This window comes from Phocoena sinus, chromosome 17 (assembly GCF_008692025.1).
Source record: "Phocoena sinus isolate mPhoSin1 chromosome 17, mPhoSin1.pri, whole genome shotgun sequence".
Taxonomy (NCBI): Eukaryota; Metazoa; Chordata; class Mammalia; order Artiodactyla; family Phocoenidae; genus Phocoena; species Phocoena sinus.
Window position 1 is genome coordinate 74,091,828 of NC_045779.1, and position 72,089 is coordinate 74,163,916.

Here is a 72,089-nt window from a genome sequence, read left to right on the forward strand (position 1 = left end):
GAAGGAAATTAAAGAAGACAGATAAATGCAAAGACATCCTGAGTTCATGGGTTGGAAGAATTAATATTATTAAAATATCTATACTACATAAAGTATTCTACAGATTCAATGTTATCTCTATCAAAAGCTCAAAACAGTATGGAGGTTCCTCAAAAATATAAAAACAGAATTACCATATGATCCAGCAATCCCACTTCTGGGTATATATCCAAAGGAAATTAAAATATGCATCTTGAAGAGTTATCTGCACTCCTGTGTTAACCGTGGCATTATTCACAATAGACAAAATATGGAAAAAATTTGAATGTCCATCAACAGATGACTGGATAAAAAACTCATATATATATATATATATATATATATATATATGATATATGTATATTTGACATATATATATGTGTGTATATATATATACACACACATATATGTGTATATATGTGTGAGATTCATCCTTAAAAAAGGAAGGAAATGCTGTCGTTTACAAAAACATGGATGAAACTGGAGGACATCCATGCTAAGCTAAGTGAAATAGACGAAACAAAGAAAGACAAATACTGCACGATCTCACTTAGATGTGAAATCTAAAAGTCAAACTCATGGTAGCCAAGAGTAGATTGGCAGTTTCCAGGGATAGTGATGGGAGAGAAGGAACTGAGGAAATGTTGGTCAAAGGGTTCAAAGTTTCACTTATACAAGATGCGTGAGTTCTGGACATCTAATGTACAGCATGATCACAATAGTTAACATCGCTGAGTTGTATCTTTGAAATGTGTTTAAGAGGATCGATCTTAAATTGAATTTGCTAAACACACACACACACACACACCACACAACTGGTAACTATGTAGAGGTGTTGAATATGTTACTGAGCTAGACTCTGGTGCTCTTTTCACAATGTATACATATATCAAAACATGAAGTTGTACACTTCGAATATATAAAACTTTTATATGCCAAAGATATCTCAGTAAAGTTGTTAAAATGTAATTACTACCTAAGTACAAAAATGTCTCCCGGTACCTATCGTTCTCTCATGCACAGAGACGCACACACTGTTGGATGGTTAACTCCTTAGTGTTGGTTTGATCTTTCAGCAGACCTCTTTACTGCCTTGATAGTGCTCCCTTTTATGACACAAATCATTCTCTGGCTTTGGTTACACTAAACCTCTTACCTCTAACAGCACGCTGTCACCATCTCTACCACATAGCACTTTAAAACAAAGTAACCTCCACAAGTCATCTGATTTTGTTTTGCACAGCATTAAAATTGCCTACCTTTAGACACAAAGAAGATTAAGCTACACATTTGTCAAGTTTTGTGATAGAGTTGAGAAAAATTCAAGTTAATGTTTCCCTTAGTACATAGGTAGAAATCACTGCTTTAAGAAATATATTCCACACTTTATTAGTTATTTTTCTGAGTTTTTTTATTCATAATCTAAACTCCTTGAGGATGTAAATAAGCTTAGAAGCTAGAGTATACCTTTTGCGTAATCAAATCTAATATAACTTAAGTGGCAAATCTGTACCATATAAGTATCCTGGATTACAAGGAGAGACAGCTGGAATCAAGTCCCGCATTAGCTGTTTGATCTCCATGTACTCCATTAACGAGATCAGTCCTATTTCTTTACCTGTAAAATGAGATAAATAGACTGAATTAAATGGATCCTTCCAGCAGATCTAGAGGAAGTTGAGAACGCCATCTAAAGTGTGGCTTAACTAGCTTGGGTCAGGACTAGCTTGGGAGAGAGGTGGGGGGCAAATCACTTCATCGATATGGAAGGCTAGTCACAGGGTGAAGGGTGAAGCCCACAGCATTATGGTTCGACGTGTTAGGAATGGGGAGAGGACAAACATTCAATACTCAGCTTATGAACAGTAACCACAACACCATATTTTAGGATGCTTAGCAGCCTGATTATGGCTGCAGTTGTGTGGCTCTATAAAAGACAAAACTGGGCAGTTTCCACATTTCTATATAAGATTTACAATTCTATTTATAAAATTTCCCTTGAAAGCTGATATACATAGTTGATAAAAATAAAGAACAACCCCAGGTATGAGGACCTCGTTAGTAGTTTGCATGAATCACATCCATCTCATAAAATCATGACACAGTTGTTATGATACTAATGTAGAAATTCTTTAATTTCTGCGCCACTTAATTTGCATATCCAATTGACAGCTCATTAGAAATGATGAAAGCATAATTATGAAAACAAATCTAGAAGAAAGGACAAAGTCTTGACTGCTAAATTATTACTGAATGTATATTTTGTTTCATATTGTGGACTCGTTATTAGAGAAGTTAGTTAGTTTTTTTCCTCCAAGATCCCCACTCTAAGAAATCAGAAAATGAGATGCAAACACATACAAGAAAAATGCTAAGCAGTGTATTCATGGCCAAGTACAAAGTCAAAGCCTCAATTTCAATTTACCACCATGTTATCAATTCTAGGATATGGTAATGTTCTTATATTTGGCTAGAAAACCAGAATTCCAGTTCAACAATAATAAATTGTGTTGAATTTTATTGTAAAGATTAAAGATGTCTACTAACTCTAAAGGTCTAGTAACTGTCCTGTGAAACTAAGATATCTCTTTTAACTTAAAAATTTATATTATACATTGGATCAATTTATTTACCCATGCATTCATTCTTTTAATTTATATTTGTTAAATGCCTGTGATTCAAAATCCTGAAACAAGTAAAAAGAAAAAAATAAGTTTGGTAAATTCAGGACTGCCTCACTAATAAATAAATAACTTCTACCACCATGTAGAAAAGTGAACAATGTAAGAACAGATAGTTCACAGAAGAATAAATAAATTTCCTGTTGAACATAAAAAACTGTTTTTTTCTAATATTAAGAAAATGCAAATTAAAACCACATTGAGGTACAGGTTTTACATCTGGTAATGGTGAAGTATCTTGTAGTGGTTTAATTATCCTGCAGGTAACTATACACTCTTGAAACAGAAAGTAAGAGCTAATAATAACTAAAATAACAAACAATAACTCACTGGGGAATGACACAAATAAGCAAAAACTATAGGAGGACTGTAACTTGGGAAGGGGGCAGGTATTTTTATAACTTTGGACTGACAGTAGTCTATATTGAGGGCCTGAGAGCTACCTAGAACTTGGAGAGAAATTTAAAGTCTTTGTTTTTTTTTAAACACCAGAGGGCAGGGTTCCAGACAACTACACAGCTAGTATGTGGAAATATGGCAGAAATGAGAGTTAGACGGATAATGCTCTAAATTCCGCACACACAATCTCTGCCCAAATCTTTTGCTGACTCTTGCACTACTCATGAGTTTGACAGACTCCAAGCATCCCAGGTAAAGTTAAAATAAATATTTCAGCCACTGCTCACTGTAGTACTAGAGACATTGGAATTTGAGTTTAGCCTAATTAACTGTATGCTAAAGAAAGAAACAAAACAAAACAAAATAAAAAGTAGTATCGTTGAGATGAACTAAGGAAATCTCTAAAATACGTGTGTCATTCACAAAGTCCAGGATAAAATTTAAAATTATCCAAATTATTAGCTATATTTAAAAAACAGACAACAACAAACGCACGTGACATGGACATAAGTGACAAGATAAGAAATAAAGATCTTGTCATACAGAGTGAAGTAAGGTCAGAAAGAGAAAAACAAATATTGTTTATTAACGCATATATGTGGAATCTAGAAAAATGGTACAGGTGAACCGGTTTGCAAGGCAGAAATAGAGACAGAAATGTAGGGAACAAACGTATGGAAACCAAGTGAGGAAAGTGGCGGGGGGGTGGTGGGATGAATTGGGAGATTGGGATTGACATATATATATTAATATGTATAAAATAGATAAGTAATAAGAACATGCTGTATAAAAAATAAATAAATAAATAAAATAAAATTTTAAAACACAAACAATAAAGATCAACTCTGAAGTGACTTGGATGATGGAACTTGCAGATGAAGATTTTAAAACAGCTATTATAACTATGCTCAAGAATAATAAAAAATATGATGTGAATTAATAAGTAATATTAGCAGAAAAATGAAAACTATAAAGATAACTAACTGGGATTTTTTAAAATAAAAATGCAATATCTGAAATTTTTTAAAAAAATAGAAGAAAACATACATATTTGCATGGGGTTACCAGTAGATTGAAAATGAAAGCAGAAAGAATCAGCAAATTTGAAGATAGATCCACTCTTCAACTGGAGAAACTGAGAACAAATATAACATTTTAAAGTCTCAGTTATGCGTAGAACAATATGAAAAGTCTAACAGACATGTAATTGGAGCCCCAGAAAGAAAGGAGGTAAGAATGGGTAAGACAAAATATTTTTGAGAACTAATGCTCTCAAATTTCCCCAAATTAGTAAAATATATAAAGATTCAAGCAGTTTAGTGAACACTAAGGAAGTTATATTCAAAGCTAGAATATCATAGCCATATTGTTAGAAACCAGAGTTACATTTTAAAAGAATCGAGAGAAAAGTGAATCATCTCATACAGAAGAACACCGATATGAAAGTTTGTCAACTTCTCACCCCAAGAAGATTAGAAGAGACTGAAAGCACAAGTCTAAATGACAAATAAAAAAATTATCTCGGGTTTCCCTGTGGACTCACAGTGGTTGAGAGTCCTCCTGCCGATGCAGGGGACACGGGTTTGTGCCCCAGTCCGGGAAGATCCCACATGCTGCGGAGCGGCTAGGCCCGTGAGCCATGGCCGCTGAGCCTGCGCATCCGGAGCCTGTGCTCCGCAACGGGAGAGGCCACAACAATGAGAGGACCGCGTACCGCAAAAAAAAAAAAAATCTCAATGAAAAAAATGTTGTGTCAGTATTCTTTTATAATAAGACAAGATAAAGACATCACTGATAAGTGAAAAACAGGGAGTTTGCTACCAGCAAACCTACACTGTTTGAAATACTAAAGAAAGTTTTTCGGGCTGATGAAAGACGATGCCAGAGAGAATCTCAAATCGTCAGAAGGAATCCAGAGTCCTTGAAAGAGTAGATAGGTGGGTAGATATAAAGTATTTTTTTCTGTCTTTAAAAATACATACAAGTTGAAAACAAAAGAATAATATTGTCTTGTGAATTCCCATTGTACATCAGTGTAATTTATATACAACTTTAGTGTAAAGGAGAGAGAGGGTGGTAAATCAACCTTTTCACTGCCTGGTTCTTATATCCTGGTTCTTATATTTTATGTGTAGTGTTTAAATACTAGCTCTGATATTGTGTTCCCTTGGAAAACCACTAAAAGTGCAAAGAGTTATAGCCAAAAGGAGAACTAGTAAATTTTAAAAATTGTAAAATACTGAAACAACCAAAAACATTTTAAGGAAAATACAGAAGCCTCCCTCTACCCCCCGAATATTTGGCAATTTAACATGTTTATAAATAAACCATGGATCAAAGAAGAAATAGCAATGGAAAAGCTAAAGTGTTTATAGTAATAATAAAACTAAAACATCAACATTTGTAGAAGTACGTAAATCAGTACTCGGTGGGGAAAGTATGGCTTTTAATGGCCATATGATGTGAAACCATATGATGTGAAACTGTATAAAAGCAGTGACTTAAGATTCCTCTTGAAGAGTCTAGATAAAGATGAGCAAAGTAAACACAAAGTAAGTGGAAGAAAGGAATTAATAATGACAGGATCAGAAAGAAGTGACGTAGAACATCAATAATGAAGAAATTTAAGAATGCTAAATTTTGAAAATTGATTTTTTTATTAAAAACCATCCCACACAAAAACCTCCAGGTCCGTGGTTTCACTAGTGATTACTTTCAAATACTAAGTTTAAAAAATGTATACAAACTTTTAGAAGATAATAGAGAGGAGAACACTTTGCATCTTGTTTTATGAGCAAGTATAAGCCTTTAACCAAAACTCAACAAAGAAATTACACACACACACATAAAATTATAGACCAATATCCTTCATGAATATATATGCAAAAATTCTTAAGATATTTGCAAGTCGAATCTTGCTCTGTATACTTACCATTGAAGATATAAAAGATTCTCCTTATTCAGAAAATTGGCAATTAAAGGGAAAACATTAAATATTTATCCTACTTTCCTTTGATAAATACATTTCAGTGAAATAACTCCAGTTAATGAGGGTTAGTTCTTTATACAACAATTGCAAGTAATAAAAACAGAAGGAAGTATAAACTTAGAAAAATGACCTTATTGCCTTTTTGCCTTCCAGACAACAGATACCAATGGATGAAACCACTAGATGAAATATTCATTTAAAAAAATGTATATCTTCTCAGTGGAGTCATCTGTCATTCACCCTCTGAGATCCTGAGACCACTAATGAATAATAACTAAAAGAGGGATAGCAAAATATTTTGTGATTGCTGTTTTTATATAGCATACAATATGAGGTATTCTGCCAATAATGTTAAACCAGAATCAAATCAACAATTAGTGCAAATTTTATTTTTTTACAAGAAAACAGAGAAGAGAGGGTAAATTAAAACATCAGTTTGAAATAGTAAACATACCAATATAGAATATGGTACAGGGCATTAAACAAGATGTAGGTTTTCCTAAAAGCAATTCAGTGATTAAAAATAAATATATGAAAATTTGGGAGAGAAGTTGGTAATAAAAGAGGCCATATATATATTTTTTAATGTAATAAGTAGAACCTGTTTGAATCCTAATTGTATAAAAAACACATTTTAGACTATTGGGAAATTTTGAATATAGCTTGGATATCAGATAATAGAACATAATCAATGTTAATTTCTTAGGCATTATGTGAGAAAATATTCAGAAATCTTAGAGATTGTGATAAAATGCAAATGAGTAAAATCACATGATATCTATTTCTTTCTTTATAATACAACAGCATGTAAAATAAATAAATAAAGATAAGAAATTTCAGAAGCAAATGTACCAAATTCTTGATAATTTCTAGGTCTGTTGAAAGTTATAGTGAGGTGAATTAATACATTCCTCCCCAAATACGTTTGTTTGTAAATGCTTAAAACTATTCCCAATTAAAAACATATTCACACACACACACACACACACACACAGACACACTTGTGCAATTTACAGACTCTTTTTATATGCATATCAAGTCAAAATTAATTTGACATTGATTTTCACATATTGGAAAAGTTGTCAGTTTTAATTTTCTCCACCAACAAAAATTAAGCAAAAATTGTTTAAAAGGTTTTAAAAATTTCTCAAGCTATATATTTTTGATTGTTTTTTTCATTAAATTGAGAAAATATTTCTCAAGCAAGTTTTTAGATTTATTTTGAATTGAAAGATGAACAGAATTAGAAAAAAAAGCAAAGGACTCCTCTAAGTTTTGTTTTGATTCTGACTGTCCATATTAACAAGAGGACTTAGAAAAGTTATCAACTTCCAAGTGTCAGCTTTTCATCTGTCAAATAATATAATTGCTATAATTATGATTAACAAAACATCTAACATGAATCAGAAGAGATGATGTAATTAAAATACTTCCCTAGACCATTCATCAAATCTTTGCTATAATTATGATTAACAAAACATCTAACATGAATCAGAAGAGATGATGTAATTAAAATACTTCCCTAGACCATTCATCAAATCTTACAAGTGATTGTGCCTCCGCCCTCATTTAGATACCCTTCACTCCAGGCTTATGAAATTTATTTGTACCATCTTCTGTGTCTCAGTGACACTTTTATTTACCCACCCCTCATCACTCACCTTCATGTTCAGAAGACAGCTCACAAATTCTGACTCCACCACATATTCTGCCATCTTTCTATCTTTGCTCAGAGCTATGGGTAAGAGGAAGGAGGAGAAAACAGCAACAACCAAAACCTCCCACAGGAGATGCTAAGGCACTGAGGTAGGACAGAGCAGGAACTCATTGCTACTCGCTAGGGCTGAAGGATCAAAGGGAGGGATACTGTTACTGGAGCCCAGTGAGGACTGAGGTCAGGAGGGCCACCTGCCAGACGGACTCTCTGAAGAGAGTTGTCAAAGGACATCGCTGCTGGCAGAGAATGTGTGCCATGCCAGGGGGTACCTGAAATACCCCCAGCCTCCCAGTGACTCAACCCAAACAGAAACCAGAGAATAGAGAGTCCAAATATGGACGGGAAAGCAAACTAGGAATTACTGGAGCGCCTGCTTCCTCATGATTTTGACAGAATGAAACTCAGTCACCCTAAGATGATTGGACCTTCGTGTTCACAATCTCAGAAGAATATAGGCTTTTTTCTCTTTCTCCTTCTCCCTCTCTATCACTGTCTCTATCAATCCTATGGAACCAAACAAAAATTTCATTTACAGTAAATTCCGTACTTTAGCTACATATGTCAAGATCACAGGGCGATCTTGCCTTCTTTACCGCTCTCTCCCTAATAATCAAAGGCATGTATGACTGGATTCATAAATATTTGCTGAATGATGAATGAATGGGTTAGATATTTTGCATATAAAACTTAAAGCCATTATTAGAGTGATATAACTAGAAAAATATTTTGAAAGAATTGTTGTCAAACTATTTAAAATGGTTTAAGAATCTTTTAATTAGATTTAGAAAATAAATACCATCACTTGCAAACTACACAATAACAGTATACAAGTAAGATTGTAAGTCGAGAAACCTGATTCTCTTGTCTGCTTTTTAAATAAAGAATGAAAAACAAAATTCTAGCCAATAACCAATTACATTTTTTAAAAAAACTACTTCAAATCAATGTTAATTACAAATAAAAGAGAGAGATGAACAGAGAGTTTAAAATTAACAATTGAATGTGGGTACCTGCGTGTAGACACTTTTGGAAAGGCAACAGAGATAATGTCAAACTCTAAGAAAAAGAGAATAAAAAGCCCAGATAATGAATAAGTCTAGGATTAATTTCCATAATGTTCTTTATTAGCTTTTTTTTTTTTGGTTATTGCCTCTAAACATTTTTAAAGTTTGTTACATCTCGACAGAACCATGGAATCTATTTGTCAAGTAAAAATAATGCTAGCTGCTCTAACAAATAATCCCCCAATATTACTGGCTACTTTTAGCATAACAAAGATTTATTATTACTGAGGCGGAGTCTGATGTAGATATATTTGGTTGGGCATATCTCTTCCATAGCTTTTGTCCAGGGAATAGTGATCAAGGCCCATTCTGACTTGTGGCTTGGACAATTCAGAATCTCCTGCAGCCCGCTGTGTGGACATAGGTGAAGGGGAGAGAAGATAGAAAATCTTGTGCAACAATTTAGGAGTCAGGCATGGAAGCAGCAAACACCTTCCCTTACATTTAATAGATAGAATGGGCCTAACCCATATATAAAAGAGGATTAGAAGTTGTGGTCTTTTTGTGTCTGTAAGTTAGAAAATAATATAACTTGGTGAACACAGAGCAATGACTCTGCCACTGAAGGTAATATTGTCCAGTGATTCTACTGATCCCCTCTGTTAGGTGTTCTGCAAGTGTACAGCCATTTTGCTGTTTACACATCTCCCTAAAAGAGATGGGTGTTTATCTCTTTCACAAAGTCTCATACCATATTGAAATATATAATTAAAAAAAAAAAAAAAAAACCACCGCTTAGCACAGGGATATCAGCTCAGTGCTTTGTGACCGCCTGGAGGGGTGGGATAGGGAGGGTGGGAGGGAGGGAGGCGCAAGAGGGAAGAGATATGGGAACATATGTATATGTATAGCTGATTCACTTTGTTATAAAGCAGAAACTAACACACCATTGTAAAGCAATTATACCCCAATAAAGATGTTAAAAAAAACAAAAACCTGTTCTCTGTCAAATCAACATGGATTTTATTCTAATTGTGCTCAGAGGATAGCTATCTTCTTCCCTGCCCTATTTTGTTAATATTTATACAAGGAGATTCATGTTATACAAGAGAACGTTTGCTAGAACACCCTGTTTATGTATGTTCCCAGATTTTTCTTTAACTTTTATTTTTACCTATCTGCCTAACTCGCTCTATTTTTGCTATTCTGTGTAAGGGTTGGTTTTAGCCTGATACCTGAATCATTCTCCATAAGAATTTGAGTAAAATCCGATTGGATATTTTGGAGTTGTTTTTCAGTTAAAGATTTAAAAGCAATATGATTGCTTACTGCATACGTATCTCGAAAACTGCTGAACGTCCACTTTTTTTTAGAAGTTGAAAACAGTTGAAAAATTGTGTTAAAGCACAGCATTAAATCAAGAGGAAATCTTGATTTACAACTGCATCTAAACTTGAGGGTTTCCACCATCAGTGTTATCATCAAGTTCATTTTAAGTTGGAGTAGCTATTTTTGACTGCCTATGGCTGTTTTCGGGATTATTTACCATCTTGTAGATCATTACATATTAGCAGTGGAATGGACATCAGGGACATACTAGCTTAGCCCTCTCAATACATGGGGAAGGGAGGGGCACCAGAGAAAGTAGACCAAGCCAGGCTTGCAATATACATCTCCACAACTCTGGGTTGGAAATAACCTTGACATTGCTGGAAGTCCAGGCACTAAAACTATATTACCAAAGAAGTGGTGGAAACAAAAATGATGAAGATACGTACATCTTCCCACAGGCATTGTCTGCTCTGTTCTACTCATATCGGTTATCTTGAGATTCTCTGAACCTGTGGCGCTCATTTTCATCCCTTTGTTTATTTAGTATATGCTCTCTCTACTCCCTGAGGGCAATCACTATGTATATTCTGAATTTAACTCTCTCCTGAATCCAGCAGTAACCTGCATTGTGTTGTTTCTGCTCTGTACACCTTCAACTATTCTGATGTGTGCTCTCTCTCTCTCAGTGTCTCTCTATCTCTCTCTCTCTCCCCTACTCTCCACAACCCAAATACACTCAGTGGAACAGTACTATATGTATATTACTATAATATTATATCATATCATAAAGGTCACCCTTTGACATTACAGGATACAGTCTAGTATATTAAGAGCTGAAGATTTTGAATTAGAAAGTCCCAGGTTTGATTTCTGACTCAGTTATTTAATTAACAGTTTACTTATTAGGCAAGTTTTAGAATGTCCTAGGGTTCAGTTTCTTAATATAAAGCAGAACAAATAATACCTAGTTCTCATGGTTATGGAGAGAATTAAATGAGATAGTTCACCTAAAGTAGGGTTGCCAGGTTTAGCAAATAAAACTACAGGATGTCCAGTTAAGTTTGAATTTTAGATAAACAGCAATAATTTGTTTTAGTATCTGTATTGTCAGTTTCCTAGGGCTGCCGTAACCAACTACCACAAACTGGTGGCTTAAAACAACAGAAATCTATTCTCTCACAGTTCATGGGACTAGAACTTTGAAATCGAGGTGTCTGTAGGGTTGGTTTTACAGGAGTCTCTGATGGAGAATCTATCCCATGCCTTCTTCCAGTTTCTGATGGTGGCTGGCAATCCTTGGCTTGTAGATGAATCACCTGGTCTCTGCCTTCATGTTCACATCACCCTCTCCTCTATGGCTGTGTCCTCTCCATTTTTTTTTGTTTGTTTAATAAGGATACGTTGGCATTGGATTTAGAGCCCACCTTAAATCCAAGATGATCTCATTTCAAGACCCTTAATTACATCTGCAAAGAACCTTTTTCCCAATAAGGCCACCTTCACAAGTTCTGGGGGTTAGGACTTGACATATCCTTCCTTGGGGCCATTATTTAAGCCACTGCAGGTATGTATCAGATATAGCATATTGCATGAGACCTATGTATACTAAAACTTATTTGCTGCTTATCTGGAATTAAAATTTAACTGAGCTTCCTGTATTTTATCTGGTAACCCAAATGTTCTATAAATTAATACCTGACAAATAGCAATGGCTAAAATGAATGAATAATTAACTGTAGCTTTTACTTTCAATTTTTTTCTAGAGAATTTGTTTCAATAACTTCATAACTACATTGTATTCATATATACTAACTAAAATGAATGTTGTTGATATCACACTTTTCTGGCATTTGCATGTTAATCTTTTAGAAAACACTTAAATAAAATTTAACATTTGAATTAGTCATTGGTCATGCAATAAATATATCGCATTGCAACTTCTAACTGCTAGGTATTAACCCTCCTGCTTTAATATGGATAAGATTCAAAGCCCTTGCCTTTGAATATCTTATACTTTGGTGGGAAAATATGCAAATATCTTTCAAAGTACTTACAATTCTGTTTAGCTAATTAATCATTCATCCTCACCTCCATGTAACAAATAATTGAAACTAATTAGACAAGTAATTCAGGCAAATAAAATAATTTGGGAATAGGGTAAGACATTATGTGTCTTTACAGAATACTTCCTAAACTGCTAATATTGTTATCTAAAATGAAAGAAAGAGATCACATAAGAGAGTGTGTGCTTTCTTGATGCTCTAAATATTTCCTATGTCTTAAAAAAATATTTCTATCTTCTTTCAGTTTTTCTCTTTGTAATGACCTTTGCTGAACCGTGACCGGGACACACACCTAGAGTAAAAAATATATTTTTTAAAAGAGATAAAAATAATAAACCAATATCGGACAACATGTAATCTTACATGATACACAATTTTTTAAAATAAATATAATTCATTATAAAATGAAAAGTAAAGTCCACAGAACAAATGCTAGACAACAAACAAGATGGTAGATTTAATTCATTCATATTGGTAATTACATTAAATATAGTGGTATAAAAACAACAATTAAAAGAAATGATTCTGGGCTTCCCCGGTGGCGCAGTGGTTGAGAGTCCGCCTGCCGACGCAGGGGACACGGGTTCGTGCCCCGGTCCGGGAAGATCCCACATGCCGCGGAGCGGCTGGGCCCGTGAGCCATGGCCGCTGAGCCTGCGCGTCCGGAGCCTGTGCTCCGCATCGGGAAAGGCCACAACAGTGAGAGGCCCGTGTACCGCAAAAAACACAAAAAAGAAATAATTCTTAGACTGAATAAAATTTAAGAACCGAATACATGCTGTCCACAAAAAATCTTCTTCATGTAGAATGATACAGATAGTTTAAGAATGAGCAGAGGAAAAGCATATGGACCATCAAAACACTAGTCAAGAAAACGAAAAGCTGGGGTGAATACATTAATATAAGACAAAGTAGCATCCAGAGCAAGGATTGTTATTGTTAAATAATAACCTCACATAATGATACAAGAATCAAGTCCCCTAAAAGACAGAAATAATCCAACAATTCAAAATACACGAGGCAAAAACTGGTAGAACTGCAAGAAGAAACAGGCAAACCCATAATTATAGTTGGGATTTTGCCCCCCTCGCCACATAGTCTACAGAACAAGTACACAGAAAATCAGTAACGATATAGACTGTCTTAAGAGCTATCAACAAAATTATCCAAGTTGTCATTCATAGGACACTTCACCCAACAATAGAAGAATAAAATGATTTTCAAGTGCACTTGAAACCTTCACCAAGGAAGGACATATTCTGGACAATGAAGCAAACCTCAACTATTTTAATTAATTGGAATCATTCAATGTATGCTCAAAAGTAACAGATTAGTAAAGATAAACAACAGAAAGATTTATGGGAAAACGCCACATCTTTGAAAACCGAAGACCACACTTCTAAATAACCTGATGGGACAAAGGTGGAATTATTCAGGAAATTAGAATATATTTTGAATTTAAAAAGTGAAAGTGCCACATATCAAAATTTGTAGCATGTAGCTAATGTATTGTGTCAAGGAGTTTCAAAACATTAAATTCTTATATTAGGAAAGAAATAAATTCACAAATCAATCATTTAAGCTTCTACCTTAAGAAACAAAATGAAGTGTGAATTAAAAAAGCAAGCAGAAGGGATATAATAAAGATCAGAACAAAAATCCAGAAAATTGAATACAAGAAAAACAATAGAGAAAATCAATGAAATCAATCGATTGGTTTCCAAATCAACTGGTTTTTGGAAAAGATCAAATTGATAAACCATTAGCCAGACTGATCAAGAAAAATAGAAGGAGATAAGACCTATATTACCAATCTCAGGAATGAAAGAACTATAATAAAGAACTCTACAGACATTAACAGTATAATAGAGAAATATTATGGAAACATTACACACATAATTTGGCAACTTATGAAATGGACAAATTTCTTGCAAGATAGTGCCACATCTCACGGAGAAAAGAACTAAATAATTTGACTTGTGTTATATCTATTAAAGACACTGAATTTGTAGTTGAAACCTCTCCAACAGTGAAAGGTCCAGATCGTTTTTCTGGCAAATTCTACCATACAGTTAGTGGTTCTCAAACCCTGGAGCTTCCTGGGTGAAATCTGAAACTGGCCCCATAGACTGAAATCAGGGAGAGACAGAAGAAAGGCAGATCACTTCAGATTGGTAGGTGGCAGGTTGAATAAGCAGGGAGCTTACATACAAGGCTTGTTTTTGTTGGCGAGGCAAATGGATCTCCGTACCCGCCAGCCAGAACCTTAAAAGTTTACAAGGTGACCTTAATGGGGTTTAGTCACATACACCATCCAGATGCTCTCTCACATTTGTGTCCCTGAAAACAGCTTCCACTATGGGAACAGTGGGCAGAGTGCAAGTTCCAAGGACACAGGAAGGCGTGAGGAGCCTCCGATTGCCCGGGTCCTACTTTTGGGTCAGCAGACAGTCACGTCCTCTTGATGACTTCCTCCAGCAATATTTAAGGAAGAAATAGTACCATTTCTACGCAAAGTACTCAAAGCAGTACAAAGAGTTAGACATTTTAAAAATGTGGTGATATTTGATAACGAGAGAGAACGTGTTATCGTCAAGTCTTTTTTGTAATTAAGACCACCCGTTTGCAAACATTTTGCAGTACCTTCATTTAAGTTTTGTCTTTATAAATATATTTGTAAACTTTGAGGAATTTAACTTTAATTGCACTGGTAGATTCATTGGAGCCTGCTGAATACCATCATGGTTATCCACTATACAAGGAATTATTTGGTTGTGTGACACAGTCAATTTCAAGGATATATCTGCTCTGCTGATTTCTTAATTTAGTAAGAACATTGCTTTTACCACACAATGTGCTCCACCAAAATTGTTTTTGTATTTTCATGCTGGAATGTTAAGTTATGTTGGAGTAGCAGAAATGACCCCTAAAGACCCAGCAGTTTGGGGGCATCAGGAGACCATAAGAGACCCTCATGATAGGCAGGGGCATCACGAGGTGTCTCCCAACAGATTTGCAGGCTTGGGATGTGGATGAGTGGGAGTCAGAGCAGGTAAGGGAGAACTGGGCCGTCTGGGATACGCCTAGTGGTTGTCACTGCCGACGAAATGGTTTATTTGACCTCTTGGTGTCTCTCAGAAATACCAAGGGGATTTTTATCTCAGATACCGCTGCTTTTGTGCCAGTGGACCCACACAGATGTCTGTTTCTCTGGAGAGGTTTTCTAGTTCACTCTGTGGATTTTATTACTTCTTCTTCTGATCTACTTCTACTTTCAATATAATTATCGTAGCAGGTCTTACAGGTCATTGTCCTCTTTACTTCATGTTGGTGCCTCCAACCAGACTGAGTGCCTTAAAGCTATGAGCAGGCCTTTATTTACGTCTGTAACTCCAGGGCCTAGGACAATGCTTGACACGGAGTTAAGAACTCCATAAATATATATTGTGCAAAACCTAATTATAGCATAGATATGATTTTGCGTTCTGCCTTTGTCACTCACTATTTTATTATAAGCATTTCATTTTGCTTTATAGCCTTCATAATTATCACTTTAATGGCTGCATAAAAGTCTATCAAATTTGTGTGTCATAATTTGCTGTCTTATTTCCACTTTGTATATTGAAGTTATCGCTACAGTTTTACTATTCATTAAATATTTAATTAGATATTACTTTATCTGGTTTGAATTTTGAAAGCTTGAAGGCATGATTTGGATGACTCATGTCTCTTAAAAAGTCTTTATGATGGAATTTGATTACTTTTCCATAAACACATTTTCTTGTTGATCAAAGTAATATTTAATATTATAAATCAGGATATGGGTATATGAACAAAGACTATATAATATATACAAATAAATATACAACGATATGTAAATATATAAAATATAAACTGTAGAAAGGAATATTTTTTAAATTGAGGTATAATTGATGTGTAAGAAATATTTAACTATATGCATGAAAATAGGAGATGTTTGCCATTTAAATTGGGAAAAAAATATGAGAAAAGAAAGACCTTACACTCAAGTTGAAATAATTTAAAACAAAAAGTTCAGTCTGGCAGACCTCTGCAGAGGAAAACCTAGCATCAGACAGGAAAGATTTGGTGGGCTTTGGAACACAGGTCCCCAGTAATTATAAGCTGAACTCAAGGGGCCAGCTTAGAGAGCTATAATTTTCTAATTCTTTTCTAACCCATTTAATGCAAATATAATTGGTTAAAAATTTGAAATGATTATATATAACATGGATCAAATTTCAAAAATCATTACCAGTAATTTATTTTTGAATAATTTTATAAATATATAATTTATATACAACAAGCCACACATGTATTGAAAATGTACAATCAGATAAGTTTTGACATATGTATAAATTTTGAAATCATTTTCACGGTCAAGACTGTGAACGATCTCATCAGCCCCCAAAATTTCCTCATCTCTTTGTTTTCTCTCCTTCTAACCCCTCCCTGTGTCCTCTCATAACCAGACCACCTGGTAACCAGACAGACCTGCTTACTGTCACTATAGATTAGTTTGCTTTTTCTAGAATTTCATATAAACAGAATCTTACAGTATGTATTCTTTTTGTCTGGTTGCCTGTGTGCCAGCAATTCTGGTAAACATTTTTATATGTGTAACCTATGTCATTGACTTTAAAGTGTCAAATTCTTTAGATGACAAATGACAAGAGACAGCTTTGACATTCTGCCTTGAAAGAGAGAGTCTTACCTGAATTCTTGTCCTATTTCATGGCCCTCCTACCCTCAGACTATGGAGATGGTCTCTGAGAACAGGAAAAAGTCTGACCGTCTCCTGTTTGCACAGTAGTTATCCTAAAGCCTTGCATCTGATCCTACAAAGCAGATTTGTGTTGATTGGAGCCAAATTGAAATGAACTGAATTTAGAGGAGCAGACGGAGTGCTATTTAACGACTCCTGAATTCCCAGTTTAAGGAATGTTACACAAAAGAATAACTGCACATTGAGTGGTCAGTTTCCTACAAGGCTGGAAACAGAAACTCAAAAGTTGGTCCCCAAAGTATGTGACAGCACTTACTTATTTAAGTCATCATTCAAGTGATCCAGAATATGTCCTAATAACATTTTTCTTAATATTTTATTTTTTAAAAACCATTGAAAATTAGAACTTTTGTGACCCTGAGAATATGTTCATATGTCCAGGTTTTGGAAATATTGGTGCAGAGAGGATCATCCTGAACAATGTCAAAATACAAGAGTTCAAGGCCCACTTCTAACATGTCTCACTATGTAATCTCACCTGTTTTTTTCTGAATTCCAGTTGCCTCATTTGGTAAATATGGGTAATAGGAACCAATAGGGCTGTCGTGAAGACTGAAAAAATAGGAAGTATGCATACTCATCAAGCGAGTGTTCTGTATGTTGTCTTTGACGAGTAAGTGTGAGTATAACCAACTGAGAATTACATGGATTCTGGGCACTTAAATATGAAATCACTGGTGGGACACGGGGAGCCAGGTTGCATTTGAAGCCTGGCTCTTTCGGTCAATGCTTTTGACCTGTCTGTGGCAAATCTACATCACTGTGGACCTAGAAGCAAGGAGCCTATGTTCAAGTCACTGTTAATCAATGACTAGCTTTTCAGCCTTGGGCAGCCTATTCAGTCTTTCTCAATCTGGATGGACTTATTTGTAAAATGGTACTAATTGTACCTGTTTGTCTTGTCTCACAGAGTTGTTTTGAGGAAAAAGTATATTGCCAGGAAATTTTCAACGCATGGCTGTTTATTGAGCACTTGGAGTAGTCATCTGGGTGGCTGGCTTTATTTACGTCCACCTTTCTGAGCCAGGTACCTTTGGTTCCATTGAGAAGGGTTTCACAGCGTTTGATTGACTGTGTCCATTCGTCATAAGGGTCATCCTGATACATCGCTTAACCTGAGGTCAGGCTGGAAACTGACATGAAGGGAAAGACTCTGGTTACTGACTGAGATGCCAGGGCAGCTCCAAGGCTTCCCACCCACCAGAAGGCTGTCATTTCAGACGACATCCCTCCTGAGCTCCGTCTCCAGTGCTGCCGCTGCCCTGAGCAGAGGACCTTTTGTTCTTACTATGCAGCTGTCGAGGGTGCTGACAGGCAGCATCAGCTGAATGAAACAAACCAATGTCAGAACTTCCCAAAAAGATCTGTAAGTTTGCCGACAGCCATTTCATCTCATTACAAATGCCACAGCCCTCTGAGAGCCTTCTTTCAATGTGTCACACTCTTGAAGTCATTTTGCGATGATCGTCTCTGCCAGGGCCTCTTTCAAAAAAGCAGCATAGTCAGTCCTCACAGGGATGATCAAGCATGAGTCCTGTGCTCTATTCCTAGAACAAATTAATCAAATATGACTGGAAGGAAAGTCCTGCACTGAGTTATCCGGTAACATAGGCAGCAGAAAGCCTAGTACATCAGGATAATTTTACAAATATAAAATGAAGGAAACGAGGGGAACGAGGGGTTGTTTATTAACAAAGAGATATAAGTAAAGTAATACAGAATTTTAGTGATCGAAAGGACTTGATTTATGTTACTATTAAATACATAATTTTTTTAAAAATATTTTCTAATGACTACAAAAGCAAGTGTCTAGCTCTCTGTTTTTTTGAGTGGCGAGCAGAACAGAAAGGGCCCTTGCTCCCTTGACACTGATATCCTAGTAAAGAAGCTACATGTAAGTAAATAACATATGCAAGTAAATGTAGATAATGAGTGAGTAACTTTTCGATGGAGTCATGACCTCCCACCCAAATCACTAAAAAATGCATAAATAAATTCTCCAAACAAGAAAAACAAATCCCTAACTTGAGCTAAATAGTGATTTATGGTCAAATTTAAGAACAGAGTCTAGAGCTATAATTATTTTCTACTTTCTCACTAACCTTCCTATGGAAGAAATCATCCTGTTTTGTCCTAAGAGCCTGAGAAGAGGCACACTGTAGACAAGAGTCCCAGAGTTCTTTTGATTATTGTAAATTCCAAAAGCAACTTTAAAAGGTCAGAGACTATAAGATATGACTAGGCATCCAGTAGGAGAAGGAGGCTGGGCAGGGGTGGGATTTAGAGCTACTGGCGTTTGTGTGTGTGAAAGAGGTTAGGAAGAGTTGGAGGTGATGGGATCAGGCTCCTACAAATCCTTCCCGACTTTTCTTTCTTTTTTTTATTATCTTTATTGGAGTATAATTGCTTTACAATGGTGTGTTAGTTTCTGCTTTATAACAAAGTGAATCAGTTATACATATACATATACCCCCATATCTCTTCCCTCTTGCGTCTCCCTCCCTCCCCCCCTCCCTATCCCACCCCTCTAGGTGGTCGCAAAGCACCGAGCTGATCTCCCTGTGCTATGTGGCTGCTTCCCACTAGCTATCTATTTTATGTTTGGTAGTGTATATATGTCCATGCCACTCTCTCGCTTTGTCACAGCTTACCCTTCCCCCTCCCCATATCCTCAAGTCCATTCTCTAGTAGGTCTGTGTCTTTGTTCTCGTCTTACCCCTAGGTTCTTCATGACTTTTTTTTTTCTCTTAGATTCCATATATATGTGTTAGCATACGGTATTTGTCTTTCTCTTTCTGACTTACTTCACTCTGTATGACAGACTCTAGGTCCATCCACCTGACTTTTCTTTAAGATATAGCCAGCTACATCAACCTCTAACATGTCCAGCCACCCCTCCACTATCCACATCACTGATGTGTTTCCTGGATTCCCGGGTAGAATCAGGGTGCAAACTGCAGTGGGACATTAGATTTAGGCATCTCCTGCTGTATTCTTCCAGACAGAAAACAATTGCATCCCAAGGCTGTGGATACTCAGAATGTCTAGGAATAGACAAGTGAGTACAACAGCTCAGGCAAAAACATCAGGATACAACTTTCATCTTTTTCCGTCTCTCGCTATGATTTCTTCTGGGTTCACTTCATGTTAAGGCGAGTCCTTGGGGCAGACTTCAAAGATTAATTTGGTTGAAACATAAAACTAAGTAAAAGAGGAGAAATAGAGAGAAAGAGACATAGAGACACAGAGAGAGGAGATGAGAGACAGAGACAAAGAGACATAGAGACACTCTTGAGTCCAGAACACTAGGCAACCTGTCTGTCGTAAATCAGCCAGTAAATTGATAAATTTAAAGTATGAATAAATCAATACCGTTAATACCATTGCGAGGTGGTTACATGACCAGAATGAAGGCATGCATGGAGAATTCTCTAGTATTGTTAGTGCCAGCATATAACAGATGCTCAGTGAATGTTGGGTAGCTGAATCGAAATTCAATGAATGCCTGTTCAGGAATCAAAATACTTTTATTCATAGTCCAGTACTCTTCTCTATGCTACCGAACGCAAGTGTGTGTGCCTGACTCACAGTGAGGCCAAACAAGACTAAAATATCAGAGTTTGGAGCAGAAAAAGGTTTGTTGAAGTCCCATGCGAGGAGACCAGGTGGCTCATGCCCAGAAAAACCCCGGGCTCCCCTAAGGGTTCCAGCAAAGCATTTTTAAGGGCGAGGGTGAGGAAGGAGCGTGGTAGGTTGTTGGAAACTTCTTGGTGTTGGAATCCTTTGTTCTTGCAGCCGTCTACATAGGTCAGGTCATGATGTTCCTGTAAACCTCCAACAAGACAAATGTTATTCTCTGTTCTGCAACTTTTTATCTCTATATGAATGGAAAAGTGCCATACCCTTAAAGGTCAGAGCCTTGAGAACCATCCTGTATATTTCAGGCTATAGACAATATTCTTAACTCAAAGCAAAAGCAATAGAATACAAAGGTTAAAGTAAAAGAAACAGATCTGATGTGGAGGCAAATTTGTTCTTCCCTATTACAAGTAGATTTTCAGGATCGACTAAGGCAGAAAGCTATGTGAACTAAGCCTGTGTAGCTTCTAGCTCCCTGTTGTACTAATACAAATTAGACTCACTCTAGCTCCTTTTTCTATCAATATATGTTTAAATTGTTTTGTGCTGAAAATTTTTAAGTGGAATAGAATAACCATCATCAAATTGAGAATCATATATTCCTAGTGTTAATCCTGGGTCACTTATTTCCTGCCTTTGTGACTTTAAACAAATTACTAACTCTTCTGAGTAGATTTATTTAATCAGTACAATGAGGACAATATTACTTACTTCACTAGTTCATCGGGAGGACTAATTTTAAGAGTGCAGCACAGTGACTGGCATATAGCAGTTTCTATATAAAAAGATGTTATATATAAATCTAAATGGCAAGGAGGCATAGAGCCTGTCTCTGTAATTTTCTCACTTACTTTGATTCAGTTAATTTGCATGATCTTATGATGCTACATTCCCAAGGCTGATTAAGAAATTTTAAGTCTCTATACCTTCCGTTAACATTTGCCAAACAATTGTTAATGATGTCATTTTAAATGAGCCTGCATTTCATAAATTATGATCCAATTCAGAATGATACAGCATAAGGTTGATAAAAACACTTTCTTTGGTGGGAATTAAATTCTGACTTTAATGAAGAGACACATTAAGGTGAGTTGATTCCTGACCCCCATCCCTGGGCTTATTGTTATGTACTTATTTTTAAATTCTAATGAAGTCAGTTTATCACAGATTGGGAGGCCCTTGAGTGTAGTGATCATGAGAAGGGATCCTGAAATTAGCCTTCCCGCATTCACATTCCAGCATCACTACTTAATGTTTCTGTAATCTTGGGCAAGTTAAACAAAATGTTCTTCTAAATAAACTACCCTGGTCCTCCCCTCCCCCAGTTTGTTAGATGCCATACTTGTATACTCTTCTCCTTCTCTATAAATACTTTTGCAAGTAACATTGTGCTTTGTGTAGGAAACAGGATTTTATTTTTGTTTCTCTAGTAGGCAGGAAGGTCCCAAAAGGGATGACCTACATCTTCTAGTTTGGCACAGAGAAGGTACTTGGTAAATAATTATTGAATGAATGAACTTACCTTACACTTGAAAACAGTAACGATTAACAAAGCAGTGATTGTAGTTATAGTAATATAAATCATAGTGGGAATGATAACTGAAACAATTAACATTTAATTAATGTTAAACACTTGAAATTTGCCAGACACTGTTCTAAGGGCTTCATGTTTATTTAAACATGTCCCCATTACAAAGTTCTATGAGATATTTGTATTTTCTTCATTTTATAGATAAGGAATCTGGAACAAAGGAAACTTTATAATCTGCCTGGGATCACACAGCAAGTGAGTGGTAAAGCTGGGATCAAATTCAGATGGTCCCCGACTTAGAATAGTTTGACTTATGATTTTTCGACCTTACGATGGTGTGAAAGCCGTACACATTCAGTAGTAACTATACTTCAAATTCTGAATTTTGATCTTTTCCCAGGCTAGTGACATGTGGTCAGACGCTCTTGTGAAGGTGGGCAGCAGGCCCGTCAGTCACCAGTCACCAGGGTAAACAGCCGATACACTGCCAACCATCCTGTAACCAGATGACCATTCTGTTTTTCACTTCCAGCAAAATATGCGATAAATTACATGAGATATTCAATATTTTATTATAAAACAGGCTTTGTGTTAGGTGATTTTGCCCAACTGTCAGCTAACGTTAGCATTCTGAGCACATTTAAGGCAAGGTAGGCCAAGCTGTGATGTTCAGTCACTTAGGGGTATTAAATGCATTTTCAGCTTCTACACTATTTTCAACTTACGATGGATTTCTTGAAGCATAACCCTGTCGTAAGTTGAGGAAGACTTATATCCTAACCTCTGTTCTCTGAGGATCCCAATTGCCCAAGGGCATAAGTAGTGCTAGGTGTGTATGTCTGCATTTCTTGGCCTCAGTTTTCTCCATTGAGGGGGTTGGACTCTATCATCTCTAAGAGACAGTCTGACTCCAATTCTGTGATTCTGTCCTTTATTCCTTATCTGTGACTCAGTTGCCCTCTGGGCCACCCCACCCCATCCCCTGCCTTCTTTCCCACAGTCGCGTTTGCCATCTTGGTCTCTGGTCGCCTTGGGTTCAGACTCCTGTGCGGTTCAATCTCCTTCTGCACACTGCTTATTCCCCTTCTTGAGGGGAAGTCAACTGTAGTCAAGGTAATAATCAGCCGCTGATTACTGCTGATCTATTAATTGGGAAATGCCATAGGCCCTATTTAGACTGATATGACTAATGAAACCACAGTATCTTTAATCAAGGATTCAGTAGTGCTTCTAGCTAGAGGATTGAAATGGGATGTATTTACTGGTGAAAATACTCCTCCCTCTCCACCAAGATGTTTGGTGGATGACGCTTCGCATTCAGACTCCTGAGCCCTCAGCCTATGGCAATTTCTTGTAGGTTCGCTTAATGGTTAGTGTTACAAGGTGTAAAATATTCTGTGTATTTTATCTTTGAGTCCCCGGGTTCTACTCCTGTAGACATAGGACATTTTCCATGGACACAACCATAGCAACACTCTTTCTTATTAAGTCTTATTAGGGTGAGGCATCCACATGCTTGTTCTAGAAGTGTCCCCACCTGCTAGAGAGTTCACATCCAAAGTATCATAAAAGCCACAAGCAGTAAGTTCTATAGTCATCAGAATTATAATTCTAGTAGTCAAATAATCTTTTGTCCAGTTGAAAACTGGATAGCAATCCCATTTTGGTGGACGCCTTTGTCTTTTTGATGTTAATAAAATAATCAGGAAAACAGTAAATGTTTTTAATTTATTCTTTCCCCTTTTATTTTTTTCCCTTTAATATACAGTCCTGTAAAAGTTCATCAGATCAAAATGTGACCAGTAATTGACAAAAATAAAATGACTCACCTTATTCTTGGCTCTCCAACTTAACAATCACTCTGTGATGGAGAGGGAGATGTATTAATCTCTAAAATTGCACAATCCCATTGCAGATCTTCTCTGCAATCCTCTTCTCTCCCTGTGTAGCCTGTTCCCTGGCAACAAATCCTCAGGTAAAAGATATTGGAAGAAAAAGCACCTTTTCCCAAAAATGCTAGTCAGATTCAGTGAAAGTAAAATCTTTTGTTACCAAAAGGATATCTTGTAATTTTTAAAATTCATTTGTCATCCTAAATGGTTATAGGAGATTAACGGATAGCTTTGTCTTTATACTTTCAACGTAGTTGTTCGTTTTTCTCTGATTTTCTCTAGAAAAATTGTCTATTTGTGATTCCCCTAAGATCTGATCTTGTTACCCTGATGTAATAAAACTCTTAGTCTATAGAACCATTGTTCAAATCAAATTGGTTGTCCAGGTTCATGGAAGCAGGATGTGGATGAGGGCAGAGGGTGGCTGATATGGACAGCGGTTGCTTCCCTTTGGCAGGTCAAGAATGGATGCACAGATAGCTTACAGGATTGCCTGCTATTGCACAGATATTTACTGAAGGAATCAAGCATCATAAGGCCATGTTTTAAAGAAGGAGGAAGGGAGAGAGGGAGAGAGAGAGCGAGAGTGAGAACAAGCTGAATTGGGGTGAAAGAACAAGTAGTTTAGTTTAAAAAATGTTTTTCCATGACTATATTCAGACGTTTTGTTTTTTAACATCAGTCCATTACACCTGGAGGTACAAGATGGGTTTGGGCCAGAGGCGCTGGGGTTTGTTCAGAGTGCTTGGTTAAGCTTATTTACGATCTTGCTTTCAAACTGCTTCTGATATCTTTGCATCACCCTCTTATCAACAGGCCAACAAATAATTGCTTTAAAAATGTTGAAAAAGTATTCCTTTTGGAGAATGCGCTAGAGAATAACTGCTCCTGTGACAGACATTCTCCTAGCCCAGTGCAGCTAAATAAATGGCTGAATATTCGGGCTTCGTGAACTTGCAAGCTGTGTTTTGTTTTCTTCCCTAAATTAATGCCAAAAGCAACAATTGTTTTATTCTCAACTATTGACAGCTGACACATCTGCTTCTCATACCCTCTTTGGCCTCTGGAAAGTTCTATCTGGGTTGAATTTCTTGGAAAACGAAGGTATAGATTCTGCCCTAAAGTTCTTTCTGGATGTAGGACGGAAGCTAGGACGGGGTTGTATTCTGGCAAAATGCCCAGGAGCAGGGTGTGGAGGCCACACTGGGGAGGGGTGGGGGGAGGGGGACCCTGTCCTGGTGAGCAGGCCAGGAGTCTCAGGGCACTGACACTGGGGCTTTATAACATGTGATAATACATATATATTTAATATTCAATGGCTCTGCCTTCCTCATTCTGTTGTATTGCTGTCCAAGTGAATAATCACCCCTTCCCTGAATACCATGAAATTGAAGTGTAATCTCTAACAGAAACTATGGGTTCTTGACAAAGCAATTCCAGTGTACCACTCTAGGGGGACGATGGGAGGGACAGGGGAATACCGTGGAAGGGAGATAATGAAACATTTTCTCAGTCCTAGGAATTTCAGAGTTTGAAAGTGAAAATCAGCAGGCATTTAAAGACTCACTTCATTAAAGAGAAAGCACTGCAGGGACTGGTTCCATTCTTCGTATCTTATAATCTCCTTTTAAGAAAGTGACAGTTGCAAGTTCTCTTTGGCACTAATTCCCTTTCTCTGATCAAGCTCTCCCGTCTCTAACCCTGACAGTCTGTCTATGGTCAAGTTTTTATCCGTATCTGTGTTCCACAGGTCTGACAAAAGCTCGTCTGTGTTGAGTGGTTAAGTTTGTCTCTGAGAGGAGTGAATATCTTGCCATAGCATCTGTGTTTTGAATCATTTTTTCTTCAGAAAGGTGGATCCCTAATTGTTGTATATTAGACTGCATTCATGGGAGATTCTATGCTCTCTTTGTAATAGATATGATAATACTTTATGAAAAAAATATAAGACATTGTTATGAAAATAATGAAGGACACTATAGGATATGTGTTGGCATCAAATGAGAATTTGTAAGCAGCCTGGTGAGAATGAGTTTTCACGCTTGCCCCTAATCAGTCAGACAGTCTTGGGTTTGAATCTCAACTTGCTGTTTAATTACGCAAATTAACCTTCTTGTTTTTATAGCACCCTGTTTTTCCTTTCATCTTGCCATGCTGCCTTTTAGTTGTGGGCTGTGTCTGCCTTGCCCACTAGACTATGAGCTTTCCAAGGAGAGGGACGGCGTCCTATTCACTTTGTAACTATCACCCAGCACAAAGCCTGCCTGAGAATATCCACAAGATATATGTTTCGTAAATGAACGAATCTGTCATATCATGTTCCTCCCATTCAGTTTCAAATATATTAGGAAGTTATTGATCCAATTCCTCAATATTACTGAATATGTTCTGCTTCCCTCTCCCCACTCCAGCACCCTCAGGAAATACTGCTTTGCACATTCTTTCATGGGTCTTCCAAAAGAGAAGAATTTCATCTAACTCCCAACAGTATTTATCAAGTAAAGGGTGAAATATGGTTAGACATATGTAGCATTCTCATCTCAATCAGGGGGAAAAAAAAGTAGGTAAGGAAGTTGTTCTGCTCTTGTGAAATTTGAGACAACAGCACAATTTAGAGTTAGTCGTGAACATAGACGTGGGTTTGTCAAGTAGTAGTACTAATGGGGTCGATTTTTCAACACTGTGGTGATTTGGCTCCTGAAATGTACAGCCCTTATTTTTTTAATATGGAAGAGAGATGATCTGCTTACCCTTCACAGTGTTTATCATCAACTTCAATTTTTATTTCCGGCAAAGTCTGGGTACTTCATCTTAATTGCTAATGATGAAGCAAATGATAGAAGGGGGCTAGCTTGATTTTTGCATTACCAATTGCCTCTGTCCAAATTTTAAAACTCTCATTTTGGCAATTACGAAATGTTTAATTAGGAGCCACAGAAGAGAGATACATATTTGAAAATATGTAATCTTTCATTTAACTATCAGGAAGAGTATCTATTAAATGTTGGACAGACTGCTACTCTGAAGATTCCAAGATCAAGAAGATACAGCTTCTGATTTAGAGGAGCTTACATGCTAATTGGGAAGTCATATGTTTAAAACAATAATTGCAAAGAAATGTGAATAAAAGCCTTGGTTGCTGACTGTATAAGACCCAGGGATCACACAAAAGCATTGATCAACTGTGCTCAGGGGACAGTAAAGCTTCACAGAGAAGAAGCGGCTGAGACTTTAGAATCAGAAGATGGTTTTTCAAGCTGTACAAGGAGTCTAGGACATTTCAGGAAGAGAAATGAATGTTTGCCACTCCAAGGATAAGAAAATTGTGTGTTTTAGAAGTTTCGACAAGTGGAGTGACTACAGTATAGGGGACATGCAGACAAGGAGATTTCATTGTGGAGGCAGATAGGGTACAGATCGTAAAGGGATTCAGACAACACACAGAAGAGTTATAATTGTATACAGATTAGGAATAGTTGTGCCTGTTTTCTGCTTCCACGTGAAAGAATGAATCTCCTGTCCTTCTAAGTACAACTAATAAAAACATACAAGTTTCTGAATATAGAGTTTCTGGTCAGTGAAGACTTTCATATAAGTGTGGTCAGTTAGCTTTACCAAATCCCTTACCTGACCCGGTTTGAACTTAGCTGACTGGACAACCATAATGTGGCCATGGACAGTGAGAATATATTGAACACATTACTAATCACTGAGAGACCAGAGTCTAGTTTCATGACCTCGGGCTTCACGATGCACTCCGCTACTATTTGAAAGTATAAAGTTGAATAAATCACTCCACACAGAGTTTGCGATATTGCAATAAAGGGATCAACTTTGCATTAGCTGTATGTACAGTGTAAAAAAATCACTTCCCAGCACTTAAAAAATGGGAGATTTAACACGAACAACCTGAGAGTAAGCCTCTCTTGGAAAAAGTCATAGTGAGATGGAAGGAGATGCTCTCAAGGCAGCAGCGGGAAGGGACTGAGATGGTGCAGCCAGTGTAGATGGAGCATGGGTGCTCCAGTTTGCCAGAACTCCCTCCACTTCCTGCTGAAAACTCCATGCTCAAGCCAAGTGTCAAGCATCATTTGTCATCGCTGATGCATTGTTGATTTTCTTAAGTTAGAGTTACACGTCAAGAGAAGTACTTGCTGAATTCAACCCTCCATTAAATGTGGGGAGATGAGGAGAAAGTTCTGGATACGCTTGATATTGAAAAAAAATAGCATCCTGTAAATACATATCTTTGTTAAAATGAGAAATATTTCTCAGATTTAAGCATATGAACCAAGTGTTCGTCTGCTCGTGGAATAAACATGAGATAAAGCCCTGCCCCGGTTCATTCTTTTTCCATCCTCATTTACTATTACAACTGCTCTGATTGATTGAAACTCTCTGGATGTCTTCTTGAACAGACTCCAAGTTCAGGCTCACTTCCCTATTCCCTGTTTTGTCTGTGGAGTGCAGTGGGCACAGTTCTATCCCCACAGAGTTCTAAACCAGAATTCTAACAGAAAGGAGCAAGCAGCTGTCAGGGCTGACCTCCAGCAAGTCGGTAAAACTTTCTTGTCTTTGATTTTTCTGTCTTTAAAATACAAGCAGAAATCCTACTTCATGCATTCCATGAGATAACTTTTAAACACCTAGAATGTTGATAAGCAAGCAGGATTTTTAAAAAGGATTATATATAATGATATATGATATATATCATACATATCTATATATCTATCTGTATCTATATATGGCCTTATACTGTAGTTAAAACAATATATCTCAGTGTCCTTGGGTTTCAGTGATCAAATAATGGCTACTGTTTATTGGAATATTTTATTAACAAGGTCAGAACTGCTAAGTATTCTATATAGACTTTATTGTATTTAATTTATCAAAATAAATTCATGGTTCTATTTTTTTCTTAGTTTTATAGATGAGGAAACTGAGAACCAGAAGTCAATAGGTAACTTAAAATTCTACATCAGTTTTATCGTAAACTCTGTGGTCTTTTATTTACTTCAAAAGTATCCTTGACACAAAGCTAGTAAATAGTGGGTCAGGATTCAGAATCAAGTATCAATCCAAAACTCACAGTGTTAGCCATCAATCCAGAACCTGATTTTATATTTCTTTGGGCCTAGAATTTCCATTAAATACCAGAATCTAATATATGACTAAAGAATGATTTAATGAGTACAGGGATGGACTACATATATAAAACATAAAAATATGCACATACTATGCACAAATACATGTTTGTAAATACACGGATGATAATTTTTGGCAAATATTCTAGACTCTAGCACAGGTAGGGAAACATTTCCATTTTATGTATTATGTCAATGAACTATCTAAATAGCTTATTTGTTCATGTAATTTTGAGTAGAAAATACAATTTCAAAGTCACTTAAGGATTATAACAAAAATAACCTCACATTAACAAACTACAGTAGCCACCATTCGCTTAGACAGCATAGAAATCATGCGTGGCATGGGATAATTTGTATGCCTTGTTTCTGTTCATATTCGCAGTTTTCCTATGAAGTTACCTTATGAAGCAGGTCTGTTCTATTTTATAAAAAGGAAACTGAGGTTCAGAAAACTTGACCCATTTACTCAACTCTCATAGTTTAAAACTTTTAGAATTTTATCTTTAACTCCAAAGACATTCTGCTTCCACTTCAGTGCGCTCGTTGCCCGCATCAGTTCTGCTCCGTCTCCTCAGGAATGCGAACGTCCGCTCTGTGATGTAGATTTGTTGTTTGTAATGTCCAAGTGCCACTTGGAGACCAGTCTATTTATAAACGATCTTGATCAAGCTGGTCCCAAGGAAAGATATGACTATAGAAATAGAGATTTTTCTAGCGTGGCTTTAAAATTGTTTTCTGTATGTAATCTATTCTCTCGACCCACTTTCCAGCTCATAAGCTCTCGGATTATCAGAACAGAGGAATGTTGTAATAATAAATCCTGATATATCTGTCTGAGCTGGGCTAGAGCAATGAAGCAAGCAGACATTAAATTCCCCTTCTTTCTGCCTTCTATCTTCCCATTCCCCTTCAGCTGAAAATTCCCAGCTCAATTTCACTGAAGGCTGCACTGGGAGACTAAAGGTCAGGGCATGGGTAGCTCAATGCCTGATATGCATGATGGCAGATCTTTGATGAACTGAACAGATGAAACACTTCACTCTTTGAGGGAGCTCCTCAGAGAGGAGTCCACACTTGCAGAGCAGTTGTAGGAGGGATGGCTTTAGCTCATCCCCGGCCTGCTGAAGCTTCAGCAACTCCGTGTAGTGATGAAAGAGGAAAAGGCTCTGAGATTAACCAAAGGAGGAGTTTCAGAACCACAGCTATGAGATCAGCGTTGCCTGCTACACAGCTGTGCAGCCTTACACGTGACGTCTCCCAGTCAATGCTTTCCTACGATTCAGCTTCCTCCTCGGTCCAGTGAAGACTGAAGTATCTGCCTCTGAGAATCACTGGGATAAGATGAAAGAATTGTTTTAAAATGTCCAGTTTAATAAACAAAATGTAGTAGATAAAATGATAGTAGATACAAATGGTAAATAACATTTCTGTTATATTAGGGAATCCATATTTGCATTGTATAATGTCCCATGATGGTAGCAACCACAAAGTGCCAATTCAGGTTGATTTAGACAAGACCAGGTACCAAGTCTAAAGTGGTGGGTGATAGTATACCAACAAAGCCGTGCAGCAAGGGAAACAGAGGAGAATCGCGTGGTGGGTGAGCGCTAGGACTCCTGGGTCAGCCAGATCTTTTTTTTTTTGCCATTTAACAGCTAAACAATTTCAGTCAAGCTATTTAAGTTTTAAGCCTCGGTTTCTCTGTCTTTGAACTGGCCACAATAATAGTTTTTATTTCATAGATTTTACGCAAGGATATACATTTTTAAAATCGGTGTCATTTTTTACAAATGTCTGTGTAAGTCACTTAATTCAAAGTCTGACACACATTGGACTTCACTCAATATTAGATATTACCATCATTATTATTTATTAAGTACCACATAATGACACTTGCTCACAATATCTAACCTAACTCTTTGCATTGCCTACATCTCTAAAACCACGTGTTTTTCTCTAAGTCAGGATAGTTTACTTTGTTACATGGTGTCTGGGTTCCTCCAGATTGAGTATTGCACGAGAAATACTCACTGGGAGTAAACTACAAGGCTTCTTATGATCCAGCTTGGAAAGTTCCAGAACATCACCTCTCTTGCATTCCATCGGCCAAACAAGTCACTAAGGCAAGCTCAGGCTCAAGAGGATGGAAACTATACTCCAACTTTCAGTGGGAGTTGTGGCTAATGATTTGTGACTATCTTTAACCTATTAGAAGGAATAAACACAGTGAAAAGCTGTGTTAGCCACCAGCTCAGGCTGCCGTAAAAAACCCTACCATAGCCTGCATGGCTTAAACAGGAGAAATTTTTTTTTTTATAGTTCTGGTGCCTGGAGATCTGAATTCAGGGAACCAGCATGGTCAGGTTCTAGTGAGAACTCTCTTCCTGGTTCGCATGCAGATGGCTACCTCCCCTTTGTGTCCTCACGTGGCCTTTCCTTGGTATGTGTGCATGGCCAGAGAATGAGAGGGAATTCCCTGGCAGTCCAGTGGTTAGGACTCCGAGCTTCCGCTGCAGGGAGTATGGGTTCAATCCCTGGTTGGGGAATTAAGATCCTGCAAGCCACGTGGTATGGCCAAAAAAAAAAAAAGAGAGAGAAGGAGAGAGCTGTCTTCCTCTTCTTAGAAGAACACCAATTTTATCAGATTAGGACCCAAGCCTTATGGCCTCATTTAACCTTAATTACCTCCTGAACTCAAAATCCAGTCCCAGTGGGAGTTAGGGCTTTAACATGTGAATTTTGAAAGGGCATGATTCAGTCCATAGCAAAGACAGAGAGAATGAGTAAGATCCATATAGCATCTATTGAACACCTAGACCAGTCATGCCGGAAATTAAGTCTACTTAGTCACTCCTCAATAATGAGAATAAATAAATTACATTTGCTTCATATAAGACAGTTTTCATCAGATCTTCTTCTGTTTGTTACAGTAAATGCCCTGGCTGATGTAACTGACCTAATAATGACCACATTATAAGGTCACTAAAGGCAAGAATGGGATTTGTAAGAAGGACTTTGAGTCCTGAAAGAGAAGTACAAACAGGAAATGATGGCATCAATGAGTCTGCAGGACCTGAGCGCTTAAGGTGTAACATGATAATTCCCACCGAGTCTTACTAGCTTGGGGTTATCTTTAGAAAACTAGATACAAACTGTTTAATTTACCGTAGAGAATCTTAAAGTCCTCATTCAGCACCTCAGAAACAACAGCAAAAACAAGCCTCAGTCGAATCAAAACACCTTCCGGAATGTAAAGCAGATGTCACATCCTTGCGTTTGGTTAGAAAAGCGTATATTCACATGAGTGATTATTTCAGTTCCCTCTCTTTGTGGAAGAGAAAACCAAAGACCTGAGAGAGCAATGCTTGCATCAGGGAGTACAAAAACACCAGCTTTCACAATAAAGACCTTGGGATTTCCCTGGTGGTCCAGTGGTTAAGACTCCACGTTTCCACTGCAAGGGGGCGCAGGTTCGATCCCTCATTGGGGAACTGAGATCCCACAGGCTGCACGGCGCGGCCGAAAAACAAAACAAAACACAATAAAGACCTTGACTCATATTTAACACGAGCATGATGTTTCCTGCCTTTCAGAAAGCAGCAACTCCGTATTTATCATAACTCCATCCTCCCTCTGACTGTTCACTTCGAAGGACGGACAGTGAGAGTGAATAAATGGCTTCAAAGGCAAAAACGGGTGTTGTCAAGGGCAGAGAAGGGAATCTGGGAGTGTCTCCAAACAGCAAAGGTGACCTCAGGTTTAGTAAAGGATGATGCCAAGAATAGATGCCCATTAATCCCTGTCCCAGGGGTCACAGACACCTCTGTCAACCAAAATGTGTGGCTGCCTACCTACCTAACAGTGTGCGTTCAGCCAGGAAGTTACTGCTGTTACTGCCGGACAGCAATACGTCTCCCGGCAGCCCCTCCTGCCCTTTCTGAATGTATTAGGTCAGCATCCCACTTTGATTGCAGAGGGGAAAATGATACTTGCTCTATAGCAACCTGGGAAAGAGATGAAAGTAGATGTCCACAGATGAGGAAAGAGATTATTTTGTATGATGTGTTAAAGAAGAGACTAAATTTGGCAGGTGAATGCTCTGGAAGCTTCAATTAATTTACCAAAAGCTAAAATAATTTTCGTGCCCATATGTCAGAAGTTTTCTCTTTGAAGGATACTTTTAGCTACTTCACTGCCGGTACTTGGAGATCACTTCTTTTCATAAAATCACTGATTATGTTGCATAGGATCTGTTGATTAACTTAGTCCCCTCGTCCTGCAACCTCACTTCCCATTTCAATAGGCAATAATTTGTCTTTATAGAAGGGATTGTTTCCTTTAAAGGCATATGCGTCTCAGGACAGACACTAAACTATCTGTGCATTTCATTATAGAAGGTAAGGGAGTCAAGTAAAGCCCAAAGCGGGAGTCCTTTATGACCGCATCATGATTGCTGGCTTGATTGGTGGCACTGCCCCTCCCTGTTCCAACACACACACACGCATGGAATGTATGCAAGTGTTCTGGCAGCAAGGGTCTGTCAAATCCCACTTTGGTTTTTGCAGTGAAAAAGAGAGTGTAGGCATGAACTGCTACATGCATGAAGGGACAGATGAACGGAATAAGTAAAATAAACAAAGGGCTTAAAGATTCGATTGTATATTTTGACCTCGCCAGCTGGTACTCCCTGACTAGAATAGCTATAAGGTTCCTTTAGGCACTTCAATTATGACTGTTTTCCCAAGTGTCCTCAGCTTCTTCACCCTCAGATAGCTCATCTTAAAAATTAAAAATAAAAAAAAATTGTTTCTCACCTTAGAGGAGTATTAATATATTTTTTTAAATGGAAATAATATATGTGAAATAAGGGTGAATGAAATTAAGAAGTACATGTACAAATATGCAATGTTAAACTGACCCTATCCTCCTTTCTTTTATTTTTTAAAATATTTACTTATTTATTTATTTGGCTGCACTGGGTCTTAGTTGCAGCCCACTGGATCTTCAGTCTTTGTTGTGGACTCTTAGTTACGGCATGGGGGATCCAGTTCCCAGACCAGAGATCGAACCCAGGCCCCCGGCTTTGGGAATGCAGAGTCCTAGCCACTGGACCACCATGGAAGTTCCCTCCCCCGCAACTTTATTTTTGCCCTGTATTATTTCTTTCTGTTAAAACCCTGATTCAAAAGTTGCCAAAATTTCTACAGTTTAAAAGACTTTGGCTGTGAACAAAAAGAAAAGATGGGATTGAAATGGCTGGAGGGGGTGGAAGAGAGTCTGCACATTTGAATAAGAGCTTGAATTTACTGGAATGTTGGGGAATTGGGACTCTGGAGAGTTGGATTTTCTGTGGGTGAACATTTGTATTTCAGCTCTTATCAAAATGATTGCAAATATTTAAGTCCCCAGACTTCCTTCATCAATCTAACATGATTGCATCTTTGCTTAATGACTCTGAGTTCTTCCAGATCTTGGGCTCATCATATGTGGAATTTGATGTTAATATAAATGTTTTAGGAGGTTGAGTCTGTTCTCTTCTGAGTTTAGAATGCAAATACCCATGAACCTATACGGTTTTGGTGGAATCCCAACATACTTACAAAATAGCTCAGGTATCAGAAAATATAGGAGAAACGTGATGATATGATGTGTGCTATTATTATTGTTTAGTATAGACCAGGCATTGTAATATGCATTCAACTTTCATAAGCACATTTATTGCTGAAAACCACCATGGGAGGTTGACGCTGTGAGTCCCTTATACAGATGATGAACTGCTGGGTTGGAGCAGACCCACTTAAACACTGATAGGCCTACAAATCACCTGGAGGTCTTATTAAAATGCCAGTTCTGATTTACATGCCTGTGGTAAAACCTGAGATTCAGCATTTCCAACAGGCTTCTAGGTAATGCCAACGATAAGCACTTTGAGTAGCAAGGACTTTGAGAAATCCGGGCCCCCTAGTTAGTTAACAGTCTAGGTTGGCATTGGAGGCTCCAGATCACATTCCCTTTGACTACCATTATGCTCAGCAAACACCACGCAGAAGGCTGTCAGGATTCCTTTCCTGTTTATGGTAGACGCTAACATAGCACCTGGCATTCTTTTCTGTCCAGCCTGGGCATGCATGCACGTTTCTTCTCAATACAGAGCTTCAGAAACTTCACTGGCAATCAGTCCATTGGGTTTGGTGTGTGACATGAAGCTTATGCTGTCACGGTGCTATGGTTTCTATTTTGACCAAAAGACACATATCAGTCTTTCTTGAAAAACACTAAATTCAATTGTTCTAAAATGATTATTTTAAAATGAATTCCATGAGAAGCAGAAATTATATTCGTAGTGCATAAAAAAGGAAGCATATATAATCTCACTACATAGAGGCAAAGACTTTGTACATATGTCCTGTCAATCTTTATTTCGATCATGACCCTATCTTTTTTTTGGCATAAATTTCATTAGGTAATACAGAAACTTCTGTGTTCCGGTAAATTACATTGTCTTTTTTAAATGAGTGCATACTACTTAATAAAGCAGATACAGGTTACTTAAACATTTTCTAAGTGAGCTTTCCCCTCCAAATTTTACTATTACTTACTATTTTACTCTTAATTTTTACTCTTAATCCTGGAAACAGCACACTGTGCTAGGCCTTTTTGTGTGCGCACAGCAGTATTTTTCCAGGTTATTGATTAGAAAATTCCAAAGTCATTCACTCTTTTCTTGTCGTATTGGCTCCCTTGGGGACATGCATTCGATATAAATATAAAATCTTGTGTATTTCCATTGATCAGATGCATACACAGTCTGCACTCCTGCTTCCCGATTCACATTTGGTTGCTGTTATATCTAAATACATGTCCTATCTCAGAACTTGTTCTTTAACACAAAAGCTCCTGTTTGAAGAGAACTCCAGGTAACAGAAGTAAAGTAATCGAAATAATTATCCTTTTCCAACCTTTAGTCTAAAAAAAAATTTACCTCGAAATGAATTCTCTGCTTGAGTCATACTTCACCATCTTTCCCTGCTGCCCACAGCTTGCTTAAAACACAAGAATGTAATTATCTGCTAATTTGTAGTCTCAACTGATTAAAATAGAAAGAACTTGCACAGGTCAGAGGTTATCATGGCACACAATTAATTGTCCAACATCATCTTAATCAACATCCCTTCAGTTGGAGCATTCTGCATTTCTTGGACAGGAAGGAGGAGACATGTGCGGTTTAATCAACTCTGCCTGAGTTGTCAGAAATGGGTTTGGGGAGGCTGCATCCGCCAGTTATTAGAGAAGGAGCTGAGGTGTTTCGGCCTTCAGTTATCGGTCGTGCATTACCAGGTTCGTAAGATACAAAGTGTGTTAATCAACACGGGGCTTCTAGTGTGTGGCTCACTGCAGCTTGATTAATAAGTTGCAGTATTAGATCTGAGAAGGAAAGGTGTGCACTTATGAATGTCAGCTAACATGACATGAGCGACGAGCCACAAAAAGCCATCGATTTTTACCAGTGCTACATTGGTTGTACTATAACCGATGTGTGCTAAAATACAGACTCTGTCCTTTTATAAAAACATCACAATAATGTGACTTGTCACATCTTCACAGAGATGCAGTAGAGGCCAAGCCACGTAGCAGATATGTTCAAGCCAGGTCTGGGCTTATCCACTCAGAGAATAGTATTGACTCCTACGTCACGCTCTAAAATAGAGCGTGGGATATCCACTGATTTTCAGCACTGGGATAGGAACTCAATACGGATTTTTATCTTATTTAATCAGCATAACAGTGCGATAAGATAGAGATTATTGTTTCCAAGTTACAGATGAGAAAACTGAGATTCAGAGCAATTCACTGTCTCTCTTGGTGGCTTTGAGCTAGAAAGTGGCCGAGAGACAAACTGCTCCTGGTTCAAAGCCAGTAGGTGAAAGCCCGAAGCTCAAGCCAAGCTTTTCAAGTACAAGGAAGGAATTTGGATTATGTTTTAAACGTGTAGTGTTTATGTCCATTAAAGTTCACCCTGTCAGCACAAGTGGAGGATGGACTGTCGGGGCCCAAGGGGAGAATTAGTCTGTATATTGTTCATTGCTGTAGCCATTATGGTCAGTGTAGTGCCTAGCTGAAAACAAATGCTCAGTAAATACTTGCTAAACGAAAGGACTTGATAAATTCATCTCAGGAAGTTCATCTACTGTCATTGCAGGTCACTCACACTCATAAAACTTACGCTTTTGCTTCTTATCTCAGTATTTTTGGCAAAAAAATAGACATCAGAATATATTCAGAATCATAGAATACTTTGTGAAAGTTTCCCTCACCTTTCTCATTCAGAGTTCCAGTCGTCCTTAAAACTTGACAGCACCGCTTTTTCCCGCTATAAAAATTTCTCTCATTCATTTATTAAAGTATCTTATAATAAAGCACTGCAGAATAGCTGCCGCCATACACGCAATTTGGCCGTAACAGGACCTGCAGTATTATTCTTCTCCTATTTTTGTTTAATAAAATGCTCTGAATACAGATTAATTTTATTCCTCCAGTGTTTGTTACTGTTTTACCTGCCTACAAACACAAACTGAAGGTTCTTTGATAAGTGGTGATAAAACTCACTGGGTTTCAACCTACTGTGGGCAACTTCCTCTGTTTTCTCACCCAGAACACAATTTTATAGTCTTCTTCAGCAGTACAGCTCCACAGCTCTCAGCTAATCCCTATATCTATGAGTTTCTCCGCAAGTTGACTCTCTCTGGGCCTCCATCCTGCTGATCTGGTTGCCCTGACATAACAGGGACTTTTTCAGGTGACACGTGCTCTCGGCCCTGGGCACCAGTAAGGACCAGGAGTGGGAGAACAGATCTGAGTCCAGAATCTGCTCCTTGCACAGACTTCTCCAAGGGGAATGGTACCCGGGCATGTACTAAGCTCCAGGAGGACGTAGCTGGCTTGCTAATGTTCACGTCTTTTATTTCCTTATTGGTCATTTGCCTGTTTGTTCTACCCACCATTGAAAAGCAGGGTATTGAAATAAACAGCCATTATTGTTGGACTGTGCGTTTATCCCTTCAGTTCTGTCAGTTTTGTTTCATGTATTTGGGGGCTCAATTGTAGTTGCAGAGAATGAGGTTTTGTGGAGTATGACCATTTTCTTACGGAGCTGCCAGTTTCTCCAGTAAAAAAACCCTCCTTGAGACTAGAAATTCTGTAAATCCTTAAACATGGTACAAGGTTACAAAATTTTAATCCATTGCAACTACTTCTTCTTTCACGAAATGTTCAGTAATTAAAAATCTGAGGCTTCCGTCAAATTAACTGATGGTTTTTGAATTAGGTCTCCTGTAAATCCACATTTCTGTTTTCTTTTAGTGTATAATTATTGACTTAGTCTATGGAATGGGAATCTGAAAAACAGACACTGTGTTCTGGATTTCCATGTGCATCTGGGCAGTTTATATAAGATTGCTTAAGCCTCAGGTTCTGACTTCAAAAAAGAAATGAAGATTATTATTTCTTCTCAAGTTTCTATATACCACCAGGGTCCTGAGGGCCCTATCATTTAGCAAACAAAAGAATGCTATTCTCTGAGTGTAACTAAAAAAATGTATCCCTACCAGTGAGAACGTCTGTTCTGCTTGAATAAGTGTGCTACTAAACCATGTTGATCTAATTCCATTCCAAAAAATAGAATAATTACATATTTGAGTCACCTGTTCAGAATAAATTTGGTAAGTTAAATAGCAGAAAATTTAGTTATTAGATCTGAAGTACGATGTTTTGTTTTTAATTCTTACTCTGTGGCTGTGTGACCTTTGGCCTGTCCTTGTCATCCCTGGCCTCAGTTTACTTAGCTGAATGAGCAGTGTTCTGAAAACGCCTACTTCATAAAGCTGGTGTAAAAATTAAGTGAGAAAAATAGGTAAAGAGCTGGTAATAGTGGCAGGCAAAAAGAAAGCACTATGTCAATTAGTTATTATTATTATCATTATTGCTATTGTTTTTAAAACTATCTTAAGTAATACAAATTGTATTTTTCTATTATTTATTTATTTATATGGCTGTGTTGGGTCTTCGTTGCTGCACGCGGGCTTTCTCTAGCTGTGGCGAGCGGGGGCCACTCTTCGTTGCGGTGCGCGGGCTTCTCATTGCGGTGGCTTCTCTTGTTGCCGAGCACGGGCTCTAGGCGCGTGGGCTTCAGTAGTTGTGGCATATGGGCTCAGTGGTTGTGGCTCGCGGGCTCTAGAGCACAGGCTCAGTAGTTGCGGCACACGGGCTCAGTTGCTCCGCGGCATGTGGGGTCTTCCTGGACCAGGGCTTGAACCCGTGTCCCCCTGCACGGGCAGGTGGACTCCCAACCACTGCACCACCAGGGAAGCCCCTATATTTTTCTGTTTTTATGACCGCTGGAATCTAAGGACCCAGATTATGTACCGTTAGACCAATTTGACAGTAAAATTGCTACCAGTTCTCTCAGATTCTATGACTTGAGTTGTGAAGCCCTGAACCAGTCAAAGAATCTGAGAGAGCTACTAGAAATATTACAGTCGAACTGGCTCCAGAAGAGGCTTACCCAGAAGGCTAGGTCCACGGTATTCTACTAGAAATTTTCTAAGATAGGAATATCTAAGAAGTTATCCAGGCCCTAGTCCTGGAAAAACAGTTGAGAATCAAACCCCAAAGTGGAGGAGCTGTATTAAATAAACAGGGGATAGAGTCAAGATTTAGAATCTGGAAGAAACCAGAACATCACAAAATGTTACGTTTCTTCACGCCATCTCTGGTACCGTAGCTCTTTACACACCTAAGATTAATAACATAATGATTTAGAATTATGTATTATGTGCATGTCTTTTGGAATAAATGATAAGTTAAATAAAGACACAAGCTGTAGTCATTCTGTCCATCTCTTTAGGGCCTAGCAGTGTCTGGCATATAATTGAATAAGTGAAGTAAGGAAGGACCTCAGTGATTCAGGAGAAACGGTATAGGGTATCTAAGTTTTCTCCAAATGAGCTAGTATTTACATGGTCCTTGTACTTGTTCTGTTGCTTAAAACAGTAAGATTAACATGTGCATCTATGAGCCATGGGCAGAAAAAGACTGAGAGTAGGATAGAGAGATTGCAGAGAAGCAGAAACATTTTATTATACTTAACGCTAGATTAAGACTAGTTTGTCCTTTAAGAACAGCATTAGATTTCAAATTTATCTGCCATGGGAAATCCCAGTCTGACTTCAGAAGCTTAATCCACTCAGGTGTGTTGTGAGAATTAAATCTGACAGCGTACACAAAGCATTTAGTTGAACACTGAGAAACCAGCCACTTCAGAGGACTGGGAAGAAGCTACATGATTCTTTCACTTTTGTTTTTGTGCTTGTTTCCCATCTTTTTATTTCCAGAGCTTAGCCCAGCAAGTTCAAAATACTCATTTGGTAAATAAGTGAATCAGACAAAAAGGAATGGACAGGTGGTTGGATGGCTAAGTAAGGGAAGGGAAAAGTGTCTGAATTAACTGAGGTTATTCTAGGATGATTACTTGTTTCCACGTTGCCGTGGGGTTGCGCGTAGCCTGAGAACCAGCATGTGACTTTCTCGCTGTAATTCTCTCTGGCTTTTCCCTACGCAGGCCTGGCGCTCACTCGGCCGGAGTCCAGGTTACACCTGTCCCCATTTTGCACCCAGCTGGTAACTGCCATCTCATGACTTCCCTGCTATTAAAAATCTCTTTCTGAAGCTCACAAATCTAGTGTAATCCAGATCAACAGGCTCAGACATGTGGTATGATTCCAGTGATTTCAATGCTAAGCCAAGAATATCACAACAACCCCTGTGCAGGTAGGAATCACAATTTCCTTGGGAGCCAGTGTGACCTGGATGTCATCAGCCCTTCTCTGCTTGCTGTTCTTCTATCTGTAGTTGACTGCTGACCTTCCTCCATGAAGCCTTTTGAGGATCTCTCAAAAATTACGTTTCGCCCTCTCTCTGCTCTTTGCGAGTTTTTTTCCCTGACATTTGTCATACATTCAACAAATATTTACTAGCATGTGTTGTTTGCTGTGCCTGTGTTAACATCTTAGTTCAAAAAATTAAAATTTTGGTTCTCCACGTCCTCTTAGATAGGATGAAAGCAAGAGCTAAAAACAGATGTTACAAATATAGCATGATCATTAATACAAGAGAAGCATAATAAATGTTAATTCATTATTATGTCAATGTTTATTTCATATATTAAAAATAACTTCTATTTGCATATTATATTTTTCACCTTTGTAGAACATTATAATTAATTTTGGATGTGGGATCCTCACAATATAAAAGAACTATTATTATCCCCCTATTTTTTCACATGAGAATGTAGTTCCAGAGAAGTTCTCTGAATGACCCAAAGTAGTAACTAGTGAATGACAACTGTGTTCAAAACTATGTCTCTGACTCTAAGTGCGGTGATCTCTTCATGGTTCCTTATTCCTCTATGACTTTCTATTTTGAGGATTCTCCCCACCATTACTTGGCACTGTGCCTTTCAAGTATGTAATATATGGACCAATGTTGTGTGCTTCTATGAGGTCTGATTTGGAATCTGATGGGTCTAACCAGGAAGACATGTTCGTAAATGACCTGAGCTTCTGGTCCGTTACCTGCAAGATGCAGGTAAGACTGTACATCTCATTGTGTTCTGAGGATTAAATGCCCAAAGTAGACAGACACTTCAGCATACCTCTGGAGTTGATGGAGGGAACTCTGCAAACATCCACTTCCTTTATTTTCCTTGGTATCTTTTCCTTTCAAGTTGAGGGCAATGAGCTCTAAGCAGTCTCAGTGTTTTAAGTTCCATGATATTAATTTTGCTGTGTGTTGTCTCCCCAAGAAAGAATAGGAATGTGTGTAATTCGAAAGGCTCAAGGTCAGAGAGCTGGTTAATGCTGGAGCTGGAACTCGGCCTTCTCGTTGGGAGCACTCCAGACTCCCAGGCTACTGTGCTTTGTCCAAGACAACACGGGAGGAATCTATTCATTCCAAAATGAGCCCAAACCTTTCCCCAGTTTGCTCCAAGCCTTATCGAAAAGCCGATGGTCCAGAGGTGATTAAGTGACTGATGGTGGCAAGTGCTTGACTCACAGCGCTTTATATTTCTTCCTATTTCTTTTTCTGCCAATAGTCTGTGCAACCTGATCGCAAGATTGCCAAGGCGGTGATGATTTTTCTTAGAAGCTATTTCTTGGGAACTTCAAACCTTTCTGTGCTGAATGACTTGGCCATCTCTGGGAAATGTGATAGCATTTTCCACCATTTGCCCATGTACGTTAACTTCTCCCTTTTATGTAAGATACTTTGCAGAGGTAAGGAGATTAAATCTTCCCCAGAGTTTATCATTTGCTAGGCACTGCCCCAGCATGGAGACACTGTGCAGATTTCAGTGTCGAACATATAAATGCTGCATTCAAAATATAGCAGCCTCAGTCTGGCATCTTTCTATTTCTTTAAACAAATTTGATCATCTGTCTAATCAGTATATACTAAATAGCCCCCCTTGAGTGTTACCATCCACATTGATACCTGAGGTGGGAGCTAATTCAACCACTTGACGTGCTCTTGGGGTGATTAAAAACAGGTATGGGACATCAGCTTAGTTTGTTGAGTAAGATGGTTTTCACCCCCCCTCCACACACACACACACACACACACACACACACACACACACAGCATTTCTATGCTCACCCTCCTCCAGTGGCTTTGTCATTCACTAACACTCCCTGTAGCCCTGACTAGACTGACAGCGTTCTTTAGGATATTGTCTTATTTGTGTACACCCTGTCCATCCACTTATGCTCCTTCCCAGTAGTGCCCAACGCCTGTCAAGTCTTGCCCAGTTCAAAGAATGCAAAAGATTCAATAAGAGAATACAGTCAGCCCTCTGTATCCCTAGGTTCCCCATTCTCAGATTCAACCAACAGTGGGTCTGTACTCCGCCAGTGAAGGACCTGAGCGTCCGCGGAGGGATGACTGTAAGTGGGAAAGACTTTTAAGTGACGACAGTGTCTCTTTCCTTTGCTTCACCCTCAGTTCCTCCTCCTTTCCCCTCTCCCTTTACCTCCTCCTCTCTACTTTCTCTGGTAAGTTACTAGTATTGTTAGCATCAGCTGCAACAGCAGCAGTAGTAATAGAAAGCTTTGCTGTCAAGACTGTCCTCAGGTCAAATCTTACTCTACCACTGTTTGTTTATGTAAACTAGTGATTTACCTAAACCAATGTATTTTGATCTGAAAAACAAGAATGATGCATATCTCCAAGGGCTGTTGGGAAGAATAAGTAGAAACATAAATTCTTATTAGTATAATTGTGGCACATCACGATATTTCAATAAAAGGAAGCTGTTGCTATTCCTGACGTTGCCATTCTTATCTACTACTCAAGTATTCTCAGGAGAAACACTCCTGCAATTCTGAATCAAGTCAGCTTGAAGTGTGGCAGAAATCCTCTTGCTAATCAGTATTAGGAAACCTATCGACAACAAATTTGAAGGCTCAGTATTGAAACATTAAAGAATTGAGTTTGATTAAGACAGAACAATGGGGGAGAAAACTTTTATTTGTGCCATTGCTCCTAAAAGCAGCAGCAGATATACTCCAGAAGAAAAGAAATTCTAGAAAATATTTGGAGACTTCAAAAGAGAATTAAGTTGAAGACCGTCGCACTATTCCACATTTTCTACTTTCCTTATTTTACCTTTTGCAGTTTTAATGCATTTTCATGAAACAACACCATAGTATACATTAACTAAATTTGGTGATGAACTCTAGAAAACCAAGTAATAAAACTAGGTTCTTATTTTCAGACTCTCTTTTATTTTTCTTGCAAAATTTTATTCATTTGGTCTAAAAACTATAAACTTTTGTTTAAGATCCCCTGTCCACTTCACTCTTACCACCCCACCCACAGCAAGAAACTTAGGGCTTGGGGAATTGAATCTCTGATTTTGAATCTCATTCTAAGGTTTATCTTTTTTATGAACTTGGGCATGTCACTGCCATCATCTGTGCTGTGGGTGTTCTCCAGGTGTCAGTAGCGATCCTGCCAACAAATGGACCAACGAAATATAGAGAAACAGTCGGTATTTCTTAGAACCACTATTATTAGAGTTAAGACATTTATTTTAGCTCTTTTTGTCAATGAGTAATTGAATGGAAGCAAAAATGAGGACATAATAGCTATAATCTCTACGTACCTTAGGGAAAACAAAAAATAAATCAAAATTATTTCAGATACTGATCATAATACTAAAATCCTAACCCCTAAACATTTCAGTAGGAAGAATAGGATTGGCAGCATGAGGGACCTCTTTCCCTCCTCCAAGGGACATGAATCTCTGGGAATGAGCCTTCCCGGCACTGAGGAAGCCTATGCCCGCAAAAGCCAAATAACCAAATGGTTGATCACCAATGCTTTCCGAAGAAAGATATTCATCAAAAGGGGGAAATGTGAAAGAAAAATCAAAATGGAATTAGTATTGTTAAGAGAGCTCTCTGAAATAGAGCAGGGAGGCCATTGAGGAAGTGTGATTTATGTACAGTCTCAGCCTGGGTGGAATCTGACCTTTTGACCACTCATTGCATTGTCTTAATGAAGGCATCTAGAACATCTGCAGAAAACTCAAGACACTTATTGTACTTTTCTTCTAAAATGACTTGTGAATTCCTATCTACTTTTCGGGTCCATACCCTAAAACAACTCACGACAGGACAGATCCCTTGAGGACAGATTGTTCCTCGCTTGTGTCAGAGTACAGCCTCTTGGCTTTGCCTTTCTAAGCAAAGACGCTTTCTCTTCCCTGAACACTCTTCGGTTTTACCCAAATCTGTGTCTCTCAAGTTGCAATTCTTAAGACCCCAAATAAAACTCTTTGTTCTTTGCAACCTCAATATTCATTTTAGTTCAACAGGAGCAAGTTTAGAACACACATTAGGAGACAAACAAGAGAGATGATGGTAGCTACCTGTTAGGGTGGTAGCTTTGTAGATAATGGTAAACAGCAGGATCCAGGGCATGTTTTGAAGCTCCTGTCTATAGGATCTATCGATGTACAGGTCATGACAAGAAAAGGAGATAGCTTCCAGTCCATTTCTCTATTATCCTTCTTTTCGGTCATAGTTTTCTTGGATACCGATGGAATGCTGCACTTGGTCTTGAAGGAGAAGGGTACCCATGCTTATCAAGTATTCCTCCAGGATCATTCTGCTTAACACGGCACAGTGTCTCCTAACCTCACTCTCATTCCCTGTCAATGGGAGCTGATGGAATACATGGAGACATAGAGTTATTCTGGTTTGGTTCTCATCTGCTAGGTGTTTCCTTTGGGGACCACCCCTACCACCACCCGGGGTGGAAAAAAAACCAATGCAGCATCGCTAATCTACACGATCCTGCCATACTCCTTTCTATGTAAAACACTCTTATTGAATGAGAGGTGAATCCTGTGGACTAATGAATAAGGTGGGCTCTCAGGTGAGGACACTGAGCCATGGACAAGAAAGTCCCCATTTGCAGTCATGTGACTTTTGTGACTTAGGTTAGAGTCAGAGACTGAGGAAAGTACGTATCTTTATTTACCGCCAGTGTTACAGGTTATCTCAGACACACACATACATACACATTTATATACATGCATTTAATTATTCTTGGTTCTGGCAATTTCTAATCTCTGAATTTCCTTTTTTAATGTTATATTATTTTATTTTTTAAAATTTCATGTATATATTTTATTGGGAAGATAAGAAATACTGAATCAAAGTCTGTTACTGAGCTTTCTGTGGGCAGATACTTTGTGGGTACTCAACTCTCAGTCTTCGTGAAGCACCAAAAATAAAGGCTAGCCTGGTACAGAACAAACACAGTGTAAAAATTATTTCCTTTAATAAGTTGTTTAGGGTCTGCTAAAATTACTATCTGCATTAATTAAGCATCAACATACTAGCCAAATATGGGAGAGGCAACACATTTTAAAAATACGTTACATTTCTTGATTTTTTTTAATTAAAGATAATTTTTCACTCACTGCAGAGACAAATACAAAACCTAATTTTAATTAAAACCAGTGCAAGCGCATTTGTGTAAAAGTAGACTCATTTTGAAAAGATGACTTTGAATTTTAAATAGAAAAACTAAATGAAACATGCTATTACTCTTCTGGTGATAAAATATATAAGCTTGCAGTCAGGAAACAAAGTTTTTAAATACCCCATTTTTTAAAAATCTCCACAGACATTTTGATTTGTAAGCAGTCTTACCACAAAGAATATTTGGTATCTGATATTCTCCTAGATTTTATTATACTTTTTTAGCTGATGCAATCTTTCTTTGTATATTATATTATCTGATTTCTATAACAACCTGGTGAAGTAGATCAGAAAGTATCTTTGGCCTCATTTTACATGAAACTGGTTTATCCAAGGTTGACATGGCATGGAGGTGGCAGAGCCAGGACATTAATCTTATGATCCTATGGGTATTTTTCCCCCTCTAATTCCTTTATACTTTGGGTGATACCATAGCCAGTACCCTGGATTTTTCAGGACATTTATATGGTTTGTGTCACTGTTGCTACTTGAATTTTCTATACATATGCATACTTGAAGTTACATTTTTACATTAGGAGCTATGGTGACCATGATAAGCTACTGACGAGTAGCATTAATTTAATTAGTAACCTCCGTTTTTTTTTCTAAAATCATAGATTGAGCAATTACAAAGTTGCAAGCATCACAGATCAAAGGTAGAATTCCATTTCCAAAAAATAAAAATAGGGGAACTTATAAGCTACTGTCGTCCATCTCAGTTGATCTATTGGCTTTTCTTGTTTCACTCGGAGAAATGCTCTTTCTACATAGTTCTGAAGAAAAGACTAACAATTTAACTTACCAGCAACTGGATGAGATAAGCTGTAACCTTTGAGTAATCACCCCGCCACCTGGCTTCTCAATGCTCAAATGCTAGAAATATTAACAAAGATTTAATTTACACATTAAAATTCTTGTTTGAAATACTTTAATATTTTATTCTACCAATTTGAAAAGATTACCATTTACTATAATCTGCTTTATCTTGAAATCCAATACACTGTGTTCTGAGACTAGTGTAATTTAGTTGCATTTGACATGCTTGGAGAAGGACGCAGAGTAAATCCCTGATGTGTGGCATTAAACATTATGAAAGTAGCTGATATTCCTGGGAGAGAAGAATACCCAGTTATGATTTGTTATTAAAAGAACAGTAATTTACAAATGCACTGCTATTGTCTGGGAAGACATAGAGAAAACACATAGGATGAGACATCAGCTGAATAATGATCTGCTGTGAAAGAGGACAGCCTTTAATACTCAGCCTTAGAAGGCCCTGATTCCTACTGCTTCACCGTCCTGTGGATGAGAGGGGCAGGGTGAGCAGTTTCAGAGTAGGGCCTCGTGAGTCTCTGCAGCAGGGGAGCAGTGAATGTCAAGGCTTCGACATCTGTCTCTCTTCCTCTGGGTGACAAGCACTCCTGTGAATATCTCCACCCTGCCTTCCCAGGATACCTTAGGATTGAGTTTCTGTGTGTTTCCTCCTCACTTAACTCCTTTTGGCATCTTAGAATAAGTGAACAATACCTGTGCATGTTTTAGGCACTCCAAGGAAACTCGTTGAACCAGTGAGATGTGAATGAGTGAACTAAAAGTTCTGAGATCCTTCTGAGACCTAGACTATTTTCATATCCATTTCATCTCTGTCACTGAACAGTGATACAACCTTCCTGAACTCTGGTTCTCTCAAATACCTATGGCAGGCTCTTGTTCTAATTACAAAACAAACCGACCAACCAGCCAACAGACAAAGCCCACCACAAATGAAAGTCACTAGACCACCCTTGACCGATATTTAAGACATGTAAAACATGTTAAATTCTCCTTTTTTTTTTCAAAAGACCACCAGAGCCAGTGTGGGCTTTGAGGGTCAGGGGGTTGAAGAGGACAGCAGACTCAAGCGGTGGGAAGGAGGGAGAGGGGAGAGAAGCCAGTGCTAAAGGCATCTTTACCAGCCTGCAGTTAAAAGCCGAATTGTCTGGAGACAGACCTCAGTTGTGCCATGGAGAATCAATGAAGAAACTGTTCTGAGTCAAAAATCTTTGCGTATAAAACTCAATTAATAATCTTGGCAAAAATCACTTAACCTCTCTAGGACTCAGTTTTGTTTCTCTTTAAGTTTTTGTTTTCTTTTGTTTTCTTCCTATGCTGGAAGAAGCAAGGATTGGCCTGAAATATATTTTCAAAATTCTTTCTAGATTAAATCATAAATTCTCTTTTTAATTCAACAACTTGTGATGTGATTCTTTTTAATCTGCCTTATATTACAATAGCAAACATGCATTAAAAATGTATTAGAAGGCTATGGTAGTCAACAGGAGGTAAGGGACGTGTAAAGAATTAGCATCATGCAAACAGTGGTGCTGTGACAGAAGGACCTGCAGCATACCTGCGAACGAGTCTGCAGCCCTTCCTCGCAGCCCAAGTTGCCTCTTGCAAATGGTGCCCTGGGCAAGGCTGCACAGAGGAGGTGATGATGTCAGAGGTTGGGCCTCGCTGGGGACATCACTGGCAAATGTAGAGTGGTTCAAAGTACAAGAATGTTTTCTCATTTACTTGCCATCTGTTAAGTGTCTACTGCATACATGTCGGCCTCGAGGCATGTGCCTGAAGTTCAGAAAATTACAATTAACCTCTGGACACCTGGTGGTCCATGGTAAATAGTGTGATAAAACAAGATTGGAAAAATACATTGATCCCACATCTTGAAGGGCCTTGGATGAATGATACAATTTCTGGACTTTTTCTGGGGAATAAATAATAGGGAACCAATGATATTTCTAATGAAGGTAGTGAAATAACTTATAATATCAAAATATGATTCTTGTTTCAGTATAGAGGCATAAAGTAGTGGTTGGAAAGATTAGAGTCAGGGAGTCCAGGGATGAAGATGGTTTAAAATATCTTAACCTCTGAAATCAAATCTCTGCCCTGATATATGCCCAGCACCCCTCTTCTCTCGGCCATGATTTTGATTTGTAATTTAGCTTAACTTGGAAACAACCTATTCATAATGCGTGTCACTTCCTCAAAATTTTTGGTGTATCTTCTAAAGGTGTTTCTTGGACAGTTACCATAAATCTCTTGTAGTTCTTTCACCATTATTTTTTCTGGTAACTGTTACCTTTCTTTGCCCATTGAGTTCACTTTTTTCATAAATTATTGTTTAAAGTATTATTTATTGAGTACTTTCTATGCATTGAATATAATACTCAACATTTTGCATGTATTACGACATCCATCCTCCCAACAAACCCCTGGGCATTTCTTCCATGTTAGAGACAGGGAAATCAAGACGTAATGCTTTGCATAACTTGGTCAAGGTCAAACACTCTACTAGCCAGTGGCTGAAGTCTAAAGCCCACATTCTGTCCAGAGAAAACATTGGTGATCTCTTCCTCCTCCGAGTCTGACCCACTACAGACAAAGGAAACAAATACAGGAAATCACAACTGGAGTCAAAATATTCAAACTGGATTATCTCTTCCTCTCTCTCTCTCCTCTCTCTCTCTCTCACACACACACACAGTTTTCTATCTGAGACTGTATACCTAAACCTCTAGCATTCTTATATATTAAACAAAGCTAATAGTATTTAGCTAATTGACTTAGGTTGAATTTTGTATAAAGTATCAGTTGTAGAACAACTGGCACAAACACTGAATCTCCAAAATGGCCAATTCCTCCCCCCAACTTGTGTTCTTCTGAAGCCTTTCATACCTTCCTTTGCATTCATGTTTCCGTTGTCTGCTAGCAGGTCTTCTCTGGTCTGGCCAACTGTGAAAATTGATATGGCAAGTAACTTTCCTCATTAATTGTTGTGCCCCCAGTCCTAATTCAGTGCCGGAACTTAGGAACTTAGTATACGATCAGCACACGTTTACTGAGTGAGTATTCAGAGGTATGAATGGAATACCCTGTTTCAGTCACTTCTCTTAAATTCTTTTGGGTGTAACAAGGCATCCTGGGTGGAGGTGTTAGGGAGAATGTGTGTGCGTGCGTGTGTGTGTGGTGTGGTGTCAGAGGGAGGACAGGAAAGTAACTGGCATGCTCTCATAGGATATACAAACAAAGTGAGTACAAACAGAATTCAGAACTATGGGAAACAGGAAGAATGAAATATGACAACGAAGAGCACTGGTTGAGCGCCAATTTAGTCTCTACACTCCCTGGTTACCATGGCAAAGAGTAAGACACAGTAAGCTACATAATTCTGATTATCAGGAAGGAAGACATCGACCTAACATTTTTCCTGGCACCCAGTTATAAAGATATGTCATAATATCTTTATCTTTAGATAATCTTTATCTAAAGGGGCTGTCAGATGCGAGACTCAGAGGAACATATCTTTAGTGAGCTAGAGGCTCAAAGGAGATCCCATCACAGCACGTCTATGAGAATCACAGTGCATCCCCTGTCTGACCCGCAAATGAGCCTTCGCCTTGACCTAAGGAACATTGCCCACCTCACCCTTTACTCTCATTTATTGGCACTTGATCCACTTAGAATTTTCTCTCCCCTGCACTAACCTGGTAAGGGGCTCATCATCCAAGTACTCACCATTGCTCTCCTTTCAGATTCTCCCAGCATTCTTCTCTCTTCTGACCCAGGTATCTGACTTCCTTCTTCTACCTGAGAAGATAGACCCTCCTTCACACGTTGCAAATACTTGCTGAGTTTGTGTCCACAGCCACCTCGTCTGTAAGACTACAGAAGGCACCACTCATTTTCATATTCGGTACTATATCCCTAAAACCCAGCACAGCACCTGTCACAGAGCAGGTGCTCAGGAAATGTAGAGAAGGGCAATTGGGGGGGTCTAGCCTTGTTAAATGGCGAAATAGCACAGGACCTCATAGACGGGACATAGTCCTATTTAATGTACAGTATTCTCCGGAACGAGTCATGATTGGCTGCCAAAGAATGAACACAAACTCAGACACTAAGAAGCACTTAGGACCCAGGTTGAGAGAGGAAACCGTTCTTCATTCTGCTAAAGAATAAACTTCAGGCTTCTTAGCCCGATGTTCACATCCCTGCGTAACACCCCAAAATATCCGTTTAGTCTCCTTTCACACTGCTTCTGTTCCAGCACCCAAGACTCTAGACGTAACAGACTGATTGCCAAGAAATTTGTATTTCTCTCTGCTTTTTATGCCATCTGTTCACACAGCCTTGAAAGATCTTCCTTTTTTATTGTCCAGTATCTTCAAGACATTTAAATGACACGTATGTGAAGATGTCCTTCATCTTTTGTTAGAATTAATTTCAGACTCTTATTTTGCTTACACTTATGTGATTATCGTATTTCAATATGCCTTATCTGAGTTTGTCCTACTAGGTTTAATAATCTCAACCACAAATGCCAAGCGGTAAAAAAACAAAACAAAACAAAAACAGAAATGTCTCCTGGCTTCCTCTCACGGCTCAGCGGCACCAGTCTTGGGTATTTGCACAAGGTAAAATCTCCATAAGTATTTTCTAAACTAATGGCTTTTCAGAGCATGTTTGTGGTACTCAGCTTTTTCCTGCACAATTATTTGATTTATTTTGTGTGCATTCACTGATATAAGTGAGGCATTTGGACTAAAGCTTCGCTGGGAGAATTGGTGTGGTGAGAGATGGGGCAGGGAGAGACTGGCTTATTGGCCTTTTCAGCAGTTGACACAACTGAAGGTTTTCCTCTCCTCTTGCTTTTCTTCTAAGTCTCCTGTTCCCAGCCCCCTCTTTCTTGATGTATAAAAAGCTGTACCTAATGTATATGACTTGATGAGTTTGGAGATAAGAAAACACCCATGAAACCATCACCACTGTCTATGCCATAAACATATCCATCCCCTGTGAAAGTTTCCTCCTGCCCTCTTTATCTATTATTATTATTGTTATTATTTTGTGATAAGACACTTAACGTAAGATACAGCCTTTTAGCACATTTTGAAGTGTGAAATACAGTATTGTTTACTGTCGGCACAGTCCATAGAGTAGATCTCTAGGACTCTGCTCACTTCCGTCCAGCCTTCCTGGCAGCATCTTTGTCTCTACTTGGCCCTTGATGTCGGTGCAGCGTGGGCACCCCGGGTACCTCGAGACTCCCATACTCGCTCCTCCCCTGACATACACCTTCTGGATGATCATTTTTATTCCTCTACTATTAGTCCTTTCTCTGGTTGCAAAGGAATGTGAGACATCTTAGTTCCCTGAATGAAAAAAAGGAGAGGGAAGAGAAGGGAAGGGAAGGGGAGGGGAGGGAGGGGGAGGGTGAGGAGAGGGTGGGAAGGAGCAACAATAAAACTTAGGCTTAGGAGAATTCATCATTCAAGACAGAAAGTCAGCTGGTACTCAGGAAGGACCTGGAACCAGGAATTGGCTTCATGTTGGAAGTCTAATCCTATATCATTCTCTCTCCATTTCTTTTCTCTGTTTCTCTTTTTACATATGATATATCCTCTTTCACTGATCACAGTTCATACAGAAGAAATTGGCATTCACGTTTCCTTAGTTTATCATTTTTACACATCTAGCCACACTGAAAGTCTGATTTCTCTTTGCATCTGCTTGTCATTCTTTTTTTTTTTTTTAAGATGATGTTGGGGGTAGGAGTTTATTAATTAATTTATTTATTTTTGCTGTGTTGCGTCTTTGTTTCTGTGCGAGGGCTTTCTCTAGTTGTGGCAAGCGGGGGCCACTCTTCATCGCAGTGCGCGGGCCTCTCTTGTTGCGGAGCACAGGCTCCAGACGCGCAGGCTCAGTAGTTGTGGCTCACGGGCCTAGTTGCTCCGCGGCATGTGGGATCCTCCCAGACCAGGGCTCGAACCCATGTCCCCTGCATTAGCAGGCAGATTCTCAACCACTGCGCCACCAGGGAAGCCCTGCTTGTCGTTCTTAAGGGAAGAGACCTGTGGTGTGGGTCAGCTGCCCCGCTGTCATCCAGTCAGTCCTGGCCAGGCTCTTAGGTTCACCCTACACACAGGCTTCTGGGAACCACTCCTGTGGATGGGAGATGTTTAAGAAGTTCTAATGAGCCAGGAAGACACCCCCAAATCATTATGACCCCAACAGTTTCTGTTGTCATCCATAGGCTGTTATCTCTCATCACTAGGTTGTTAGCAAAACTCACCAACTCATCATTTCAACCTCCTGGATATACTGAGATATCTTATAGCACATAAGCCCAAGTGTTTAAAACCAACCTCAATTTTTTCCTCTAACTTGTTCTCTTTCTCTGATCTAACCAAGATATCTGGAGATTATCTTTAAGTTCTTACTATTTTTTTAAAAAATTCAAACGTCTACTCAATTACAAGTTTCTTTAAAATATATATGTCTTTCGTTGATTTATTTCTTTGAGTCCCCGGTATTAGGCCACCATCATTTCTAGCTTAAATTCAATAGTGAAACACATTCTCCTTTCCCCCAATCTCTTTGTTCTGATGTATTTTAAAATATATACGCTTTAGAGCGAGTTTTTAAAGCTAAAGATATTTGCAGCTGAAAACTACCAGGTGTTTTCTCATCATCTTATTTGCTATTTACAACAATTCTTTGAAGAAGGTAGGAAAGAAACTCCATTTTATAGAGAAGAGAACAGTCTCGGAGACATGAATTTCCTGGTGTCACATGGCCAGTAGAAAGGTGAGCATGGGTGCAAACAATGTGTGAAGATATAAAATGTCAAAAACGTAGCTGGCTTAGGTGTAGAAATTCTGAAGGGGAGTAGTTGGGGGGAAGTAGGAGATTTATTATCAATAAAATAATGCAGCTTCCCACAGGATACATATTCAACCGTTGTTAAATTTCAGTCTCCAGTAAAGCCTGATCTATGTTTAAACGACTGGTGAAGATATTTTCCACTATTAATTTTTATAAGACTTAAGTTAAAGGCCCTGAGATTTTTATTATTTATTTGTTTGTTGATTTATTTATGGCTGCGTTGGGTCTTCGTTGCTGCACGCGGGCTTTCTCTAGTTGCTGCGAGCGGGGGCTGCTCTTCGTTGCGGCGCGCGGGCTTCTCATTGCGGTGGCTTCTCTTGTTGCAGAGCACGGGTGCTAGGTGCGAGGGCTTCAGTAGTTGTGGCACACGGGATCAGTAGTTGTGGCTCGCGGCCTCTAGAGCGCAGGCTCAGTAGTTGTGGTGCACGGGCTTAGTTGCTCCACGGCATGTGGGATCTTCCCAGACCAGGGCTCAACCCATGTCACCTACATTGGCAGGTGGATTCCTTACTACTGCGCCACGAGGGAAGTCCTGCCCTGAATTTTTTTTAAAATTACAAAGAAGTTCTCTTTTTCTCACATTCATCGTGGGAAGCAGTTGGCTTAAACGAAGAATGATTTGAGTCTAGTCTGATGTACTCTACTGACCTTATGCGTTACCTTAGGTAGATTACCTGAACTTTCTAGAACTGAGTTTCCTAGTTTGTTAAAAATGAAGGAGCTGCCCTTACACTGGCTGCCCCCTCTCAGCTTGTACGGTTCCGTTATTGCATCCAGCTAATGAAGTAGAGGTGTTCGCTGAGAGGGGACTTCTTTTTCTTCAGAATGACTCATTTTCCACAGTAAATGATTTATCCAATCTAGTTCCTAAAAAAAGTGTTCATTTCAGTCTGATGGCTTACTGTATGCGTTTTACCAGTAATATGCGTTTCAATAGTTAATGCGCGATGGCTGTTTCTAAGAGTGATACATCTTCATCTTTTTACAGCTTCAATGAGAGCACCTTGCCATAATTTAACTTACCTTAAAAATGAGGCTGTCCACCCCTTCTCATTTAAAGCAGAGTTTCTTGAGCCTCAAATTCTAACAGAAACTGGCTCAAAATTAGGGATATTTGTAATTGTGTGTGTCACTTTCAACTCACAAAGCTGATTCCAGTGTGAAACTGAAATCATCAAACCTCATTCCTACTTATGATAAATGATGTGAAGCACCGTATGTCCCAAACCCTGGACCTTTAACTCAGATCAGTGCACACACATTTTGTAGGAGCGACTGATACATTAGGGTAGTGGGTGGCCTACAGGACCCCAGTTCAGGACAGAACATGGAATGAATAATCTTTCCTCAGTCTGCCTTTTTGACCTGTTCCTTCTTCCCGTTATCTGTTTGTCTCTCTCATGACCTCTATTTCCAGACAATATATTCATTCTTTGGACCAATGACATCTTCGGCTTTTCTGGAATGATCATATGTTCTTTGTCCTGTGCCTAGTTGTGTTTTCCTAATCACCCCAGGAAATTACTCTGACTGACTCCTTAACCCTTGTAATAGAAAGCGCCCCTGGCACTGGCCTGCTTGGCTAGCCTCATGCCAGGTATTACATGACCGTATTAAAGAGGATTTGGTGACTACAGCACTGAGGGAGCTGATCCAAATTGTCTGCATCCATGAGATAACGGTTCTGAGAACACTTGTAAACTATAGAGAGTTAGTCAAATATTATTTGATGTGTAAAACCATCTCTGACTTTACTAAAGATATGTATATGAGTATGTGGGTGCATACATGCATGTGCATATGGTTGGGCATATATCTCTGCATGTGTGCATATGTATGTACTTGTGTATATGCGTGACTAGGTGTATATGTGCATTTGTATATGTTTGTATACATGCATGTGGGAATGTCATGTGCATATTTGTATGTTCTGTATGTATATCTATATGTGCATATGTTTATATTTGTGTTTGTAGGTCTGTGAATGCCACAAATTTGACTGAATTTTTTGGACCTTTCCTTGCTGAAAAATAATTACTTGTCCATTTGACCTCACCCTGGATCCACATTAGAGCATGTCTGCTCATTTCTTAGCTTCCTGTCTCTGCATATTTTTTCTCACCAGAGATGCAACTACGTGATCCTGCATTGAGACACAGCCCTGCCCCAGTTTCCAAGATAAGTCCTGGTGAAGGACATGAGGATTTTCAAAGTGCTGTGCTCTAAAACAGAGCATTTGGTATTACAGAAAACACTTGAGTAATTCCACACCCCATTTAGAGTACTTGACTTTCTGCCTTGTCACCACATATTTCTAAAACTTTAATTCACTTCTGGCTAACATCAGAATTTTCCCTCTTGTCGGGCCACCCCCTCCTGCCTGTGGGTGGAGTCTGGTCCTTGCCTGAGAAACACACACCCACCAGTGGCCTTTATAAGTGTATATTAGCAGCTCAGGGTTTCCCAAGGATTTCCACCTGTCCGTTGGAACACTTCAGTGTGACATTAAATGTGCTTGATGCTGACAGTAATCTGTTACTAAACCCTTTGGATAGCAATGATCAAAAATATAACTGTTGGTTTGCCTGCAGTGAATAAATTTTAAGGTGTTTGAAAATAGCAAATGATAGAAAGAGGGGTGACGTTGTTGTTTGGTGTGATTTGCTCTGACCCACAACACACCTAGCTGAGTAGTTATCACTTTTTAGATCACTGTCATTCTTGCGTTAATAATCGAAAGGGGGAGGGAGTTCCCTGGTGGTCTAGTGGTAAGGATTCAGAGCTTTCACTGCTGTAGCCTGGGTTCAATCCCTGGTTGGGGAACTGAGATCCCGCAAGCCAGGCAGCACGGCCAAAAAAAAAAGAAATCAAAAGGCAGAAAGGATGAAAAAAATAGGTAGGATTCAGAGATGGAGACTGCCTGAAGGATGGGTTGAAGGTATTGAGTACATAATTACTTGGCCATTTAAATAATGATGCAAATGTAATGATTTGGCATTTCCTTTGTTCCAGAAATGTCTGTACTGTATCTCACAGATTCCTTCAGACACCTTATTCTGCTTCAAGGGCTTCCTCCCAGCCTTACCCACAAAAGCCAACCACACTGCAGTGGGTTGCCTTGCTTCAGAAAATCTGACCAGATGCTGAAATGTGACTGTTTCGTTTTCCTTTCAACAGTCTAGATGTGTTGCTGGTGATTAGTGCAAGTGATAGCCAAGCCACGTTTACTGAATCTGAAATTCCCCTGGGCTCTTTAGTACAATCAGAAAATAAAATGAATTAACAGTAACAGAAACAAGGTGAGAAACACTAAGACTCTGCATTGAAATGAAAGTTTTACAAAATAATTAAAAATGTTTTCAAAACCAAGCATATAATTTCAGTCGAGTGGTACTGTGAAAGGATTTGAAGGGGGGGCTTCTCCTTCACATATGTACCATCTGTCTAACGTAAGGCAATCCATAGAGCCTCTCCAAACTCCACTTCCCTCATCTATAGTTTTGGAATAATCATAAAATCCTTTTTTTCCCCCCAACTGGGACTGTATCAGACAATTATTTTTATGCTTTAGAGTATCGATTATGTAATTCCTCCCTAATTCCTCTGGTAAGAGGAAGAAGCTGAAATAGAAAGACAATGTTTCTTTTCTACGGAAAGCGAATCCAGCTCTGATGCACACATGATTTTCATGGCCACAACCTAGGCAAGCTTAGCCGTAAGGTATGTTGGAATCCAGCCATGCTCACCAGAAGAGGAAAATAACTACGGGAAGCACAGAGCAGAGCCTTTCTCTAGTCCTCATTCAGACTGTGTCTCTTCTCTCATTTACTCTCTTGGTACCACTCACCCCCTCCCAGCCCACCCACACCCACACTTTATCCTTCATTCTTAGTTCCCTGAATGGGAAGTTTCTTGCTGGCTAACGTCTACACATCTCTTGCGTTAGTTACCTTCTCTACATGGTCTCATAACAATGTGTGTTTATGTCCACATGTCCCTTAACCCGTCGATTGTATGTCCCTCGTGTTTGGTCCTGTCTCCACCGCTAAAATGTAAGCTGCTGATGGGCACAGAGCACATTCTACTCATGACTTTCAGTGTGTTACAAAGTAATATACACACAACATATGTTAAAAATGTTTTGGATTGAATCAGTGAACACGCATATAATTACCATTTTAAGTAATAAAATTAAGTACTTAATATAATACGTTTATATCATAAAGTAATATACACACATGTATTAAAAACCATTGTTGATTGAATTAATGAACACATGCGTATAAATATAAATATTATTCTCATACAATATATATAGAAGTTATAGCCAGGGTTAACTTGAATTTCTTCACTGATAGAAAAATCATGACCTCATAATGAATCACCCTCATTTATGAATAACTATAACCATTACAACTTTTCTTTTTTTGCTGGGACAAACTGTGCCTCCCAGTAGCACTCAAAAACGATCGTATTTCTAGTATCTGGGGTCATATGCAATGGCCATGTCTTATTAAACAAGATAAAAATTAGCAACTACATTACCCTTTATAATTTAGGAAACATTTTTTCCCAGATATTATCATTTAATTACCACGACAACTTTATGCGATAGATTTTATTCATGTCCCTATTATCAGTCAGGCTCCAGTTAGGAGAGAGAAAACATGCCAGTTATTTTAAAAGAGAAAAATTAATATAATAATTGTTAAGTAGGTTTTGAAGACCTGGAAAGACAAAACTGGAACCAAGAGAAAAGTTGGAGTTATTAACACTGAGAAGTTCAGAGGCGGGACCCTGCAGAGCTCGGCGCACTGGCTCAGCGAGGATATCTCTAGGGACAGGTAGGGAGGTTGATCCTGTGGGTGTTGGAAGCACTGCAAATGGGAGTAAACTGCTTACTTCTGGGTGAAGAACCACCGCTTCAGTGAAGCTTATAAACACCAGAGGCAAAAACAGAAATAGCGGATAAACAGGAAGGAATACACTCCTGCTTCCCCGCCAGCCTTCCGGCCTTCCTCTGGCACTCCATATTGACAGATGATAAATGAAGTCAGTTTCCACAACAGAAATTTTGTTGGCCGAGTCATAGCCCAGCACCACAAAGCTGAGTAGAAAGGGGTGGGTTTGCTGCCTAGAAACAAGAGCGTGACAACTGGCTCATTCATTTTGTGTTCCAGAACATTGAAGGTCCGAGAGGCTCATCAAGAATTTCCCCATAACACCCAGTTCACAGAGTGTGTAGCACACACCTGGATTTCTGTCTTTACTCTCCAGATGCAGGGCTAGATTATTAGACCGTTCCTCGTCCTCCATCCTCAGTGGCAAGGAAAGTGGTGTGTGTGTGTGTGTGTGTGTGTGTGTGTGTGTGTGTGTGTTTGGCAGTGGGTACAGTAATGGTATGGAAATTAGAAAACGAGGGTTTGTGTTGACAGTATCGAGTCCTGACTAACCAAACCATCTTTAGTGAGTTCCATTACCTTTCTGAGCCTTAGTTCCTGTACCTGCGTGTGCACATAATGGGTTTCCTATGTAACAAGATTAAATCATTGCAGTGAGGAAATATTGAGCAGCCATAATATACAGAACGCTGTGCTACACACTGGGAATGAAACGATAAAAAGGACAACCAAGGTCACCTTCTCCAGAGGTGAGAATCTAGTGGGGGAAACAGGCATTAATGAAACAACCACACAAAGTATATGGAATAAATACAACGTATATGATTGCAGTGGAGCTTATGGCTTTGGCAGAATACCTCAGGCTCAAAAATCATATAGAGCAAAGGATCCTGACTTGGAATGGAGTCCGGGAAGACTTCCTGGAGGAAGTACAATTCGAACTAAAATATGGAGAGTGAAGAGGAGGTGCCTGAGTGAAGTGGTATGGGGAGAAACGTGGGTTGGGAGAGAAGTGGTGGGAACCCGGCTCATTCACGGAGCTGAAAGAGGGACCATGGGGCTGGGTTGATGCACGGAGAGCATGGGGGATGGAGAGATGGGCCTGGAGAGAGGCAGCAGCCAGAACCTTGAGTCGATGAAGGTGAGAGAGCTTTGTAAACTGCAAAGCGCTCATGAAATATATGTGCAGTTGTTGTTCCTGGGATTTAAAACAAAATACCAGGATTTTTACTCTCTGCCATTTAGAAAGTGAGTTATTGGAACCAGAAGGAAAGACTGCAACTGACAAGGAACTAGAATTATAAAAATTCACACAAAAAATGTGTATCCCTCCCAAGTCAAAGTTTCTTCCCCAACCCCTGCATTAACGAAGCTAAGACCTTGCAGAGGGAGAAGGATCTAACGTCTTACTGTGTAAGTTCTTTCATCAGGTATTTAAAATGTAATAATAATGGGGCTTAAAAGGTTTGATTGCTTGATCACAGCAGCTTGTTAATTAAAGGTGCAAAGAAGGGAATGATTAGAGACGGGAAATTTGCCCCTGAGGGAGGAATAGGATTAGTTTGCCTGAGAAATCAGATCACTGTACCTGGCAGCAGGCCAGCTGCAGAGGAAGAGTACAGAACCTCTGGAGAAATAAAATGTGTATCTTTTCAAGTGCTCTGTGGGAGGAGAGGCCTCCCCTTCACATGTCCAAGGGCAGAGGAGGAACAAAGACACTCAGACTGCTCACCCCTGCCATCGACTTGCTTCCCTAATTTTAAATGTGTGAGACTCTAATCGCTCTTGGTGGAGATAACTGTGTTTGGAATTCAACTGGCTGAGGCGTATGTGTGGTTGTGGAATCCCTGACACCACGTGATTAATGAGGAAGCCTGGTTTTCGCATCCTCTGTTGGGGAGGTTTGGGCCTCATCCCATCCCGAGGGCCCCTCTGGGTTTGGCTCCTGTCACAGTGGCCTGTGTTTCATTAAGTTGAGCGGCTCGCTTTCCGGAGGCGTGATTAGGAGAGAGATAAGGTGGAGCCGACTGGGAAGTCAGGGGCGCGGTGATGATAAAATCCAACATGTCCACCACGTGGACACGGCTCAATGCAGTGAACACGCAGGGGCTCGCCAGCCACACGGTCCTGGGCTAGACCCCTGCCTTCCACAGCTGGGAGTCCTGTGACCATGGGCACATTAGCTTGGTCTCCCTGAGCCTCAGATTACCTGTTGTAAAATGGGAAGCATGAAACCGTCTTGAGGGTGTTCTAGGGAATTTGTAGATGATGAAGCCCAGGGGTTTCTGGCATACTACTCATGTTCACTAAGAAAAGGCTGTTGTTATTATTACAGCAAAATGTTTTCACACGTGTTCTTTCACATGACTGAGATGGGCCCAGATATCTCAGCCACCTAAGAATTGATAATTCTTATCTAAACACTGCATTTCACCTAACATGACCAATAGGGCTGCCCCCCAGGAGACAGTCTCAGTTTCAATTTTGATTTTTTTTCAATAATTAATTTACCCAGCCTTCATTTGGTGCCCTTCAGGCAAAGTCATCCTCCTAAGTCGATCCTCCCTGGCTACACTGGTGCACAGCTCACCTGCCAGGCATCACACATGCTCCTAGGTCCAGTAGGACCCTTAGGCATTTGCAGTGGGCACACATGCACCTTCTGAACCATTTCATCATGATCTTGTCCTTTTTCCTCCCAACATAGGATATTGACCCAAGAACACACCTTGCTCCCTTCCCTGTTATTGTACTTTGATATTCTTTTCTTGTAACTACCAGAAAATCGTATAAGGATCCTATGAAGAAGGCATAGCTGTCTTCATCATTGCCATTCATACTTCATTTTTAGAAAAAGCTGAGGCTCATCTGTGACATCACATTTCTAAGGCCAAGGTACTTGTAAATTGTGACTGAGTGGTAATCTCAGTTCTTCAGCATCTGAATCCATCTTATTATTCTTATTCTAGGGTGCCTATACTATGGACTCCTAGAAGGTCCAGTGCCACTCTTCACACCTTCATTGATGTGGTATCATTCAGTTGCTCAGGCCAATAGCTTCTGGACTTCTTTCGTTCTCCTGTGCCCTACATCTGAACCACCAACCAGTCCAACCAGTCCTGCCACCTCGTCCTTCTCAGTTGTGTATCCCAGAGTCAATCCCTTTTAAGCACTTTTATCACTACCTCTGTGATCTTGGTCCCCATCATATGCCACCTGGACCACTTCCTTATGCAGCTAAGGGCCTCTCCTGCTCCAGTGCCCCCTTATTCTTCAGAGTATCCAAAATGACCCTTTATTAGAGAAATCTGGTCATGCCAAATCCTGCCCAGAAGCCTCAGTGGTTCCTTATGATAGTGGGAAGGAACCCCGTAGTTCCATATCACAGTCTATAGATGCCTCTATGATCTATTTCCCTACCCTTCCTTCCTTCCTTCTTCCGCACCCTTGCATGGCCTATAGCTCTACCCCAGCCTCACACTGGCCTCCTGGCTATGTTATAAGCATTTCATCTGTTTCATTCATTAATGTATCCCTACTACCTAGAACAAATCTATGACAATCTATGTTCAATATATGTTTAATGAATGGATACATTTATGAATTAATATGAAAACCTATAAAGTAAGATTCTTACCCACCCGCCTTAAAGGAACTCACAGTCAGGTTGGGTAACTGGTCTAAAATCAGAGTACAGCACAATACCATCTATAGAGGCCAGCAGATCATGGGCCCATGTTGGTCAAGGGAAAGCCTTGGAGTCAGATATGTTTGAGTCCCAGCTCCTATATTCACTATATCTTCAAGCTTTGGAAAGATACTAAACCTCCTGGTGAATCCATTTTATATTCTGAGGACAAACGTAATACTTTCCAGTAGCATTGTTGGGAGGATTAAATAAGTTAGTGAGGCACTAAGAGCAGTGACTGCCCCATGGTGAATACTTGATAGAATTATCTAGTAGTAGTAGTACCTGATTGTTATGCTCAAAGCCTGTGCCAGGGAGCAGGGTCTGATATTCACAGAGTAATGAGCTTGAGGGCTTTGACCATCACCCACATCGGATGTTCACATAGCCTGTGTCTGTCATCCATGCCAAGGTACGTGCCAAAGAAAGCTGGTGGAGGAGCTGCATATCCACACCCCGTTAAAAATCTGCCCCCCACATGGTGCTACTTCCTGACCCTTAGGCTGCAGGCTGGTTACCAGGGTTAGGACAGACCAGGGGGTCCGAGGGAATCGATTTAGGGCAAGGCCTGATAACTTAGGATAGAGGAAAAAGCCTCCTTTCCCCTTTCTGATCCACTTCCTCCCTCACCACTCACCCAGCACTCCTTGGACGAAAGAATGCAAACAGAAAGGGAATCAACAGAGTCACCTTCTTTACACTAATTAATGACATAGACTCTGCCTGACTGGCAGAATGATTATAAGGTTCTCAATAAACTCTGCTAGCTCTGTTTTTAAAGGGGGGCTAGGCTGCTGGAGGGAAGAACTTATGCCTGTTTTAACTGATTTTGTCCCTGATTTCTGGGAGGGAGACTAAATTCTTGGAATTTCTTGAGTAACAGGAGTTTTTTCTTGTGTATGTGCTCCAGAGACCACACCAGAGAGCCGTCACCAGAAAGGGTAACCGTGTCATGAGAGGGTGGGGACTTGAGCCAGTCCAACCTCCATGGAGGCTGAGTTAAACTGTGTAACAAATAATCCAGTGAATCATACTGACTTAATGAAACCCCAATAAAATCTCTAGAAAGGGAGGTTCAGTGGAGTGTTCTAGTGGGTGGGAACATTGATGACCCAGGAAGGTGAAGTGCCCTGATTCCACTGGGCGTGAACACAGGCGTTCTGCCTTCAGGAACCTCCCAGACCTCACCCTATGCATCTCTTTACTTGGCTGGTTCTGACTTGTGTCCTTTATAATAACACAATCAAAATAATTTTCTGGATTTTGTGAGTCATTCTAGAGAATTATTGAACGTGAGTGGCATTGTAGGAGCCTCCCGGATTTATATCCAATTGGTCTGAAGTGCAGGTGACCTGGGGACCCCATTTGTGGCTTGCTTCTCAGGCGGGGACAGTCTTGTTGGGAATCTTGCCCTAAATCTGTGGAACTGATGCTAACCTTGGGTAATGTCAGAATTGACTTGAAGTACACCAGTCTGTGTCAGAGTAAGTGGGAAGAACATCACGCTAAAAGTAGTCTGAACTGGCTAAAATGCTCCTATATGCTCCTTAGCTGTGTGGACTTAAAATTATTTATCCTCCCTAAATCTAGGTGTTACCACCTGACAGTCTGAGATAATGGTGACTGATGGTTGGGCTGTGGGCTGTAGGTGAGGATTCAAGGTAATATACATAAAGCGTCATACACGGTGCCTTGAATATAATCAATGCCTAAAAGATATTACTTTCACTTACGACCACTGATTCTATCACACTAGATTAACAAAGTTGTCATCACCGTGTTCCCCTTTTTGTAGCTACACGACACATCGATTGAAGGTCAAGATATTGGGCACCCCCCCGGCTGGCACAGAGCCGTCACCATGCTGCTGAGGAGGGTGGCCTAGAGGATGCCCAGGTGGATGGGCAGATGCAGAGTTGGACAGAAGCAGTGGAGCCACCTTTGGCCTTGGTGGTTTGTGTGTGGCAGAGTCAGCAGCATTTCGTCAGTATGTTCTAGGACAACTTAGTGTTTAAGATTGCTTGCTCCAGCGTTAGAAAAAAAATCAAAACAAATCGGACCCAAAAATGTCCTTTTTGTGCTCTGTGGTTTGAAGTAAATTACTTAAACTCCTTTTATCTTATTGTCTTCCCGTGAAATGTTGATGTAAAGACTTAAATAATATAGCGCAAAAGAGCTTAGACTGAAGTTGATGCCAAGTCAATGCCAGTTATTATTGTTGTGGATTAAGTGTAGACCTGTCTTCATCACACAGCCTGACGGTGAATAACCAGGTCAGAGGATGGTATGCTCTATGGGGTGTTAAAACCTAGTTGGTTTAAGCATACTATTCCCTGACCCTCTGCCTTTAGCACAGTTCCTGGCACATTGAAGGCACTGGATAAATAATTACCAATTAATATGTGATAATATATTTTCTTCTTAACCTTGCAAACGCATAGTTTAAATAGATTGCTTTAAAACTCCCAGTGATACCCTGAAGACAATGTACAATTTATTCTGATTTTAAAAACCTTGAGTGGTTTCATGTTAGCACTGACAATTATACTATTCATCACATTCATCTGTCACATTATGAGGCATTCACACTATTTCTTACAAGGAAATGAAAACTTCTGAAAATATGAATAAGCCCAAGTTGCGTTTTTTTCTGATTGGCAGCAGGAATTTTATGTCGGGTTCTGTTTATTCATCTGGGGCTTATGACTTTTTTTTTTTTCCATAAGGGAAAGGGACTTAAAAAAATATCAGATTCTCTCAATACTATACCTTCCTATGTTTCTTATGAACCTTGCAAGAAACTAACTAAAGAAATATATCTTATTGGAAAACAACTTAATATATAACTTTAATACTACTTAATGGAAAGAAAATATGTAAAACATTGCTCATTCAGTCTTCTCCCAAGTAATGTGGGCTGAGAGATAAGATCAAATACAGACTGATGTAATGCTGCTGCTGCTGCTGATGTATGAACAGGAGAACCGATGGGGACTTGTCCATCTTACGTGAAAAGGATGATGTAAAGAGCACAAGTTGCAGGAGTGGACAGAGAGGAGGACTTGGAAACTGAAACCCTAACTTGAAGACTTGGCTCTGGTGTTTTAACTCGTTAAGCCTATATTAAGTAATCTTTAGATTACTCGTGAAGCAATTTGTGTTACCACATCGCTAGTGGGTGGGAATGACTTCCTCCATGCTTAATGAGATTGTTATTTCTTTTTGTAGAACTGACTCCATTATCATTATATAGCACCCCTCTTTATTTTTGATCATTTTCCTTGTTCTGAAGTCTGTTTCGTTTGAGATGAATATAATTATTACAGATTTCTTTTGATTAGCGTTAGCCTGGTAAATCTTTATTCACCTCTCTACTTTTAATTGATCTGTGTCTTTATATTTAAAGTGGATTTCTTGTAGACAACATATATTTGAGTCTTTGTTCCTTCATTTGTTTTAGCCACCCTGACAATCTCTGTTTTTACTTGGTACAATTTTCAATTAAAGTGATTCTTTGTATGGTTGAGTCAATACCTACCATGTTCGTACCTGTTTTATATTTACTGCATTTTTTCCCGGCCCCTCCCTTTTTTTCTGATTTCTCTGGTTTCACTTGAGCATTTTATATGATTTCATTTGATTCCCTCTCTAGTATATTAATGATAAATAGAGTTTAACCATTTTTAGATGTTGTCCTGGAGTTCTCAATATACATTTTAACCTAAGTTAAGTCGGCCATCAAATAACACTGTACCACTTCATGTTAGCGCAGGTAGCACAGAGCAGAGTATTTCCACTTCTTACCATCCCTATGTCATAGCTGCCGTTTATTTCACCCACCTTCATGCTATAATTACCAATTACATTATTATTATTACGTTAAACACACAGGTAGGTATCTTTTAGATCAACTAGGTGAAACCGTCTACCTTCATTTTTTTCCTTCTCTGACATTTTTTCTTTCTCTACGTAAATTTGAATTTCTGACCTGTATCATTTTCCTTCTCCCTAAAGAACATCTTGTAATCTTTCTTGCAGGTGATTTTTTGTTAGCAATAAATTCCCTTAGTTTTTGTTTGAGGAAGTCTTTATTTCTCATTCATTTTTCGAGAATAATTTCACTGAATATAAAATTAAAGATAGTGTTTTGTTTTGTTTTTCTTTTAACAGTTTAAATATTTCAATCCTCTGTCTTCCCGTTTGCATGGTTTGTGCCAGGAAGCCCTCTGTAATTCTGCTCCTTGCACCTCTTCAGGTAAGACATGCTTCCCCAACCTCTGGCTTATTTCAGGATGTTCTCTTTGCCTTTGCTTTCCTTCAATTTGCATATGAAATATCAGGTGTAGATCTTTCTGGTGTTTATCACAAAATAATAAATACTTCCTGGATTTATTAAGCTCAGATCCTGAGCCTCCTGGCTCTGTAGTTTCTTTTCAGTCGTTAATTTTAGAAAGATTTTGGATATTATGACTTCAAATTTTCCTTCTGTTACGTTATCTTTCTTTTCCTTCTAATATTCCAGTTAGACATGTTCCATCTTTGGAAATTTTCTCACAGATCTTGGATGTTCTGTTGTGTTCTTTGTATTTTGGTTTGAGTCTGCTTTTCAGTTCGGGAAGTTTCAAACAACCTGTCTTCAAGTTCACTAATTCTATCCCTGGTGGTATTCAGTCTACTGATGAACCCATCAAAGATGTTCTTTATTTATGTTATAATATGTTGTTGTTGTTTTTTAATTTTAACTTTCGCTCTTAATTTTTTTCTTTGCATTTCCATCTCCGCTTATATTACCCTTCTGTTCCTGCATGTTGTCTATCTTTTCCACTAAAGTCCTTAGCACATTAATATAGTTATTTTAAATCCCCTATTTGGTAATTCCGGTGTCTCAGTCGTATCTCGGTCTGATTCTGATGATTGCTTCATCACTTCAGATGCATTTTGTTCTTGCCTTTTGGCATGATGACTTGTAATTTTTTTGTTGAAAGCCAAACATGACATATTGGATATGAGGAACTGAAGTGCACATAGGCTTTTAGGGAGAGATTTTATGTTATTCTGGCTTGGAGTTGGACTGGATTTAATTTTGTTGTGATTGAAGTGTCAGAAGCATCAGATTCTTCTAGTGTTCTCATTTTTGTCTTCCCTGTTGAAGTTGGGTTTCCCTACATATTCCTCCTCAGAGAGAGTCTGTTTCTTGCAACTCTTTCAGCTGTTATCCCTGTGAATACCCTGAGGTCCTGTTGGTGTAGTGGTAAGGTCCAGGGGAGGGGAAGTGCCCTATCATGTTTTGATTACATCTTTTATTTTAGTAGGCCTGTCCCTGGGCTGTGACCTTTACATGTGTTTCCTAGTCTTTTTTTTTTTTTTTTTTTTTTTCCTTTCCGTCCTTCCCTTGCATGAGACAGGAAATCTAGAAGGGAATAGAGTATTCCCTTCAGGGATAAGGTCCTGGGAAGGTCTTCCCCCACTCCCCGGAGAACAAGATTAGTTTTCCCCTCCTTCCGTTAGAGTCACGTGGGAATCTTTTTGGCATCATCATTATGACAGACCGGCAGGGTTCCTTTTGCTAAAACTCATGAAAGTATGGTGTCCCACCCCCCAAGAGAGGCCCCCAAGAGTTTCTCATTCTCACACTAGTCAAAACTCAGCCTCCAGCAATTTAAAAAATTTTCCATTTTAGTGTTTCTAACAGCTTATGGCTCCAGCGGCTTCTGCCCCAGGTAAGCAGATGTCAGCTGTGACTCTGGATTCACTTGTCTTTGCAGCCTGGAGAGGGCTAATTTGTCATGCCATCTCCATTCTCTGATAAATCCCAGAAAAGTTGTTCAATATCAGGTTTTCAGGGTTTTTTTGTTTTTTGTAAGAATCAGACTGATGTGTTCTAAACTTTACATGTTGGAATTGTGTGGTATATGAATTATATCTCAATAAAACAGTCAGTTAAAAAAAATAAGGACTAGAAAATAGTCTCAAACAGGGTTGATATTATTTCAAGTATAACAAAATGTCTTAAAAGAAAAGGTGGTTTTCATTGCCTTTATGTACTCTGATATTACAATTAAGTGCTTCATGGCAGGTCACGCTGATTTTCCAATTACGGGGGTAACATCAAGTTTGCACTTTTAATAAAAACATTTAACTAAGATGCAAATAAATAAGAAACACTGTAATTAAGGTGGTATCATAAGGACTGTGCATGGATTGAATTTGGGAAGCCCTCATCCATACCACACTAACCTGTCCCATTGGACAGATTTTGCAACATGACCTGTCTGGAATATTTCCCAGAATCCTGTCCACTTAGAACGGCTACTCCGGAACCAGGACAGGCTTAACTCAATCTTGATATCTAAAACCTGAGAAGGCAGTTCCATAATTCATCCTTTATTAAAGATAGTCCCATGCCTGCCAAAGTCCCCAGGGCCTCCTGTGGGAGCCGGGCCTGGAGGCAGCTTCTGGGGGCGTGGAAGCATAAGGTTAAGAAGACTGAGGCTTCGTTTGCTTTCCCTGGTTAAAGTCTCCTGGTGTCTTGCCTGAAGGTCGAAGACATCAGCAGTGATACAATTTTCAGAGCTTGCCTTTAAAGTCCCAGCGCTAGACAGAAATGTCTTCCTAGTGCACTAAAATCTTACCTGTGACATCTCAGAAGAGCACATACCTGCTGGCATTTTGAATATCATATGATCTAGTATATGGAGTGGGAAACCATAGGGTACAGTAAGAGGTATGGAGTCCACCGAGCTGAGGAGATGCTTATGCAGAACTTTATACTTTGCTTGTTAACTAAGAAAGTAACATTAAATATCGGCAGTCTTTATTTTGAATTAATAAAACAATGAGGTACTTGCAAAACAAATTATATTAGGAACAGGACGCTGAAGGTATCATATTTCATAAGGGTGTGGTCCCAAGATAAAATAAGTACATTAAAGGGACTCTATATTTAGGAATTGAACAATGGCTGTTGTTAGGACTAGGTAAATGATTTCTCCTAGAATGCATCAACTCAAGGACAGAGAAATTGCACACTGAACCAAGATATGAGGAAATTTCGTTTTTAATAAATGTGCCAAATCTGAGGACTTGGGACAAATGGGATAAATTGTTCATTGAAAGAAGGTCAGTATGGACCCAATGATATGTTGAAAGGATCTGTGTGTGGAGTAAGAGCTACAGAAAATAAAAAGCAGCGATAATGTCATGAGATAATTGCTAAAGCAGTTAGCAATTATGGGCTCTGGAAATACCAGCTTGGGAGTCAGGCAGGAAAGCGCAGGGTTTGCCTCTGGGTTCTGCTCTCCTGGAGTGCTCTGAAGTTGAACACATGCAGAAGGCGACACCAGCCCAGGGTTATCAGGGTCACTGAAAAGGCTGGGTTTCACTCCCAGCTCTGTCTCTACTAGACCTCTATTCACAGGCATGGCTTTCAGTATATCTAGGTGGTCCAATTTATGCTTGAGGGGTCCCAACCTGCTCATCGTTATTTCCTCCGTGCCTGTGTGCCTGTGGACTTCGAGCTGCAGGAGAAAAAAAAAACACCTGCAGAGACTATTAACCAGCTCCGCAGTTGCATAAATCCAAATCCCTATAACAAATAAGAGCGTGTGTGTGTGTGTGTGTGTGTGTGTGTGTGTGTGTGTGTGTGTGGTGTATTGTTTCTGCTTCTCTGGTTGATCCCTTACAGATAGGGGTGATTAGCTTAAATATCAATGAAAGGAATTTGCAGCAGTGCCAAGCATTCATGGGAGAGGGAGATAATTCTGGAAGGTGAGCTATCAGGAGCCACAGAGAAATGAATTGATTCACTTCAGCACACTGGGCATCGTGGTCAGCCCTGGAGATAAAGCAGTGATACGACACGGTCCTGTCCTGGCATCAGTGCATGTGATGAACAGGAAGGACTGAGTTATCATAGGACATGCCAGGTAGCTATTGATAGAGCAAAGACTAGGGTCACAGAAGTAGGATCACAGAAGCAAAGGCTGAAAGATGATGATAAATTATAGAAAAATTACATAGAACTTTATTTTTCTTATAGTAAATTAAGGAGGAACCTGTGGGTATCATAGGAAATGCATGCCTCTAGTGTATATAAGACACTGAGACGCAAGAAAGACAAACCTTTTGTCTTTTCCAGCTACCTAACCCTGCCTTCATAGAAGGAGGGACCCTGGGCTGTTAAAGAACCTTCAGAGAACATTCAGAAAAGCAGTGTCCCGTGGGTAGAGGGTCATGAACATTAACTGGCACCTACTGTCGCTATGCTGCCCCTTGGCAGTGATGCTTGTATTTAGGGACTGTCTATAACCGCCTGAATTCAGTGGTTTAGGAGCTGGGCTTAGTGTAGTGTACTGCAACGGCGCCATATAACCTGTCACCACTAGATCTACATTAACAGGGCTTCTCTGTACCACACCTTTGCTTCTGCCTTACCATTTCAACTCTTTAAAGAACACTTGCCCTTTTGTGTCCCCAGATGTTTGTCTTTATTTATGGATGTTGGAAATACGGGTATCATCGTTAACCCTTCCTCTCATGCTGATTTCGTCTCCTTACTTTTACATAGGCTAACGTAAACTGTAGGATTTAATAAAGTGCTCATTAGGTATCAAGCACGATGTTAAAGTGAAGAAACTCGAGTTAGGTTCACATGCATCCCCATCACTTACAGAGCCTGAGCCCTCAAGTGTATCACAAACCCTGGGTTTCTGTTTATTGACGTGTAATTTAACATAGAGAATGCCTCCCTAATAATAATGCAACGGCCACATTTGCATGTGACAGAGAACTGGGTACCTCTCTAAGCGGTACAAGGGACATCTAAGGACCATCAGTGTCCTAGACATTTGTTCGTCGTGAAAGCCACACAAATCATTAGACCCCTGGGAACAATGATAAATATAACAACACAATCACACTGACGATAATCCGTGTAATGCTGTCTTTTATTTTTACATTATTTCTCATCCACAGCTGGAATGTGGACTTTAGAGTCTGAAAATATCAGATTTGATTTCTGCTTCTACCACTTCATTTCTAGGTGGATTTAGAAAACCTTGATTAACTTTTTGAGAATGATTTTCCTTACCCTTAAATCTAAAAATAAATACTGCCTGCTTCACAAGGTTGTGGTAAAGACTGAGGGATTTAGTGCATGCAAAGCACTTAGCACAGTACACACATACAGTAAGCCCGCAAGGAGTGAGAGCAGTTATTAGTTTTATTTCACTAGTTGTCGTTATTACTATAAATTCCCACGCTACGGCCATGAGCTAGAGGCGATATTATTACTCCTCTTTCGGGAAAAGGACAAGAAATGAAGTAAGTTTCCGAGTCATAGCTAGAGAGAAGGTGGTGGGGTTGTGTTTTGAGCCCGTGCCTTCCATCTGCCGGCATGCCATGTGCTGATTCCACATGGTCCTATAAAGGACTTGAGATCTAAGTGAGATCAATGAATGGTAGTTCAGAT